Source organism: Vicia villosa, linkage group LG2 (genome assembly GCF_029867415.1).
Source record: "Vicia villosa cultivar HV-30 ecotype Madison, WI linkage group LG2, Vvil1.0, whole genome shotgun sequence".
NCBI classification, from domain to species: Eukaryota; Viridiplantae; Streptophyta; class Magnoliopsida; order Fabales; family Fabaceae; genus Vicia; species Vicia villosa.
In genome coordinates this window covers 163,290,903-163,362,991 of record NC_081181.1, presented here as the reverse complement: position 1 = coordinate 163,362,991, position 72,089 = coordinate 163,290,903, and the positions used below count along the sequence as shown (strand labels likewise).

The following is a 72,089-nucleotide window of genomic DNA, read 5'->3' as shown; positions in this document are numbered from 1 at the left end:
AAGGGACCGAAAAATCAAAGAGAAATAGAAGGAGTAGAAGAAGGAAATTCGTTGAGCAAAATCTTGAGCCTCATCGCCGTTCACCTTCAAAAATTAGGGTTTCAGAACTGAAACCCTAATTTCATTTCCTTCCACCGCATACCTAGAAACGGAAACAATGGAGGATTAGAAATTGGAGATTCTCGAAGCAAATCAGAACAAGAACGTAAAGATCCACGGCGATAGAGAGAGGTAGATTCTACACTTAGCTTAAATTCTTGTTGATGAATGTTTTGTTGGGGTTTAAATTTGGGGAGTTAATAGTGAGGTTGCTGGGTTTGAAAAAAAAAATGAGAGAGAAGAAAGAACGTGAGAGAGGGTAAGAAAGGAGAGAGAAACTAATGGGAATTGAAAAAAGAAAATGAACCGTAATGATACCCCTTTCCGTTTTTTTTATTAAATTACAAATTATTAAATAAAATAATCTTGCGTGTATTCTTATCGTGTTCCCTAATGGGTCTTTTTAATCTAAACTAATCCCATGCGTAGATCTCTGTTGGTCCACCGTAAGTTCAAGCATGCACACACACTCGATCCCAACGCATCTCTATTGATTCACCTGGGCCTAAGCCTATGCGCTATTCGCACTCTTTACCTACTCTTTTACTATTTTACTCGTAAACATACACCTCCATGCGAAACTGGTCCCCAAATGTACTTTTGGGCCAGATTCTTTTATTATTAGACACCTCCTAATTTACTGCACTGAACTAAAATGCACCTACTGTATAAAATTTAAATAAAATATTAAAACTAATTAATTTTTTAATTGTTCTTATCGCTTGATTAATTATATTATCTCCTATAATTTATTTATTTTTTGGATGAATAATTAAAACATTTTTTATTAAATCTCATGTTTAAATAATTTTTATATATAAATACTTTAATAAAAATAATATTTAGGGTAAACTTGATAAATATATTTATGATAACTAATTAAATAATATATTTTATAAATGTTTTATCTAAATTATATACTTTGTGATGAATAATGCATAATTAACATTTTTATATATGATTGAGGGAATAATATATTAAATCTATTTTATCACCTCTAATCTTCATTTAAAATACAATTACTAATTGTATGCAATACATTATGTGTATAACTAAGTCAATCTCTTTCCTTATACTAACGTAATCATTAAATCTAAATATTATTTCCAACAAATAGGATTGTAGATTTGTTTTATAAATCAATCATGAACAAACTGCGTCTACGACTACGATATCTCTAATTTCAGACAAACTTCAAAGGAGATCTTTAAAACACTTACACAATTCGTCAAAAAACATTAACCAACAACTTTAATATGAACTACGATTACTCTGACTTCCTCATTGCACTAGAGGATACGTAGGCATAGGATTTTGAAATCCTAGCGAGTATAACTATAAAAAATACCAACATATTCTTTTTTTTTAATATTAATATAATTATTTTTGATATGGGTGAATGTACGTTTACCGTATCTCAGGATTAAAACTGTAAAAAACAAACATTTAATCTAATTCGCTTGAAATATCGATAAAACCATTTTTTAAGATATAGGTAAATGTACGTTTACCGTATCTTCAATTTAAAACTTATTAAACCTAAACCTAAAAGGGGTCCCCTTGAATACAAGGGAGACGAAGGGTGCCTAACACCTTCCCTTCGTTTAACCGACTCGCGAACTTAGAATCTCTAACTTAGGGTAATCCGTTTAAATCCCTTCCTTTAGGATAAAAATAAATGGTGGCGACTCTCTTTCATAAAATTTTAAGCCGGTTACTACAGCTGGCGACTCTGCTGGGGACCCTTAAGCTTAGAGTCGACCCTACTTTTGGGTTTAGGTTTTGGGTTTTATTATATTTTGGTTTTATTTTTATCGGTGCTTTTATTGTTATTATTTTCTATTATTATTTCATTGTATTTGGATATTACTATATTTTGTTTTAATTTCTCTTATTTATTGTTTATCTTTATATTATTATTTTGTTGGTAGTACTTATTGTGTGGAGAAATGGAAGAAACCCTAGAAACGAAATGTCAATTGGCCACGAGGGCTAAACTGCCCCCTGTGCGTTGTTGCGACTATTTCACCTAGAGTCAGTCTTATCCTAAGAAATACCTTTGGAAAGAATATTCTTTCGGAGGTAGGACTTGGATTTGACCTACGACTCTTTGTAAAAACCAAAACAAAAATTATGGTGAGACCTTTGTACGACCTAAGAGACAAAATCTCGGTTTACAATGAGGCTCCACTTAAGGGAGGCCCTTATGCCTTTCCCTTTGGTGTTATCCATAAATCCCTTAAGAAAAAGACTACCTTTATGGGAGGGTAGATTACGAATTTATGAACTTACATACTAAGGGATACTCTTTAACTCATCACTATAAATATTTTCATTCACCTGAATACAATTTAAATATTATTTTTTTAACTAAATCAATTATTCCTTTCCTATGAGTGGGCTCCGCTTAATTGTTTATTTCATTAATTTATTTTATCATTTCTATATATATCGGTGGGATCTTTTTGTGTGAAGAAATGGAAAGAACCTTAGAAATGAAATGTCAATTGGCCACGAGGGCTAATCTGCCCTCGTGTGTTGTTGCGACTATTTCACCTAGAGTCAGTCTTATCCTAAGAAATACCTTTAGAAAGAGCACACTTTCGGAGGTAGGACTTTGGATTTGACCTACAACTCTTTGTAAAAGCCAAAACAAAATCTCCTGGTGAGACCTTGTACGACCTACAAGACAAAAGTCTTTGTCTACAAAGAGACTCCGCTTAAGGGAGGCCCTTGTGCCTTTTCCCTTTTGTGTTATCCATGATACCCTTAAGAAAACCACCATCATAGGGAAGGGTAAAATATACGTAGGACAAACTTAAGTATCTACATACTAGGGTTACTTTCTGTCTATTTCTTTCTCAAGAAACCCGCAAGGGTTCTCTTTTGTCTATCCATCCCAAAATCGATATAGGGTATTCATTACCCTAGCCTCTTTAGGGTATTCACTACCATAAACTCGTATGGGGTGTCCTCGTTTCTATCTAAATACCGGTATAGGGTATTCACTACCATAGCCTCTTTAAGGTATTCACCTTAAACCCATTTAAGGTGTTTGCATTTCAACATATTACAAAAAAATGGTATAGGGTATTACTATCCTAGCATGTATATGCTTCATTTTGTCTGTCATACTCCTTAGCCTATAGGGATTCCATTAGGTCAAATGACATGACTAAAACCCATTTAAGCCTCCTTTGTCAATCATAGACTCCTAAACCCACACATGAGATTGCATTGCATCCATGACGTGACTTTGCATTTCCATTTACATATATACATTTGCGTACGCGTTTTCATCTCTGCTCTTATCCAATTACCATTTAGCTAGCAGGCTTCCTGATACTCACAAGAGAACTTGGAGAATGTCTTAAGAAATTATGGAAGAACTCAAGAAAGATCAAAAACTATTAAGGGAGGAGGTCAACCAGTTACAGACTCAAATGAATTTGGTCATACAAATGTTGTTGGGAAGGGAAGGTAACCCTTCGATGTGTCAGCCACAAGCCCGTCCAACTTCTCAAACATCACAACCATGGGTTATCCCCCCACTTCAACAACAACGTCAACAGCATCAACAACCCTACCAACAGAATAGGGGTATTCATCATAAGGAAGAACCAAAGGCACCCCCGAGAAGGTTTGATCTGCTTCCTATGCCTCACAGTCAACTACTTCAACAGCTACTCAAGGCTTCATCGGTCGAGTTAAAGAAACTTGATCCTCCTACTGGGGCAATCCCACCAAAATATAATGCAGATGCAAGGTGCGAATATCATGCCAATTCTCCAGGGCACACTTTGGAGAATGTCGGGCCTTCAGACACAAAGTCCAAGATTTAATCGATAACAAGAAGTTGACTTTTGAAGAAGGAATGCCCTTTGTGAATGGTTACCCCTTACTCTGACAAGTGCAAAAATATCATCAATATCTCTTAGAAGTCGAGGAAGCTCGTCCTTAAGATCATTAGGCTTTGTTATTTTCTATTTGAAATTTCGTTATTGCTAAGTTTTGTTTGTTTCTTAAAGTTGTACTCTTTGATTAATAATTTTAATAAAATGAGCATGCATGTTTTTAAAGCCAATTCATTCGTATTCACTCTTTCTTAAAAAAATGGAACAAAAAAAGTCAATCCATTTGATCCTTTTTCTATTTCTCACATTTAACAAACTTCGAGGGAGAATGATGTAATTAAAATTAACCAAATTTTGCTAACGTATGCTTTCAATGTAAAACCGAGCTGATGATGTAAGGCATTATTTCAAATCCTAAACAGTGGAGAAATAAGGAAGTTAATCCGTAGTCAAACCCCCTCGAGCCAGAAGTTGGAGTTTTCTTCTATATACTAAAAAAACCTTAATTTTAACCAGGGGCAGGGTAGATTTCAATTAATTCAATGGTGCATTCTGTACTCAGGAGAATTAGTCAATCTAAGCAAAAGTTCGAGCACATCTTTTTCCTCGCATTCATCAAAGATTGAGGAAACAATGAAGATAAAGCTTGCAACATCTCCTTCCTCAATATATCATTCAAGACCAATGAAGAAATAAAGATGAATCTTACGACAATCAACATGGCAGTCACAAATGTTCAAAGATCGAAAAAAAAGCTCAAAAATAAAATAAAAATCCCGCTAAGTCAAGTAAAAATCAAAAGAAACTTGACTTAGGCAAAAGTTATGGCATCCCGATGGACCGCAAATTTAAAAGAATTGGTCCATGCAAAAAAAAATAAGGGATTGAAAAGAAAAAAATTGGAAAATAATCTTGTGACTGCCACCTCAAAAATAATCAAAAGCTTCTTATCAACGCTTGGATCTTATCAATGCTCTTCATTGGCGCTTGAATCTTTATCAATGCTTATTACCATCACTACGACTACGAAAAATTCTCTTGCCAACTGAATGCATTCATTGGATTAAGCGAATTTTAGGATTGGAGAATATCAAGGAGAATGGGGTGGGTTTATATAAAATTTGAGCCTTATATCTTAGTTTCTTAAACCACAAACCATGGCCACGTTACAACCTTCGAAAGCCCTAATTGAAGCAAGGTTAAACTATGAAAGCATACTCGGAAAAATTTATGTTAAACTGACTCCTATGTTTGTTAAAATTATTGCTTACCATCTCTAAATCATCCATTCCTTCTTCATAAAAACTTCGATTTCAAAAAACTTGCATGTGCGTCACAAAGAATTACTTTTCAAAATGTACAATTTTATCTACGAATCGAAACTTAGCATCAAGGAGATTTCAAAATTGGTTTAATCAAAAGAAATTCATTTCATGACGCTACTGACTAGGGGAAAAACATCTAAGAGGAGCCCTATAATCAGGGGCAAATCCTAATGATCATAGGGGCACATCACAGGAAGATCATATTGACTAGGGGCATTCATTCTAAGATTCGATCAACTTGAGTCACATTTCAAAGCGCCAGACAATCAAGGGCATACATTTCCAAGATCCTAATGATCAGTGGCAAAACTTCCAAAGCTCAAATATGGGGGCATATCGTACCAAGTTCATCTTACAGCATGTAGGATCCAAATTCTCTTCAAGCAATTACAGAGTACAAATTTTCCAAGATTTGGACACTTGGCGAAAGTTATATCAAATCATATCACCACATGGTGAGGTCTAAGAACATCCCTTCAGACTTTGAAATTTGGGGCATACTTTTTAAAACTCAAACCTCGGGGCAATCTATATCAAGTTCGTGGGGAGGTTCAAGTTCTTTCTAAGGGTCCTCCAGATCCTAGAGATATTGGGACATACTTTTCAAAATTCAAATCTTGGGGCAATCTATATCAAGTTTGCGATGATGTCCAAGTTCTTTCTAAGGGTACTTCCTCCAGATCCTGGAAATTAGGGGCATACCTTTCAAAAATCCAAATATTGGGGCAAACCGCTACGAGGCTCGTTCGAAAGAGTTAATTCAAAACAGTTCATTATGGGGAAGGACATTCCAAGAGTCCACAATCAAAGGCATAATGTCTCGAAGTGCAAAATAGTGGGGTCATTCATATCACAATCGAACTACTCTCGGGATCGTATCAAGAAAAATGTTTACATATCAACATATTGCGGTAATACATTTCACAAAGGGGCAAGCTCTCTGCGTACTTTCACATTTCCCTTGGATCTTTCTCCAACGCCAACAATTTATGAGTTCAAAAACAAGTGTCGGGAAGTCATACTAGCATAAGTAACTTGCTTTTAATAAGCAGCCTTGTTGCATAAGTGACTCGTCTCAATCATAATCATCCACAAACTTATCGGACAATCGAGCCATTTCACTATCATTAATCATGCATATCATTCATCTCATCTCTATAAGCATAAAACTTTTTTTGCAAAGCCTAAATTTACTTGGCAGTTATAAAACAAAACTCTTTTACAAAAAATCAAGTTTGCTTAGCACCCGGTAACCTTACCGATGACAGTAACCATAGTGTTTGTTTATTTCCAATCGTCTGATTGATGATTTCCGGCAGCCTTACCGATGTCAGTAGCCTTACTGAATACATATTTCCAATCGCCTAATTGATGATTTCCGGTAACCTTACCGATGACAGTAACCTTACTGTTTGTTTATTTCCAATCGCCTGGTTGATGATTTTCGGCAGCCTTGCCGATATCAGTAGTCTTACTGAATACATATTTCTAATCGCCTGATTGATGATTTACGGTAACCTTACCGATGACCGTAACCTTACTATTTATTTATTTCCAATCGCCTGATTGATGATTTCCGGTAAACTTGCCGATGTCAATAACACAAAAAAATTGTTGATTATAAAATAATCAAAATCAGAAATACACAAACATTGGTTCAAACATTTGGTGAGAAAATTTGGTGCTTGGGGCAAAAAAAAACATTGGGGAGAATAATTTGGGGAACATTTGGTGCAAAATCTTGGTGAGAACATTTTGGGGAATATTTGGTGCGAACACTTGGGGAGAACAAATTGGGGAACATTTGGTGCAAACATTTGGTGAGAAAGTTTACCAGTTAGCATAAGCATGATTATCTACAGTCATTTTTACTATCTAATTGTGGTTACACGCAAATACTTGGTGAGAACAATTTGGGGAACATTTGGTGCAAACATTTGGTGAGAAAGTTTACCAGTTAGCATAGGCATGATTATCTACAGTCATTTTTACTATCTAATTGTGGTTAAACGCAAATACTTGGTGAGAACAATTTGGGGAACATTTGGTGCAAACTCTTAGTGAGAATAATTTGGGGAACATTTGGTGTAAACATTTGGTGAGAACGTTTACCAGTTAACATATGCATGATTATCTACAGTCATTATACTATCTAATCTTGGTTAAACGCAAACTTTATCTATCCTCTAGGTCGTGATAGATAAAGAATAGATTGGCGACTACTAGCTTTCTAGGATGTGGCAAGTCAGTTCTCCATCTCTCCTCAACTCTACTTGGATTAAAATCTAAAATAGAGTTGAAACCCGTTATTTCTTATTCTCTAGGTTGTGATAAGATATAAAGGAATCAATGGTAGTTCGCTACAACAGTGAATTATCTGATCTGTGACACTTATCCTTTAGGTTGCGATAAGTACATAGTGACTACGATATAGCCCGCTGTGTCAGTCCAGAAACGACAACTAATTATCCAAATTTTGTCTTATTCGTTCTGTAGGTTGTGATGAATATGCAAAATCTACAAAACAATATGCTATATTAGCCCAAAAGGTTTTAGCAGATTATTCTTTTCTAACTAGTGTGACTTATTATCCTCTAGGTCGCGCCTTATAATTATTATACTCGAGCATTGGCAAATTACACACGTCATCAATGCCTTTTCACTTACAATCATTTTTCTTTAAAATTTGGGACAAATTTCGGGGTCTTCCGGTATTTAATATATCTTCGATCCGAATGTGCGAGAACTTCGTATTCACGCACCTTTCGATCAAAGATTTATTAAATAGGGGCAGCTGTCATACCCCAAATTTATCCGTCTTATTTCAAACACCCAAATTATTTTAATTATTTTTAACTTTGAGTTTTATAAATTATTTGGTTCACTTTTACTATCACTTTAACATTAACTAATTTTAATTATTAAAAAAAACATATAATAACTTTGTAATTTTAAAATAATATCTCACCTCTTTCATCTTTTTGACATTTCTTTATTTCTTACATAAAAATCACAAAAAATAGTATATTTTATTATTATTATTATTGTCGTGCATTATTATTTTTTTTCTACTAATATTTTTTCTAGAATGAATTTTTATTATTATTATTATTAATTTAAACTTGGTGGTAATTCTAAAGACATTATTAATTGTTAATAATAATAATGAATAAGAACTATATTTCTTTTTTTATTGTAAATTGAAATAAGAAAGAAACGCAAGGCCAATTGAACAATCTTTCCCGGTGAGTTCTTGAGTCCTTTTGCTTCTTTTATTCACGAATTCTTCTTCTCCCTTCTATTCTTGTTGAATTTCGTGCTTTTCTCTTCTGGTTCTTTTGCTAGTATTGTGAAGATAATGAAAGTTCAGAGGTGATAAAGATGATGATGATGTTATGTTCTTCTTGGTCACAGGTTGTAGTGAGAGTCGAAGATTGATGAGGGTGAAGCGATGGTGTATGGAAGCATAGTGATGAAGAGATGGCAAAGATTGAAGGGAATGGCTCTGTGAAGTGGTTGCAGAGGTGAAGGTTGAAGTGATGATGAATGAGAGAGGAAGATGATGAATGGAGATTGTGAATGGTGTCTAGAAGAATGATTGAAGATGGTGGATGAGTTATATAGGGGTTTCTCAAGGTTAGTTCCTCTGAATTTGTGATTCTCTGGATTATATTAGGTTTGATATCAATCTGTTAGTTGGTTTTGATTCTGTTAGTAACTGGCTAGAAAGTTAGTTAGGGGTGGAAAAATGTTAGTTACAAATTGGTTAGAGATTAGTTATAGGTATGTTTGAAATTCTGTTACATGTTTTGTTAGTTGAAAGATGTTTAAGGGTTAGTTATATGATTCTGAATTCTGTTATGAATGGGTTTAGAATAGTTAGGAAATTGGTTAGAGACACTAGGTTATTATAGGATTGGTTTAGAGACTGTTAAAAACATGGTTAGGGGTTAGGTTAGTAATCCTTTTCTGTTGTGGTCAAGTTATGCAGGTACAGGCTGCTAATGTGAAGAATATATGATGTGGTTTTGTTTATATTGGTTTAATGTGTGCTGCAGGTTTTATGGTATAGGATTTGATGAATGGCTATGTATTAGTGTTATGGAATTTCTATTTGACCTATTGCTCATACTCCCTGCAGGATTCAAATATATTTGCGTCACGGATACAGAGTCACTTGGTTGAATGACCCACCTGGCCTGAGATCTGAACATGGATGAATAGAATATTGCGGCGATGAAGTTTACTAGTCATGAGGAATGGTGAGTTCTGAAGACTTGGAGTTTGGCTTCGTCACGGTCTCGACGGTTAATGGCTGCAGCGTGAACCTGATATGAGTGTTGGTGCTGTTTTGGTTGTTGATTGTTTGGAAAATTGATTTATGTAGATAGCAGCAACATGTGGATAATTGAGGCACGGTTGGGTAGCATTGCCGCGGGAAAACAACCATAGAATCGAGGAGTTGATGTGCTGAATACTTGGAAGCTTTCCATTTACGGAGCATAGCTTGGAATAGATATTAAGAACACTTACACTTAGTATAAGCTTGCTGTATAACTTTCCAAGTAGTATAATACATACATGGGATGTATTTGGTGTAAAGATATTGATTTGTAATGGCACTGTAGTATCATCCTTGAACTTGTAAATTAACAATTTGAACTTCTTTTTATTTTTAAAATCTGAAACTTATTTTTTTCAATATGCCATTTAATAAGGAAAACCTTATTAGAGTGATAGCCAAAGATATGGAATCAACATGGCCTTAGTCAGAAGTCGACCTTCATGGTTGACAAAGTCTTTGCAAATAGATTTCAAAGGTCTTCTCTCTTCAACATGTATAAATAACCATAAGAATCTGAATCTCCCAAGACTTGTCATAGGCTAACCTCTTTGTCCAAGTGAACTCACTAAGCACTACACCATAACATATAATTCAAGCAATGCACTAAATAGTTATATCCAAACTTTGTAGGATAGATTCTCTTGATTGTTAGACAAATATAGAAATAAACCATGATAAAACTAATGCCTTTAATCCACCATTACTGATTTAACGAACCAATATTATTTTTAATGAATGCATGATGTGTAAATGGCCTAAGATGCAAGTGAAGTTAGAACAATAAGCCAATTAGTAGAAAAAATGGATGGGCAAATTTTGGGGTGCAACACTTGTTGCCTTGTGTTTTTGCAGAATAGCCATATCCCTCGAATACGAGGATACCTCAGCCATGCTGCCTCGATAAATACAAAGGTCATACGACCCTAATGATGCTGCCTTCGATACACTAATATGACCTCGACCCTCGGAAGTTGCCTACAGAAAAGGCTGAAGTATCCTCTGGCTGCCTACGAACGAAAAGGCTATTCTGATCCTTCCCTTTAGACTACCTGCCTCTCTATGGCATGGGATAGTTTTAAGGCGAATGATAACTCGACGACCCTTCAACCTCCAAATGAAAGGCTTCCTGCCCTCTTATGGCAAGGATAGACCCTTTCACCCTGAAAGGCTAAAAGAACTTCTTTTTCAAACTATAAGGTAATTGCCCCTAATTGCTTTGCCTTGCTCTAAAAACTCTTTTTCATATTCTTTCTCATAAATCTTCAAAATGGCTACGCTCATTTACGAGCTAAAGTCCATTTTCTTCTTCTAAATTTCTTTTCAAAAAACGAGCAAAGCAATTAAGAGCCCATGGAAAGCCATGGATGCAAAGGGTGCTTTATACCTTCCCTTTGCATAAATTACCCCCCGAACTCAAAATCTTTTTAAAAGGTATTTTCCTGTTCTTTTAGCCTTTCTGATTAATTTGGATAAAATAAAAGTCGGTGGCGACTCTTGCTTACCGCGACATTTTTTCGATTATAAAAGTCAGCTCACCGTATTACACCCCTATTTAAGTTTATTCACTTAGGGTCAAATCTTTCTTACGGTCTTTTAAAGGTTGTAACGTGGTTAGGTTCACGATTTTAGAAACAAAGGATATAAGGCTCAAAATTTGATTGTACCCACCCCTTCTTTGTGATGATCTCCAGTCCTAAACTCAGTTGATTCAGACTATGCGTTCAGGTTCCAAGAGACTTCTGGATTTGCACCTCTGATAATGATAGTTCACAAGCAAAGAGAACTTTTGAGATGGCAGTCACTTCTTCCTTTTGATAGTCACAACATTGTGTTGTTCAGGAATTTATTGACTTCCTTTTTTTTCATCTCTTTTTTCTTTTGATATCCCTAACTTTTGCCTGAACTGTTTATTTTGAACTTACAGTCAGCGGGATGCCCTTATTTTTGCCTAAGTCATTTTATGGTTTTGACTTAGCAGGCTTTTCTTTGATTCTATTTTTTTATACATTTTTTTTGAAAGATAGTGATTGCCTTGCTTAATGATTGATGAACCATCATTGGCTTTTGATTGACATCTCCAACACTTCTTTGATGTGTGCGGAGGAACGCTTGTGATTGAAACCTCTGTTGAAAGGTGTACTGAATGATTCTCTTGAAATAGAATGCACAGCTGAAGTAACTGAGAACTACCCTTCCCCAGGTTTAAAATGCGGTTTTTTCGTATAGAAAGAAACTCCTACTTCGAAGGCTCAAAATGGTTGACAAGGGATTAACTTCCTTATTTCTCCAGTGTTTGGAATTGAAACAATGCATGTACATCATCGTCAAAGTTTTATTTGAAAGCATACAATTCAACAACTTGGGTATTTCGTTGTCATCATCCTCCCTCCAGTCTTTGCATAAAACACAAGTTTGATAGAGAAAGCAAAAGGAGGAAAAAGTTTTGTAAAAGAAATCATAAACATAAATATAGAAAATGTGAATGAATTCAAAATATGCAATGCCCATTTCATTAAAATTAACAATCAGGAATAAACAAGTTCGAAAGCAAACAATACAATAAAGGAAATGCAAACAGTAAAGAAACAAGGCCTAGTGACTAATCAGCAACAAGGATGAGTTATCCCATCTGAAACACTTGGCTTTAGGAGACTATCTGGCTTTGACTTGTCTTCAGCCACTTTGATCTGGCAAAGGATTAGTGACAACATTTGGACTCACATCCCTGAAAGATAATAGGGTTAAACCCTATTTTGCCCCCTGCCATTTGGGGCGAATCCGAAAAACAACCCTGTAAAAAAAACACAGATTCCGTCCCTGCCATTTGGAGATTCCTCTATTTTACCCCCTCATTGAATTTGGTCAACAAAAATGATGATGTGGCGCTATTTTTTAATTATTATATTATGACGTGGAATGCTACATGCTGACGTGGAATTTAATTTTTTATTTTAAATTCTTTTTAATTCCACGTAGTAATTTATCATTATTTCCACGTAGTAATTTATTATTATTTTATTTATTTTTATTTTATTATTATTATTACATTGTTAACATTCAAAATATATATTTAATAATTCTTAAAAATTTGTCACATGTGAGGTTTGAACCCAAGATCTCCCACACCATTCTACAACATGGTGGCCAACTGAGCTATCAAATTTTTTTGTTTATTTTCTGCGTCAATATCTATATTATTCAACCATATATTAAACCAAAAGTATTTTTTCAATCATAAGTATTATTCAACCCAAATTTATTATTCAACCATATATTAAATTGAAAGTATTATTTCTATAAATAAATATAGTTATAAAAAAAAATCAAAAAACTCCAACACAGCACGCCACATCATCATTTTTGTTGACCAAATTGAATGAAGGGGCAAAATATTGGAATCTACAAATGGCAGGGACAGAATCTGTGTTTTTTTTTACAGGGTTGTTTTTCGGATTCGCCCCAAATGGCAGGGGGCAAAATAGGGTTTAACCCAAGATAATATCTTTGATCTAACCAACTCTTGAACTCTTGCCTTCAGAGGGAAACATCTTTCTAAATCGTGGCCTGCTGCACCTTGATGGAAAGGACAATGAAGATCAAATCTGAAACCATCATGGAGAGGATTTCGAGGAGGAGGCATAGCTCTTGTTGTAATCAACCCTTTCTGGACCAAAGCAGGATACAGTTCAGTATAAGTCATGGGGATAGGATCAAAGTCGACCCTATTACGAATCTGATTTTGTTTCTGCTTCCTATTACCTTGAGAAAGAACAGACAATGGACGTTGATGCAGGGTCCTATGAAGCACTGATTGAAGAAAGCAAACTGGTGTTTCATTCACTACTCCAACATATGAATGACATGATATAACAGATGGTTGGCCCTGAGTTGGAGTAGTAACGGAAAAGGTTAAAGGAGTATCCACTTGCTTTGTAACAATCAGAGGAAGGTCGCACTCTCTCTTCAACAAGACTTGCAAGATTTCCATAATCTGATCCATCTGGCTTTTCAACTGGCTAACCTTTGCTCTTAGCAACTCTTGGTCCTGTTGAAGTTCTTCCATACTCTTCAGATACATGCTTCTAGTTCAATGTGTCGAGGAATCAACTTGACGGTAGACAAACAACTCAATGGAGACAGACAAGAATAAGTTTTCTGGACAACCTGGATGAATGCATGAAGTATGCAAATGATGCAAAGCAAATGCAATGTTGTTTTTGTTATTGTTTGATTTTCAAAGAATTCAAGTTATTAATTTGTAAACATCAAAGCATGAAAGAAGTAAATCCTATATTGGATCAAAGCTTTGATCAAGTTATCATCAAGATCAATCATCCATTTTGGTGGATTAGAGTTTTCAACCCATCAACACCCAAGATCCATTGAGTTTGATGAAACCTATGATGTCTACGAAGAAAGACCTATGAGTTCCTTGGAAATCAAATGAATGCATGGATGCATGGTTTATGCATCAATCTCAATCAAGATCACACACGACCGCACGAATAAAGTTCAAAGGTTTGACGTTTCGAGCATGGAGTCAAGGTTGAGAACCACCCACGAAGGAATGTACTAGGGAATTTTATACATGCCGAACGGGTTCTACAAAGGTTCCTAGAGTTTTCAATCTTCTATCGGATACTACTGGCTCGCACAATTGCTCATGGGCACCAATAATATTCCTAAAAAGACCTCGTCTAAGCGTAGCATCGCATGACAACAAGCTCAAATTGGTACTTGACCTTGTTTCTGCGCTACATCCTAAAAAGGCTTAGATGGGTTAAAAGGGTTCTAGGCCATTCAACTTCTACGGACACTCACTATTGAAAGTAATAGCGTTCTTACGATGATTCGTAACAACATATACTACCTTCCATGAGGCCTCCACTGATTGGGGTTCCACCATATGATGCCCATGTTAAGGATTTCTCCTGACATGCAACTATTAGTCTTACCACCTCCTATCTCAAGTTACTCACCAAAGTCCGGGTTAGGACTTTATCTCATCACAGAGGAACCATCGAGCACCAAAAAGAAAAAAGAAAATAAACAAACAAAGCACACAATAATATATACAAATAAAACACACAGATAAACAAAAATAGGCTTAACACATTTAAAAATGGGTCCCTAGTGAAGTCGTCATTTTTTTTGTAGCGGGGAAAATCTGAGATCGAAGCCATAGGATTGACTTGACTCAATAATTCAGTGAAAGTCGCCACCGCGCTTTATTGTTTCCAAAGGAAAAGGGAAAAAAAAACAACACATTACCACTTGGGGATCCAGATGAACTTATTATCTTAAGGAAAGAAACGGTCTAACCGAAGAAGAAGCCAACACTTGACAATAAGAGTCAAGGTAGATTTCCCATGGAATCAAGGTTAGATCCAAGTGGATAAAGAGAAAATAGCGGAAACATAAACAATACGTCCAAATGGACAAAGAGAAAATAGCGGAAACATAAACAATACGTCCAAATGGACAAAGAGAAAATAGCGGAAACATAAACATGATGAAATGATAAAATAAAGCGATAAAGCGAGAAATATAATAAAATGCAGAAATTATAGTTAATTGTTAGATGTTAAAGATAACCATCTTGAAACTTGTCAAGTATGTTATCAAATTTAGTAATAAAGATCGATGGTGAGTGAAGGATATTCTCGGATTTAAATTCAATGGAAATTTATCAGAAGCTTGATAAAATCATAGCGACTACACGATAAAATTCCATAAGTCTTAAATCAACCGCATACAGTTCTCTTCCATGTTTGATCTTTTTTATTCGGGACATGAAATATTGCGCTATGTTAAGCAGATCGCCAAGTGATTTATATAGAAATCACCCTACAATGAGGCCGGTCAAAACATTATGTGCTAATGCATGCGAGAGAAGCGATATGTAAATCACTCTCCGAAAGCAATACCGCACGAAAAGAAAATAGGTAGCGATCTAGTTTTTACCAAGAATCCATAAGAATTCTCAAGGTATTAAGGACTTTAATCGATCAAAAGGAAAAAAGAGAAGAAGAAGAATAAAAATGCATAAAAGTAAAATCAACTCACACTATCATTAATATCATTCATCTAATATTATGGATTTGTTCATTTCAAACCTATCAACATCCTAGATCCAGTGATATTAATGAAGTGGAGAAAGAAAGAAGGCAAAACAAGCATAAAAAAAAGGCAAAAATAACATTTTGCCTCACAGGAAATCGATTTACCTTTGTAGGAAATTGATTTCCTGAGTGCAGAGTTCAAAATTGGCATAAAAACAAGGTGGAAATCGATTTCCTACAGAGGGAAATCGATTTCCTGCGCGCAGTTTTCAAAAAACCAGCATTAGGAAGCATAAAACTTGATTTAAGCAAACATACAAACACCTTATGATCACATATCAATTGGAGCACGGAATTTCCATCAATTCACCATCAAATAGAGGTTAAAAAGGGTTTAATGAAGGGAATTAATTTCGGTGAGGTGGAAAATAAATAAAAAAAAGAAAGAAGAAGAAAAAGCTCGCTAAGTCAGAAACTTGAAAATAAATGACTTAGGCAAAAGTTAGAGCATCCCGCTGGACGACCAATAGTTAGGGAAAATAAATAAAATAAAATAAAATAAAAGTGAAAAGCGAAAAGAAAGGACTACAAAGCAAAAGTCCTCAACAATGAACAAATCTGTGTGAATACAAAAACAAAGACAAAAGGGTGACTGCTATTCCTAGAAAGCTTCATTGGATCATTAATGGCACAAAATCCTTTTGAGAGATGAATACTCATGTTGAGTTAACTGAACATAGGTTTGGAGAACATTACGAGGATGGGATGGGCTAAATAAACTTTGAACCTAAAAATCTTTTTTCTGAAAACCGTGAACCAGACCACGTTACAACCCTTAAAAGTCCTAATTGAAGCAGGGTTTATTTCGAAAGCATACTTAAACAAGAAAGCGTTCCTGACTCCTATCGGTTATGCTGAAAACTTGTGTTGGTATCATATGCATAAAAAAACCAAAAAAAAATCAATGTCATACCTAACCAGTGATTCATTCACAAGATTTTACGACATCTTTTTAATAAAACTTCAAGACTTACATAATTGTTGCATTTTAATTATCATTCTCAGAATAGACATTTTTCTGCTTGTAAACATTTGTTTGACATTCAAGAAGCCTACATCTGATCATCAGTAGAAAACCAAAACATTGCCAGGGGCATATTGTTCTCCCAGTATAATGCTGTTGCAAGTTTGATTACCATTATGGGGAAAATCTTGAAGACTCTAGAATGTGCCACGTGCAGTCAACCAGCGGCAGTTACGTCGATATTCGATAAATCTCTCCAAGAATATGTTGATCTGGGGCAGATCATTCCAATTCTTTATGATGCCAAGGATCTCTATGAACCTTTTTGAGGCAGATTCCTCTCATAGACCATGTAGTCTGGGGCAAGTTGTGAATCAGTAGTTACCTTAATCACCTCATTATCTTGAAGTACAAAGGTCGTCTCCATGATCAATCTAGAGTATGTCACTCTCTACCAAGAAGATTTGAGACATCAGTTGACTGTTGGGTTTTCTTTCTCACCTTGTGTTGAGTTTTGAACTAAAATCCCCTGCATGTTAACTTGTTTACTATGATGTTAACTTCTTATTTCCTCTGCAAGTTTAGAATGGTGATTTTCTCCAAGGAAATTTTCTCTGATTCCCCATAATAGAGCTTGATATGTTGTCCAATCCTTTTGTTAAGAAGAAGATGATATGTAAATTCCTCGCAGAGATTGATAGTTCCCAAAGTTTGCTTGGTGTGTATCTCCAACAAGTTTTCCATCAGTGCGGAGTTCATGTTGATATCCTTTCAGTGGATTTATGGATATTTGAAGTTTGACTTTGGATTTTCCCCTTAGTCAGTAGCTTTCTCTTGAGCCTTGTAGCAGGACTTTATTCCTCCAACGACTTTGGTTTATCTGCAATTGAATCCTCAACAGTGTTCCTAGCATGGGTCTTCAGAAGGATTTGCTTGATATCTTTAGATTATTGATATTCCATGTGTGTCTTTTGGTACTGTGATGTCTTGTCACTTCCTAGTATTTTTGTGCTTGTTTTGTCAGCATATACATGATAATCATTCATACAACATGCATAAAAAAAAAAGAAGAAAAAGAAAAAAAAGAAAAAAATATTCATATCCATTTTGCATTTCTTAATGTTTTGATCCATTCTCTTTGATTCCTCAAAGTACATGATCTCTTTCCATTAGAGTGTCTACTTTAAGCATAAAGTGTTTATCCTTTCTAAATCCCCACTGAGTTTGTTCCTCGTGGAAGAATTTTGCTTCAGTGTTCCTCCTCCGCATTTCTTCACGATGGAACTAATCCCCTGTTGAGCTTATTCCTAAAGGGGTAGAATCTTGTTTGACCGTTTTTATCCAGTTTATTCGTGGAGCTGAACTTTGGTCTTTTACAATACTATGTTTTAACCTCTCTATGATGAGAAACCTAGATTGAGAAGGCATTTAGTTTACACCTCTCAAGGATTCTTCTTTCCTCAACAATGTAAAATTCATTTGTGATTGATGTTCTTATCAGATATTGAAAGGTCTATTTTCCAGCAGTGTTGTTATTGCACTCCCTTGGAATATCTGCTTGAAAGCAAGGGGAAGATTCTGAATTTAAGCAACTTATGTTATGCCCATCATGTTTTGGTTGACAACAAATGGAAGCCTCTTTATTTGAGCAAGTTTGTATGTCTTCACGTATCAATCTTATCTTCAAAGCAAGTGATTATCTCTCAGGATTTATGAACTTCTTGATTCCAGATGGAAGAAGCTCAAGAAATGGTAAGTCCCTTCATCAGAAGTGACAGTTTGCATCCAGTTAATGGAAGAAGTTTAGAAAATGGTAAGTTCGTTCATTAGAAGTGACAGTTTTCATCCAGTTAATGGAAGAAGCTCAACAAATGGTAAGTCCCTTCATCAGAAGTGACAGTTTGCATCCAGTTAATGGAAGAAGCTCAACAAATGGTAAGTCCCTTCATCAGAAGTGACAGTTTGCATCCAGTTAATGGAAGAAGCTCATCAAATGGTAAGTCCCTTCATCACTTGCATCCAGTTAATGGAAGAAGCTCAGCAAATGGTAAGTCCCTTCATCATAAGTGATAGTTTGAACCCAGTTAATGGAAGAAGCTCAGCAAATGGTAAGTCCCTTCATCAGAAGTGACAGTTTGCATCCAGTTAATGGAAGATGTTCAGTAAATGGTAAGTCCCTTCATCAGAAGTGACAGTTTGCATCCAGTTAATGGAAGAAGTTCAGCAAATGGTAAGTCCCTTCATCAGAAGTGACAGTTTGCATCCAGTTAATGGAAGAAGCTCAGCAAATGGTAAGTCCCTTCATCAGAAGTGACAGTTTGCATCCAGTTAATGGAAGAAGTTCAGCAAACGGTAAGTACCTTCATCAGAAGCGACAGTTTGCATCCAGTTAATGGAAGAAGTTCAACAAATGGTAAGTCCCTTCATCAGAAGTGACAGTTTGCATCCATTTAATGGAAGAAGTTCAGCAAATGGTAAGTCCCTTCATTAGAAGTGACAGTTTGCATGCGGTTCTTCACCGTCAGTGGGACGACGGTATATCTCTTTTCTACCTCCAATGGAACGTTGGTAGCTCACCTTTAGTGGAACGTTGGTGTATCTTGTTATTTTCATCGTCAGTGGTACCTCGATGTATTTCTATTAATACCTTCAGTGAAACGTTGGTATATTTTATCGTCAGTGGTACGACGATATATCTCTTTTCTACCTCCAGTGGAATGTTGGTGTATCTTGCTATATTTTCATCGTTAGTGGTACGTCGATGTATTTCTTAATACCTTAAGTGGAGCGTTGGTATATTTTATCGTCAGTGGTACGACTATATATCTCTTTTCTACCTCCAGTGGAACGTTGGTAGCTCATCTTTAGTGGAACGTTGGTGTATTTTTTATCTTCACCGTCAGTGGTACGTCGGTGCATTTATTCATACCTTCAGTGGAACGTTGGTATATTTTATCGTCAGTGGTACGACAATATATCTCTTTTCTACCTCCAGTGGAACGTTGGTAGCTCACCTTCATTGGAACGTTGGTGTATTTTTTATCTTCACCGTTAGTGGTACGTCGGTGCATTTATTCATACCTTCAGTGGAACGTTGGTATATTTTATCGTCAGTGGTACGATGATATTTCTCTTTTCTACCTCCAGTGGAACGTTGGTAACTCACCTTCAGTGGAACGTTGGTGTATCTTATTATATTTCATCGTCAGTGGTACGTCGATGTATTTCTATTCATGCCTTTAGTGGAACGTTAGTATATTTTATCGTCAGTGGTACGACGGTATAACTCTTTTCTACCTTTAGTGGATCGTTGGTAGCTCACCTTCAGTGGAACGTTGGTGCATATTGTTATATTTTCATCGTCAGTGGTACGTCAATGTATTTCTCGTAATGCCTTCAGTGAAACGTTGGTATATTTTATCATCAGTGGTATGACGGTATAGCTCTTTTTTACCTCCAGTGGAACGTTGGTAGCTCACCTTCAGTGGAACGATGGTGTGTTTTATGTTAATGAAAGATTGATATTCTAATTCTCCAGTGAAAGGTGACATATTTTCTCATCCCTAGTGAAAGAGGATGCATGTTTTCTCATCCCCAGTGAAAGGTGGTGCTTTAACTTCTCTGGTGCAAAATGTTTTCCCCAGTAAAGTTTCTTTTCCCAGCAAAATCTCGTCTCTCCAATGAAGTCGTATTTTCCCCAGTGGAGTTCTTCCCGCAAGACATTTTTTTTCCCTAGTGGATTTCCTTTTCCTCCCCAGTGGTGTCCTATTTCATCATCATCATATGCATTCATTAAACATTGCATTACATCTTAGGATAAAAAATTGTGTGTTTTATATATTTAAGTCTCTTCAATGTCGTCAAAACGAAGATTTACACGTACATAGATATGAGATCACTATAAGAATGGGTGACTAAATCAAGAGTGAGACGGGATTTTGGCCATCATCGCATTCGAATGGAAGATATTCGATCTTCACATGTGGAAGTATGTTCGCATATGAACTTGACAAAGTGTCTCGTTTATGAAAAGAGTTTTAAAATGGTAAGGATATGTTTGCGGACTTTTAGCAAAGGATTGAGCATAGGTGTTCACCTAGCGTGTCTTTACCCAAGGTATTCAACAGGAGCGAGCCCCATTGTCACTTGTTGTCCTTGTAAATTAATTTGTTTTAATTTTAAAAGATCAAGGTATTCAAGAGGTGTTCACCCCTTTACACTTAATCTCTTGGTTTTATTAATGCGTTTTGATTCAAAAGATCAAGGTATTCAAGAGGTGTCCATCCATTGTCACTTAATCTCTTGGTTTGATTAATGTGTTTTGATTCAGAAGATCAAGGTATTCAAGAGGTGTTCACCCCTTGTCACTTAATCTCTTGGTTTGATTAATGTGTTTTGATTCAAAAGATTAAGGTATTCGAGAGGTGTTCACCCCTTGTCACTTAAGAGAATTGTTAGAAAATTGTTGATTAAGAATGAGGGTGAGAGGTGCCCTTTTTATAGACTGGGATTTAGGTCAAAACAATCCTAAAAAGGAAAAGATCCAACCCAAAGGCCCATGGACCTTTCTTGATGACCAAGATTGAGAACCTGGACGTACTTGTGTCCAGGTTCGTCCAGGTGCAAAAAATATTAAAAAAAAGTTTTAAAACATGGAAATGCACCAAGCGGGAATTGAACCCGTAACCTTTTGTTTGCAAGCCTCACTTCCTAAGCAACTAAGCTATGTTATTTATTTGAAATAAACATCCAATTGAAAGTGTATGAAGCATCAACCAACATTTTCTACTAATTAAAATATAAGCAATTTAAGAGTAAACTACTATATTTTAAGATAGACCTTAAATCGAATATTTATAAAATTCAGGATGTCAATGTAAATGAATCCAAGATTTTATAAAAATCCAATTTTAAAAATAATTTTGAAAATTTTTGTCACTAAAAAGTGTGGGCAAATTTTGGGGTATGACACTCTACATAACCATGTAAAAATTATAATCTGGTTATGTATGCTGAACATATGTGATCCCAGGTCTCATTGACTCTTTCCTAAGAGTAATTAAATAATGAGGGATCCTTGTATTCTGCTGGTGATACATTAATAACAGATCAGATGTCTTGACATGAGGATTGACATCCGAGTATGTCTTACTAGAATTTTCATATTGCTTACAAATTTATAATATCTGGTTATGTTGAATGTTGTTGTTTGCGTTTAATATATAATATGTAGATGGCTTGTTTTTCCATACACCTCACTTAAATTACATTAATTTAAATTGACATAGATACTCTAATCTGAAAGTTAAATTGTATTTAATTAACCAACTTAAACAAACCATTGTTTTCAGATTTCGTGCATCTCATTGTTCTTTTGATGTTCCTTTACATATAGATTATGGTATAATGACATGGCTCCTCAGATGCATCATTGTCTTAGATTATAGTTAAGTTTCATTAGCTTTAAGAAATTTAACTGTAATCGAAGATAACGATGTATTTAAGGAGTTAGACCAATAAACCACAATATATATGTAAAAGAGCAAGAATTGCACGATGAGACACATGCAGTCAGAAAAGAATGGTTTGTTTAAGTTGGTTTTCAAGAATAGCTTATTTTTCAGATTATAGACTTCCTCATCAATTTGAAATCTTGTATTTATTTATTGAGGCTGTCATACCCCAAAATTTGCCCACTATATTTCAAACTTCGATTCACAAAACGGCTCAAACGGCCAACAGTCGACTGATTTGACCTAAAAGTCAACTATGGTCAAAATACAGTCAAAGTTCCTGATTTTTTGTCAACATTCTCATTTTGAAGTGTCATTCATCATTTGATCAAGAGTTGATCATGATTCATCAAGGAAAGCTCCAAAAATCCACAAAAGTACAAAGATGCTAAATTAGGGTTTTTAGGTAAAAGTCAACTAAACTTTGACCAACCATTTCTCTCTCATACTTTCTCAGAAATTCCTCAACTAAAGCTTATTCTCAAGGAAATTTTATTCTCTACAACTTTTATGTTGGGCCCAAGGTCAGGAAATGCTTCTGCCTAAGAGATATAAGTCAAAACATTACAGGTCCTTCTAGAAGCTCGCAAAAAACTATTTTTTGTCAAGGGCCATATCATCAAGATAAAATCTCCAAATGCAAAAAAGCTTACAAAGTGGGTTGTATAGGACATCTTGGGCTTTCCAAAAAATCCTAGAACATCTTTATATGACAAATATTGAGTGAGTTATGATTGGCGCAAGTTGGGAAAAATTCAAGAAAGGCACAAAATCCTAATTGATGAAAATGAAGATTTTGAGTAATGGGCTTATATGTATGGATTTGAACGTGACAATGAGCTCATAAAAGGCCCATTAACCCATTTACACCTATCTTATGATTTTTATTTCTTTTATTTTGAATTTATGCCTTTAAATTCAAATAAAACCAAATAAAATCATGATTAAATGATGAAAGATTGAGAGATTGATTTCCTATTTTTTATTTTTGATCTAAAATCATCTTGAGGACCCACAAAATAATCTCATAACACATTATGATTTTTATTTCTTTATTTTTGAATTTATTCACATAAAATTCAAAATTAAATCAAATAAAATCATTCAAAATTATGTGATTAATTTTGTGTGATCCAAATGGATTCATGAGGATAATAGAATGTGTAAAATATCAAAAAAAATATGGGAAGCTCAAAATAGTAAGATTGAGTGCAAATTGAATCAAATATTTTCCAATATTTCTCTTACCAATCAACTTATTTTCCAAGCAAACTTTTGCCCTAATTCTAAGCCTTATAAATACTTCAAGCCATCCATACAATAAGGGGATGAAATTTGAGGCCAAGGAATCTAGGGTTTTCCAAGTACAAATTACACATAAACTTGTAAATTTCAAATCCTAATTTGCAGACTTCCTCGGTGTCTTCTAACCATGAAATATCGTTTTTGAGGTAAGAAAAGGTAGGAAATATCCTTTGTACAGCCCCCATGCTCGTTATATAGCTGCATGTACAACTCATACTTCTCAAGACATGTTCGTTATCGTTCTTGATTTTATGGCCTGTTTCGATTAAAACTAACGTTGCTAATGTGTTCATGTGATGTTTTAGAAGCAATTTGATCACTCACTCGCGGTTTTTGGTGGCCGGATGATCACTTGCCATTGTTAGGGCAAGGAAGCTCTTAAGCTTTGTATATGTGGCCACGGGAGGATTCACCAAAAAAGAACACTACCATCGTGTCCAGGAGAAAATTTGGTGGAGACCTGGGCACCTTTATTTTATTTATGGTTTGATTCTTGCAGGTTCTAAGTCGTGGTCATGAAAGGGGAAGAACCTATGGAAAAATCCGCAGGTATGGCCGCAGAGGTTTTCGCGAGTAATTTCGCAGGTAAGAGGAGGGAGATAATGAAGAGTTCTTTGAGGGTAGAACTACCATGTGTGGCACGAAGCCATTCGCGGGTCAATAAGGTGTCTCTCTCTCCAGACGCGTGGAACAATACAACTGGTTGGTCAGCTTTTCAGACCCTCTCTCCTACCCTCATTCGCTAGTCAGCGCCACACGTGGGGTCCAAGTTTGAATTTGTTTGACTTCTCCATGAATAATTTGTTTTTTTATATCAATTTTCTTTATAATTGTATAACGACTAACAAAGAGCAGCGCAATTGGCAGAAGGTAAGTGATGTTATCCTTGAGAGCCTGGGTTCGAACCCAGGCGTGTAACATTTTTATTTTGAATTTCTTGATGTTAGATCCATTTACACTCCCCCTTTTCAGACTACACCCCCAGGTTTGTTTAGATTTTTTTATTTTTTCATTTTATTCTTTTATTTCTTTTATTTAACATGTCTAAAATATTTTATTTTTGAATTAAAATCAACCATCAAAAAGACAAAAATATAGATGTAGGTATTAAATTAATAATTAGGTTTTATTTTTAGCTTTGATTTAATTTTAGGTTTTAGTTAGTTTAACAATTTCAATTAACTTAGCAATTAGGTTTTATTTTGGTAATAACTTTTAAACCTAGATTTTTATCTCACTTTTTTTTTTAACATCAATTCGTTCCCAATACTCGCGATTCTCTTCTCATCTCAAATCCATTGATTGTCGCATGCGTGTTTACATTTTTATTTAATTATTTATTTATTTAAGTTGTTCATTTAAAATTCTAGAAATCATGTATAGGTCGCAAGGGTTTTTTTATGTAATAGTAATTAGGACCTTTTATTTTCCGCACTTTACTTTCTGCATCCCCCGGTTTTTATTATGTATCCCTCAATCCCGAAGCCTTGTAATAGCGTAGGATATTTATTTTCCGCAATTTCTTTTTTCGCACAATATTAACTGCGTGGTTAGTAAATAGGGAGTGATAACAAGTAATTGAACTTAGCTCACTAATCCAAGATTAAATATCTGAATCTAACACCTGATTGCTACACACACTCACCTTTAGGGTACCCCTCTTGTTGCCTGTTGCCTTCGATTTAGATCAAATAGTCAAGTCCCTTCGAGTGTAGGGATACCTTAGCATATGCTGCCTACGAATTCAAATCACCATGTCCCTTCGATAAAAGATCATAGTCCCTTCGAGTTGCCTACGATAAATATGATCTCGTCCCTCGATAAAATGGTGACAGTCCCTTCGAATGTTAAGGTATCCTTACTGTTGCCTTAATGACTATTATGTCCTTCCCCGAGACTACCTGCCCTCTTTATGGTAGGGACAGTCTTGTGGCGAACGATTATTCTCGATGATCCTTCGATGACCCGCACATCCAATTGAAAGACTTCCTGCCCTCTCATGGTATGGATAGACCTTTTCGCCCGAAATACTTAAAGAACAAGAAAGACAATCTTAGGGTAGGTATTCTTAAATGCTTGCTCACATTCAAATCAAACTTTCAAATGCTTTTCACACCTCCTTTTCAAATCAATTCAAAAAGGCTACGCTTATTTACAAGCTAAAGTCCTTATTCAAATCTTTTTACTATTCACACACGACACTTCAAACTTTTCAAACATTCAAACAAGTGAGCTAAGTAATTAAGAGCCTATGGATAACCATGGATACAAAGGGTGCTTTACACCTTCCCTTTGTATAACCTACCCCCCGAACTCAAAATCTTTTAAAGGTCTTTCATGTTCTTTTTGCCTTTCCTAATTGGATAAAATAAAAGTCGGTGGCGACTCTTGCTTACTGCGACATTTCAAATAAAGTCAGTTCACTGTATTACAGAGGCGTACGAAAAACATGCAATCTACATACTATATAATAAACTTTGGGAACTTTTCACAACAGTTATATGTTGTAACCGTGATCAAAGGTCATCTATGATTTACATAATTTATGTTGATGGGTTTCGAACTCAGTACCTATGTGTAAGTATCATGACCATTTATAAGTATAATTGTTGTGATAAGTGGCGCGCGTGCTGCCTTTCAATAATAGTTTCTGTAGTAGTGATGTGACCTGGGCAAAGCACACAACAACAACAATAATAACAACGCTTGATCTTCATCATCGATCTTGACATCGTTATTTTCAAGATCAAGAATCAACTTGTTAAATATATCCAACTGCTCAGCCAATATTTTGTCTTCACTCATCTTGAATGAATACAAAGCTTGCTTCAGGTAGCTTCGATTTACCAACGATTTGGTCATGTACAAACTTTCGATTTTTACCCATAAATTTGACGTCGTCGTCTTCTTCGAGACCCGTTGAATAACCTTACCAACCCTGTTGAATCAGTAGGAATTTCTTCTTCAAGCGCCACAGACCGAAATCGTTCACTCTGGTGAACTTTTCAATCTTATACTTTGATGACGATATTTTCTCCATGCTCACCGCATGAATTTATTATGAAGTCGATGTCAAGAACAAAGTATAATAGGTTTCTTTTCTTGACAAGAAACCAACAATGGCAGAAAAGAGGGGAAGCAAGAAGAACACGATGAATTTAGTTATCAACTGCTATTCTTTATTTTCTCTTTGAAACAATATTACAAAATAACAAATAACCTCTCTCTCCCTATTTAGGATTTGAAGTGTGCAATGATGAGAGACTAATATAATATGCTATTTATAATAAAACTAATACAATAAACTAATGAACCTTTACACACAAACCTATTACACATGCTAACTTAGGAAACAATCTAACTTAATCTAACTTAAGGGACAAGCTAACTTAAACAATTGGGCTTAACAAACAGGCCCAATTCGACATGCGAACAATCCTAATATTTTTGACTACTTCATTCTTGAGCATGCTTTGACTACAACTTTGTCGGCCTTCGAGTGAACAGACTTCGACGGCATGCTAAGATCTCGTCGAATTTTTGAACCAAGAAACTAACCTTCAACCATACTAGAGTTCGATCCAATATCTCACAATTGATATATTGAATAAGGAATTAACATTTGAGTTAAGACCTCTATAGTTTTGTTTTACAAAGTCATAGGTTATTTATTAGCATTTTATTAGCTACATTTTCCTTGAACAAATCAGGCTAGTGTCCAGCAACTTTTTAGTGATATTTCTAAAGGACATGGAAGAGAAAGTGTTTGAGCTGTAGGCTCTAGAGAAAGTCATACAAGAAGGCATATGTTTAGACATTTTTGTATCTATTTCAATTTTAATTCATGTTGTTTCTCATTTTATTATTTGAATGTATATTGTAATAACTTAATATATATGAATAGGTTTGGTCAGATTGAATCAGTAACTTGATTCTTGAGTCACTTTATGGTTGGACGATTAGCAAATGCTCCAACAATATCCTCTTGAGCATTCTCTTAGTAGCAATGCCATTTTTGAAATATTTCGGGCAATAAGTAAGTTCTTACTTCTTAGCATATTCTACAGCAGTTTTTTTCTTCGAGCGATATATTGTCTCACACTAATATTTTTTCAAATAAGACACTATGGAATGATGATTTTCCACAACTTCATGCATTTTCAAATCAATACATTAAAGAACTGTATCCATCAGTGAAGCCTGGCTAGTGTGTTTATTTTTTTTTCTGAAGACAAGTTCACTTCATGTATATTTTATACACACTCGAATCGATTTTGATGTAGCATCGACTTCAGATTGTAGGCGTGTCTGTTGTTTGACACATATATTTATGTCCAACACCCCACATTAGGGCTCAAAATATTGAGGCAATTTATTTGTACTCACAATAACAGCCAAAAATATACCAAAAAAACAAAAAGAACTAAAGAATATTCAAAATAATTTTGATTGATGAATCCTGAAATAAAACGATCAACATGATCTTTGATCAAATGATCGATCAGGAATACATAGAATGGTTTTCTCACTTAAAATGATCCTTGAGCATCAACACCACCATTAGGGTTAGGTGAAATATTTTGTTGCTATGAAGGGTAACTTTGCCTACAAAAAGTAATTAACTTTTTGACATAATCTAACTCTTCCTCACACTTCTTTATCATATCTTGATACTCCATAATAACCCTAAGATGTTCAAGAACTTGACTATTGTTAATATCATGAGTGATGATATCATTAACATAAGAACTTGAATATTATTCACCAACATTGTTAAATACGGGAAAACTTGGAATTTGAGAACTAGTAGAAGGTATCAAAGAATGATCCACTGAAAAATCAGGTACAAGATTGTGTTGTTGAAACAAACTTAGTACCTTTTTTACTCGATCCAACTCTTCCGCGTGCTTCTGGATCATACTTTGATACACGATTATAACACCGAGACATCCATGAACCGGGAAATTTGCACGAACATCCGACTCAAAAATCATTGACTTCATTGCTGCATCTTTTCCTTCATCATCACTAATCTTCTTTAGAGTCTTCAACATTCCGGAAATGCCGAACAAGCGATGAGCATTGGCGAACATTTTTGGTTCATCTGCCGGAAAATAAGGAGCGAAAGGGCAATCTGGAGAACACTTACGTCTTCGATGATGGCATGCGCAACATGCACGTTTCTTGGAAATATCCATTAGGAAGAGTGAAATGGTTACTGAGAAAAGAATGTAAAAGGAGAAAGAGAGAGAGAGTGTGATTTTGGTTATGATGAGTAAAATGGTTGGTTATCACTTCCTAAGAGTTGGTTATAACTCTCTTAAGAATTAGTTACTGTATTGTTACAAAGTAGTTGTGAAGTTACAGTTCTTGAATATGTTAAAAGATTTTGATTAGTAATCTTGTCAAGAAAAAAAAAAGAAAGATTTTGATTAAAAAGGAAACTATATAATAAAAGTCAAAATACAAATATAAAGAGTTAGTGATTGTAAATTAAGAGTTAGTGATTTTTTTAAGAAATCCTCCCTCCGTCCCACAATGAGTGACCCATCCCATCATTTCACACATATTAAGAAAAGTAGTTAAAAGTAAGAGAGATAATAATATTTTTACTATACTACCCTTATTATGTCTTGGAAATAGGGATGGCAACGGGTGCCCGCGGGTGCGGGTTTCATACTACCCAAACCCGAACCCGAAATTACCACCCAAACCCAAACCCAAAAGCTATTCGGGTGATAAAATAACACCCACGCCCATATCCGTTGGGTTCGGGTTTTTTCACCCAAACCCGTACCCGCAACAAAATACATAAAATATATTTTTCCTACAATTTTCTTACAACTTTCCAAAAATATATATATATATATATATATATATATATATATATAAAATATATAATATATATATATATATTATATATATTATATTATATATAATATATATAATATATATATATATATATATTATATATTATATATATATAATATATATATATATATATATATATATATATATATATATATATATATATATATATATATATATATATATATATATATATATATATATATATAATCGGGTGTGATTTCGGGTTTCGGGCGTGGGTTTCACACTACCCAAACCCGCACCCGAAATATCGGATGGCACCCAAACCCGAACCCAAACCCAGTCAACTCGGGTTTTCACCCGTTGACTCGGGTTCGGGTGCGGGCGGGCCCCGCGGGTTTGGGTTTCTTTGCCATCCCTACTTGGAAATGATGAAAATTTTATTAATTAGAGGGTAAAATTGGAAAAAGTGTATTGAAAATTGAAATGGGTAATTCATTTTGGGACACCATTTTATTCAAATGAGTCACTCATTATGGGACTCATGGAGTAGTTACAATTCTATTATAGATAATCTCATTATACTATTTTGGTATCTTTTCAAGCTTCAAAACTTATTTAGGACTAAATATATCGAACATTTTTTGAATTAAACATATATTTAATTTGTGAAGTTTTATCTTTTATTAGTTTAAAAAAAATAGCACAATCTCTTTTCGATTTAACAGTGGTTTCTTCTTTTATTTCAATATCAAATTATAAAAGAAATATCAAAGATATAATTGTGTATCGTTATGAATTGTATTCTGCTTATACCGTTTATAAATCTATAAATTATACATTTGTGAAACTTTTCAAAAGATAATCTTCTTGGTCATTAGCTTATAAGCATATTCCCCAAAACAAATACTAACATAGCAATGTCTCAATGAATAATGATATTAATAATATATTAATATATTAAATTTTGGGTTAATGAATTTTTTGGTCCATCTAAATATTTTAGATTTCGTTTTTAGTCCCTTCAATATTTTCTTTTAAGAAATCGTCCCTTCAAATTTTTTCGTTTGAATAATTAATCCCTAACGTCAAATACCACTAACGGCTGCTTATGTGACAAGACAGGTGAATTAAAAAATTTCTTCATTATATTTTCATAAATTACAGTGTGTACACTGACCTAATTTAAAGAGGAAGCTTATTTCATTTGACCTAATTTCTTTCCCCTTTGTTCATCTTCTTCTTCCATCGTGAAAATCATATCTTCAAGGAACTTTGCAGTTTGTTCGTCTTCTTCCCTCATTCATATAGGTAGTTCATCTTCCTCCTTCTACATCTTGGTAACATCATGTCCTCTGCTTCGGTGAAATTGCGAGTTGAGAAGTTTTGTGGGTGTCAGGTTTGTATGGTCTCGTATCAATGCAAGAATGGACCAAATAAAGGTTGGCTGTTTTGGAAATGTCCTTATTGGAGGAGTGTCAATACGTGTAATATGTTCATATTGGATGAAGATGTAGTCGTTACGAACACATAGTTGAAAGCCATGGGATCTGTGGGATATATGAAATCCTTGTATGGAGATTCAAAGAAGAAGAACAAGAACTTGAAGACCAAGTTGAAAACAAAGAAATTTCATGGAAGATTGGAGATGTTTTGTCTTGTTGTCTCCTTTATGATTAATGTGTATTTTGTTATGAAATGAAGTTGTTGAACTAGGTGTGATGTAGTGATTTTGCAATGTAGTTTTTGAATTTGATTAATGTTGCAATGTAGTTGTTGAACTTGATTAATATACTGAATTTTCAATTAAGTTGTTTAACTAGGTGTAATGTACTTGATTAATGTTATGAAATATAGTTGTTGCAGTATAGTTTGTTATGATTAAGTTGACATAATTTGCAAAATTTGGTATAAAAAACTTGTAACCTGACTATAATTGGCAAGATGATAAAGTTCAAAATACATAAGATTGATAAGGCTCAAAATACAACATACAAAATATTGAGCTATATTACATAAGTTTCAAAGTACATAATGTAAAGCTCTAATACAACATACATAATGTTCATATTACATAAAAAAACACTTGGTCCATAATACACAAGGTTCAACCAAAACACATAAGGTTCATAAGTTCCAAACAAAACTCAAAAGGTCCATTTGTTTCACTTTTAAGTCTTCACTGAGTCATGTTCTTCTGGATGTCATCCCAATTTTTATTCCCCCTTGCACTGCCAACACTTGAATCTTCTTCAGGAATTACAAGTGCATCATTTGGATCCCTCTCAGGTCCCGCTATATTCTTTGTCTTCAAAGTACTAAGTTTGTCACTTTTTCTTGTTGGAGATGGAATAATCTTGGACTTTTTCCTTGGAAATATCATTATTTTCACTTGTTATGACATAATGGAGTTATCAAGGTAAATAAATATAACATACCAAATAAGTATATTGGAACAAGTTACATACTTACAGGATCAGTCACAATTAGCTTGTTGGCTTCAGTTATTGGATCTGGTCGTCACATAAGTGACATTTTGATGTTTTGAGTCGATGACGGGCATCATCACTATGGAGAGTAACGCGTCATACACCTAGGATGAGCGTAATGAGTTCTGGTGCATGTAATTAAGTTATGATTCCAGTTTTTGCTGTTGTGTGGAGATACGAGGTAATGTTGGGTATTGTTTGATGTCTTTGATTGATTGTTAGTATTATTTAATTAATTGTAATATGATTTAAATGATGGATTATGTTGAGTAGTGCAAGTGATGCGTGTTTTGGTGTTATTTGTTATGGTGATATTATTGTTGAAGTTGTATACTTGAATATATGCATACCATGTTGTTATGGTGATGTTATTGGTGTTGTGCACGGTCAAAAGAGGGTCCATTAGGGCATATATTTATTTACATGTCAATATTGAAAGTCATGCATCATGGTGTCTGACCTTCAAATCGTTTTGGTGAGCCTAGATCCTATGGTGTGGATCTGGTACGAGTAGCGAATTCTATTATGGGATTAGTGAAGCATTTCTATATGGTGATTATCTATGATTTTTTGCATGCTCTGGTTCGAAGAGGGAATCTGATCCTATGGTGGGGACTGGGGAGCGAGATGGACCTGCTTTTTCTAAAAATGGTACCACATGCATATGAGTCGTGTTGTTGTCATTAGTCGCATAACATAAACAAGTTGTATGTGTGATTGTAATTATGTATGATGTTGAATTGGGTGTGAGAATATATTTATGTTATTGTTGTGTAGAATGTGTAGATGTTTATATTTTACTTTCCAACTTATACCATTTAATTATTAAAGTGAATTCTCACCCCCTTGCTTTAATGTTGTCCTCCATGGACATCTCGCAGATAACCAGGATTAGAAGTTGCTATTGTAAGTGGGAGATAGCTCTTGGAGTTATTTTCATTAGTTTATCGCATTTTAGTGGTTTAATGCTCTGATTCTGTGACAATGGCGGGTGAACAACATTACTCTATTTTTTATGTTTTCTTTAATCTAAAGTTAGATGTTATACTCTTGACATTTGAGTTTATGTTAACTATGGATACTTTTGCCATATTTTCTTTAATTCAAATAAAGTATTTTTTTAATTGTGAAGCATGCTTATTTGATGAATTCCGCTGCAATGATAACCTGAGTGAAGGTGAGCATGCGATGACAGGTGAATTTGAAAGTCTTATTTTAAATGATAAGTGTTACAGAACATGTGTTATTTGATGATGAGTAGAATCCTAAACGTGTGTATGTGATCAACAATTGATTTATTTTATCTTTTAACACATGGGAACTTTAGGGTGTTACACTTTTGTTGTTACTTGTGAAGCTTTTCTCAAAATCTAGGCATCACAATTACTCTTCACAATGCTCATTAGAGTAATTTTTCCATTTAAATCCTTTACAAGAAGGTTTAGAATTCTCTATAGATTAATCAAATTCTCAATTAGCTAATATGACTTTCAATAATCACAACATTTTGCCTTGGAGTTTAAGGAAAAATGGTAAAAGTGTTTGACTCTAACTTCACATGTGACATGTATTATGTCTAATATCTATATTGAAGAAAATTAATGGATTGATAAATTAGCAAAACTAAAACTTGTTCCTACTTTTTATTATTGATGGGACACCATCCATCGTAATTTTATTTACTTATCTATAATTTCACTTCAAAGACAAAGGCATCTTGCACCAAAAGACTTGCATAGAGACTCCTCAACAAAATGTTGTTGAAAAAAAGGAAGCATAAGCATAAGCAAAAGTCATGGTATCACGCTCAGAAGCACTTCAAGATCAGAAGATCAGAAGATGCTTATGCACCAAGCTGTTTGTACTCTGATGATATTCAAACGTCGTATCTACAAAAGATCAATCAGAATCAAGTACAAGATGGCAGGCTACGCTGACTGACAAAAGGAACGTTAGAAGCTATTAACGGCAACGTCAGTAGTCGCAGCATAAGCAAGGCTCGAGGTAGTTGACAAAAGAGTGAAACATTAAATGCAATGCTGTACGGAATACGCAAAGCATTAAATGCTCCCAACGGTCATCTTCTCATACGCCTATAAAATGAAGTTCTGATGAGAAGCAAAGTAGAACATTTGCGCATATTTTACAGAAACGCTGTCAAATTCAAAAGCTCTCAAACTTCATCTTCAAACTCACTTATTGCTGTTGTAATATTATAGTGAGATTAAGCTTTAAATTGTAAGAGAAATATCACAGTTGTGATTATAGCTTTTAAGAAGCATTGTAATACTCTTAGAATTTGTTTACATTAAGTTGTAAAGGACTAGAGTGATCAGTTGATCAGAAGACTCTAGAAAAAGTCTTAGAGTGTTTCTAAGCAGGTTGTTCCTAGAGTGATCAAGTTGTGATCAGTAGACTCTAGAAGACTTAGCTGTGTCTAAGTGGAAAATCATTGTAATCTTGATTGATTAGTGGATTAAATCCTCAGTTGAGGTAAATCACCTGATAAGGGTGGACTGGAGTAGTTTAGTTAACAACGAACCAGGATAAAAATAATTGTGCAAAGTTGTTTTTATCTTACAAGTTTTGAAACTACACTTATTCAAACCCCCCCTTTCTAAGTGTTTTTCTATCATTCAATTGGTATCAGAGCGTCGGTTCTACGGTGCAAGCACTTAACCGTGTTTAGAAAAGATCCAGGAAGAGAAAAATGCTTAAGTCAAGATGGCTGATCCAACAAACACAAACACATCTACATCTGGCTCCGCTGATCAAAACAATGGTAACAATGGTTACACTAGACCACCAGTATTTGATGGTGAAAACTTTGAATATTGGAAGGATAAACTTGAAAGTTATTTTCTTGGTCTAGATGCTGAACTATGGGATCTTCTGTTGGATGGTTACATACATCCAGTCAAAGCTAGTGGTGTAAGGCTCACAAGAAAAGAAATGTCTAATGAGCAAAAGAAAGAGTTTAAAAACCATCACAGGTGTAGGACTGTTTTGATGAATGTTATCTCTCATGCTGAATATGAGAAGATATCTAACAGGGAAACGGCCCATGACATATATGAGTCTTTGAAAATGACTCATGAAGGAAATGCTCAAGTCAAGGAGACCAAAGCTCTTGCATTAATCCAGAAGTATGAAGCCTTCAAGATGGAGGATGATGAAGACATTGAAAAGATGTTTTCAAGATTCCAAACTCTAACTGCTGGATTAAGAGTTCTGGACAAAGGCTACACCAAGGCTGACCATGTGAAGAAGATCATCAGAAGCTTGCCCAGAAGATGAGGCCTAATGGTGACTGCATTCAAGATAGCAAAGAATCTGAATGAAGTTTCTTTGGAAGAGCTGATAAGTGCCCTGAGGAGTCATGAAATTGAACTTGACGCAAATGAACCTCAGAAGAAGGGTAAGTCTGTTGCGTTAAAATCTAATTATAAAAAATGCACTAACGCTTTTCAGGCTGAAGAAGTAGATTCTGAAGAATCAGAATCAGAAGAAGAAGATGAACTGTCCATGATTTCCAGAAGAGTTAACCAACTCTGGAAAAGCAAGCAAAGGAAGTTCAAGAGCTTCAGAAGCTCAAAGAAGTTTGAAAAAGGAGAATCTTCTGGAAGCAGAAGATTTGACAAGAAGAAGGTCATGTGCTACGAATGCAATGAGCCTGGACACTACAAAAGTGAGTGCCCAACACTTCAGAAGGAAAATCCCAAGAAGAAGTTTCATAAGAAGAAAGGTCTTATGGCAACATGGGATCAGTCAGAAGATGAATCTGACTCTGAAGATGAGCAGGCAAATGTTGCACTGATGGCCACTGTCAATGATGGATCAAAATCTACATCAGAATCAGATTCTGAAGAGGTATTTTCTGAACTAACTAGAGATGAGTTAGTTTCCAGTCTAACAGAGCTTCTTGAACTAAAAGCTCATCTTAGTATCAAATACAAAAAGCTGAAAAAGCAATTTGAATTTGAAACTAAGAAGCTTGAGTTGGAAAATTCTGAATTAAAAGAAAAAGTTTTAAAATTATCCAATAACGTTGGATCTTCTTCTGATTCAGAAAAATCCACTCCTAGTCTGAACCATATTCTGAAAGAATATGATTTAAGTTTCAGGAAGTTCTTATCTAGAAGTATTGGCAGAAGTCAGCTAGCTTCTATGATATATGTTGTGTCTGGAAACAAAAGAGTTGGCATTGGTTTTGAGGGCGAAACCCCATACAAACTTGAACCTGTGGATGACATGAAAATCACATACAAGCCATTGTATGATCAGTTCAAGTATGGCCACTCACATGATATTAGGCACACATCACATGCGCAAAGCTTTCACATAACACACACCAAGAAGCATGTGACACAACCTAAGAAATATCATGAAATTTAAAATAAAAACTATCATGCTGTTCCTCCTATTGCTTATAATGCTAAACCCAAGTTCAATCAGAACTTGAGGAAAACTAACAAGAAAGGACCCAGGGAAATGTGGGTACCTAAGGAAAAGATTATTCCTATTGCAGATATCCTTGGCTGCAAAGAAGACAAAGCACAACATGTCATGGTACCTGGACTCTGGATGCTCGCGACACATGACAGGAAGAAGGTCTATGTTCCAAGACCTGGTGCTTAAGTCTGGTGGAGAAGTCAAGTTTGGAGGAGATCAAAAGGGCAAGATAATTGGCTCTGGAACCATAAAGTCTGGTAACTCTCCTTCCATATCTAATGTACTTCTTGTAGAAGGATTAACACATAACTTATTGTCCATAAGTCAATTAAGTGACAATGGTTATGACATAATCTTCAATCAAAAGTATTGCAAGGCTGTAAGTCAGAAGGATGGTTCAATCCTATTTACAGGCAAGAGGAAGAACAACATTTATAAGACAGATCTTCAAGATCTTATGAGTCAGAAGGTGACTTGTCTTATGTCTGTTTCTGAAGAGCAGTGGGTCTGGCACAGAAGATTAGGACATGCTAGTTTGAGAAAGATTTCTCAGATTAACAAACTAAATCTTGTCAGAGGACTCCCTAATCTGAAATATCAATCAGATGCTCTTTGTGAAGCATGTCAGAAGGGCAAGTTCTCCAAACCTGCATTCAAGTCTAAGAATGTTATTTCTATCTCAAGGCCGTTAGAACTCTTGCACATTGATCTGTTTGGCCCAGTCAAAACAGCATCTGTCAGAGGGAAGAAATATGGATTAGTCATCGTAGATGATTATAGCCGCTGGACATGGGTAAAGTTCTTGAAACACAAGGATGAGTCTCATTCAGTGTTCTTTGAATTCTGCATTCAGATTCAATCTGAGAAAGAGTGCAAAATCATAAAAGTCAGAAGTGATCATGGTGGCGAATTTGAGAACAGATTCTTTGAGGAGTTCTTCAAAAAAATGGTATTGCCCATGATTTCTCTTGTCCTAGAACTCCACAGCAAAATGGAGTTGTAGAGCGAAAGAATAGGACTCTACAAGAAATGGCCAGAACCATGATCAATGAAACCAATATGGCTAAGCATTTCTGGGCAGAAGCAATAAACACTGCATGTTATATTCAGAATAGAATCTCTATAAGACCTATTCTAAATAAGACTCCTTATGAATTGTGGAAGAACAGAAAGCCCAACATTTCATATTTCCATCCTTTTGGATGTGTATGTTTTATTCTGAACACTAAAGATCATCTTGGTAAGTTTGATTCTAAGGCACAAAAGTGTTTCCTTCTTGAATATTCTGAACGCTCCAAAGGCTACAGAGTATACAACACTGAAACATTGGTTGTAGAAGAATCAATCAATATCAGGTTTGATGATAAGCTTGGTCTTGAAAAGCCAAAGCAGTTTGAGAATTTTGCAGATTTTGATATTGATATATCAGAAGTTGTTGAACCAAGAAGCAAAGCATCAGAAGCAGAGCTTCTCAGAAGCAAAGAATCTAAAGATCAAGTTGCAACTTCTTTGGAGAATCTAAGTATTTCTGAAGAACCAACTGTCAGAAGATCATCCAGACTCACTTCTGCTCATTCAGAAGATTTCATTCTTGGAAAGAAGGATGATCCTATCAGAACAAGAGCATTCCTTAAGAACAATGCAGATTGTCAATTAGGTCTTGTATCTTTGATCGAGCCAACTTCTGTTGATCAAGCTCTAGAAGATCCAGACTGGGTAATTGCTATGCAAGAAGAACTTAATCAGTTTACAAGGAATGATGTATGGGATCTTGTTCCTAGACCAAAAGGATTCAATATCATTGGTACAAAATGGGTCTTCAGAAACAAGCTGAGTGAGAAATGAGAAGATGAGAAAAAAAATTATATGATTGGATTAGTCTTTTATAAGAAGTTCTGATCTTAATCAATTAGAAATTGTGATTCTGTTATTACTAACGCTTCATTGTCTAAGTTGATTCAGAAGCTCTTTAAAAGTAAAACAGCTGTAACTGGCTCTCCGGATGGTAAACACGTGTTCACTATTCCTAGAAAAGCAAACGTGCAGTTGAGGTGACGCCGACCTAGGTAACTGTGCTAATCACGTCTTTTGTCATAAGTCTCTCTCCTCTTGTCACGTAACATTAAATGCCATTCATCATTTCATTTTTTTATTATTTTATATTCCTTCAAACGTTTCATTTCCCTCTTTTATTTCTCTCTCTTTGCATTCCTTGACATCATTGTTTGCTCTCTCTATCTCTTTTCTGCACTTATTTTGCATAAACCCTAGTTTCTTCATCTTCAAACCAGCATTCACCATGAATCCCTCTTCAAGTTCCTCTCAGCAAGCTTTTAACAATCAACAAGATGCTCCTCTGAAAACTTGCTCCATTCCTGCTTCAGAACTGGAAGTACTATGTGAGTCTCCGGTGAACATTGATGATTTGGGTGCTTATAGCTTCAAATTTGATGCTAAGGTTATGGAACAAGGATGGTCGAACTACCTGAAGAGATTAGCTGGACCAATCTATCCGGCCCTTGTGAAAGAATTCTGGGCTCATGCAACCGTCACTCCAACCGCTATTCTCTCATTTGTATTAGGGCATGAAGTTGTAATAACTAAAGACTTAATCATATTTCTGTACAACCTTGATGATAGAGAAGGTCTTACTGGTCCTATTGCTGGAAGAGTTGATTGGCCCCAGATTGAGAGACAAATCTCTTCTGTCAGCGGGCTTAGGGCTAACTATTCTGGTAACTTGAAACCCTTCTATCAAGTTTGGGCTGCGATCATTATGGGATCTCTTCATCATAGGAGAAAGGCATTCTCCTCCACTGTCCTTACCCCTGATCAGAAGCATACTCTCTTCTGCATTGGCCAAAGACATGAACTCAATATATCCAATATCCTCTTTGAAAATCTGAAGTTGGCTGTTGAAGAATCAAGGGATGAAGAGCGTGCGAAGTATCCTAACCTTCAGAGGGATACCATTCCTTTTGGCAGAATGATCTCAGATATTCTGATTGAAAGTGATCTGATGGACTCTATGAAGTCTTGTGGGAAGCCTGATTTCTTCAGAGTCACCCAAGATGTTACTTTCAATGGTCTTGATTTAGTAAGAATGAAACTTGTTTCTCAGATAGTTTCTGTTCCATCTGATGTCGCTAGTGGACCTCTCAGAAACATCCCTGTTGCAGGCTTCTCAACCATGTTTCAAGCTGAACTGGTCAAAGCTGTTACGCACTTTTTGGAAGCTTCTGTGAGAAACTCCTCTCCTATTGATCCTGCATGGATGCGTGGAAGAGTGCTTCCTTCTCAAGCTGACCTCAAGAGGGAGGATAAGAAGAAGCGTGAAAAGAGGCTTAAAAGAAAGGCTGCTCAAGAAGCTGCTGAAAGAGAACTCAGGCAGAAGGTCACTTATGATCCTCTGAAAGTAAACTCCCGTGAGGTAAGACGATCTGGAAACTTCTCCAGGCGGGTATATATTCCACCTTCTTCTTCTGAATCTCCATCCTCCACCACCTCTCAGAATATTCCTCTATCTCCATCCATTCCCTTTACACCTCCACCAAATAATCCACACACACCTTCATCCTCTCAAGTTCTCAATCCTACCCCCATATCTACCATTCTTCCCACACCCACAAATATAGCCTCCTCATCAATCCCCTCCACAGATATTCCATCTTCCTCCACCTCCGTTGTTCCACCTGTTCCATCTCACCCTTTTCCCACCAGAAAATCCAAACCCTATTGCCTCCTCTACCCCGATTACAAATTCACCTTTAAACCTCCTGTACCTGAACCTTTCATTTGGCTGGAGGAATTCAGAAGTGAAGTCATTAGTAGGCTGGATCTTTTGAAGGATGCCTTCCTCAATGAACTGGATGATGTATCTACTAGAAATCTTTGGAGAAGCTTTCGCCAATATTTCCAGTTAGGGGCCATGGCCGTTCAGAAGAGGCTAGTAGCTGTTGCACCTGCCTATGCTGGATATCGTCTGGAAATGGATGATGGACGATACTTTCATCCTTTAAGGAACAGTGTTTGTCTGGAAGAGAAACCCTTTGTGGATGAACTGGAAGAAGCAAGACTTGCTGCTGTAATGGAAGCTAATCCTTGCAGAGATATTGTGGTCTGGAGACCTCAGTATCCAGTGCTGCTTGGAGATTTCAGGTGGCTGTTTGATCTTCTGAGAGCTAATCCTTCTGCAGAAGATCCTGACATGGTGATTCCAGAAGTTGCTTCTCCTCCAGAAGTTGAAGCTCCTTCTGCCCCGAGGAATCTAGCTGCCATTCTGCAAGCTCTTGAGAATGGAGATTCTGATCTTCCTACTCCAGTGTACGGAGATGATGTTGAGATGGAAGATGCTGAAGCTGAAGATCATTCTGTTCAAGAAATTCCTGTTGAGGAAAATCCTTCTAATGATCTCTCTCAGAAGACTGCCATGGAAGCAATGGTGATTAATGATGATCCTCTGAACAGAAGCTGTGAGGCCTCTTCTGGTGAACCCTCTGTTCTGGCAAGAACTCTAGCGGGTGTTCAGAAGACTCAGGCTGAGATAGTTTCTCGGTTGGATATGCAAGATGAAACCAATGCTGAGTTTCGCGCTTTCATCCAAAGTCAGAATGAAAGTAATGCTTCGATTCAAGCTATGCTGGCCAAGATTATGTCCAAGCTAGGGTAGTCTTTGTGTCTTAGTAGTCTCTTTGTTTCATACATCTGTTTTTCTCTTTCCTGCATCCTCCTTGTACTTTTCTGTTTGATCAATGAAAAGTTTCTCTGTTTTTTCTTTCTATTTTGTCGTTTTCTGCATTTGAATCTTTTATATTCTTTTTGATGTTATGACAAAAAGGGGGAGAAAATGTGATAAATGATCTGATTTAATCTATCAGTTGCTGGGTGAAAAGTCTCCACATTTCTAACAAGAACTTGTAAGTTCTATGTTGTCTTAAGTGTTTTGCAGGATAAAAGAATTGAAGGAAACCTTCAAAGCTCAACACTAGAAGCAAAACCATGGGAAGCGCTATTCTGTAAAAGGAATAAGCTAATGGAAACTGAAGCAAGCTGAGTGCTGTGAAGCTTCAGAATCAGAAGCAAGAAGGAAGAATGTTATGATATTCTAATGATGGAATATGCACTAACCTCTTCTCTGTCCTTATATGCTCTGATATATTTGTTTAAGACGTACTACATAATAATCTGATGCATTCTATATGTTCTAATACATATTTTAGGCTCTGATATATATATGTATTATGCTCTGATTCATTCTATGACTTTTGTCGTATAGTTTGTTCTATAACATTTCAGAATGTAGAAGATGCGCTGATGATGCTCTAGTACATTCAACAATATTCTGATACAATCTAGCATGGAATGATTCAAGAAGAAATTCAAGCTCTGAAGCTGTCCTCTGGAAGCAAGAAGTAGAAGCTGTGAATATTCTGAAAACCTAAGCATGTGTGACCGTCTCAACTGAAATAGAAGATACTCAGGGAAGTTCTTTATGCAAATTTTCTTCCAGTATTTATTTCAGGGGGAGATTACTTATCTCAGGGGGAGATTGTTAATCTCAGGGGGAGACACATTCACACATTATATTTATATGCTGTTGCTATAAATGTGTAATTGTCTTTTGCCGTATGTTATTCTGATTGCAAATTCATATCATTTATATATGTTTTTGTCATCATCTAAAAGGGGGAGATTGTTAGAACAAGAATTGTTCTGATCAATTATCTTAGTTTTGATGATAACAATGTATATGAATTTTGCTTAAGATAATATGGTACTCTAATCCTATGCAATTTCCTTTTCAGGAAATATATAAAGAGTATGCATAAATCAGCGCTCAGAAGCTTTGACTCTGAAGGTTCAACGTGCAACATCAGAACATGATCTGGCAAGACATCAGAAGATGGTCAAGCAGAATCAGAACATGGTCTATGGAAGCATCAGAAGGACTGGGGTTCAGAAGCAGAAGCACTAAAGTCATGGTATCACGCTCAGAAGCACTTCAAGATCAGAAGATCAGAAGATGCTTATGCACCAAGCTGTTTGTACTCTGATGATATTCAAACGTCGTATCTACAAAAGATCAATCAGAATCAAGTACAAGATGGCAGGCTACGCTGACTGACAAAAGGAACGTTAGAAGCTATTAACAGCAACGTCAGTAGTCGCAGCAAAAGCAAGGCTCGAGGTAGTTGACAAAAGAGTGAAACATTAAATGCAATGCTGTACGGAATACGCAAAGCATTAAATGCTCCCAACGGTCATCTTCTCATACGCCTATAAAATGAAGTTCTGATGAGAAGCAAAGTAGAACACTTGCGCATATTTTACAGAAACGCTGTCAAATTCAAAAGCTCTCAAACTTCATCTTCAAACTCACTTATTGCTGTTGTAATATTATAGTGAGATTAAGCTTTAAATTGTAAGAGAAATATCACAGTTGTGATTATAGCTTTTAAGAAGCATTGTAATACTCTTAGAATTTGTTTACATTAAGTTGTAAAGGACTAGAGTGATCAGTTGATCAGAAGACTCTAGAAAAAGTCTTAGAGTGTTTCTAAGCAGGTTGTTCCTAGAGTGATCAAGTTGTGATCAGTAGACTCTAGAAGACTTAGCTGTGTCTAAGTGGAAAACCATTGTAATCTTGATTGATTAGTGGATTAAATCCTCAGTTGAGGTAAATCACCTGATAAGGGTGGACTGGAGTAGTTTAATTAACAACGAACCAGGATAAAAATAATTGTGCAAAGTTGTTTTTATCTTACAAGTTTTGAAACTACACTTATTCAAACCCCCCCTTTCTAAGTGTTTTTCTATCCTTCACCCTCATCACTTCAAAAATATCTAGTAGAGTCATAAATAGACCTCAGAGATTTGATGATTTTGTTTGTAACAACCTCATCTGATCTCAACCTACCACATACATTAATACACCTTATCTTATTCAACCTTACATAAGTCACTCCCACTTATCATCCACCTTAAATCACTTCATTCTTTCTATTACCTCCCGAAGTGAACCAACCACCTTTAAACTGGCCTCCCAACATGAATGTTGGAACCAAGCCATGCTCACTGAATTACAAGCCATGTTGGCTAACAACACTTGGATCATAACATCATAACCATCAAACAAGAGGGAAATAGGGTGCAAATGAGTGTATAACATAAAAAGACATGTGGATGGCTCTATAGAAAGATACAAAGCACTATTATTTGCTAAGAGATACACACAAAGTGAGGGTGTAATGCCTGTTTATTTTTATTCAATTATTTAATTATTTATTTGTGAATTATTTAATAGAATTGTGATTTTCATAGTTTAGTATTGTTGGATGGGTGTATGTCAAAAAGTGTAGAAACATGAGGGTGTGGCTAGACATTAGAGGTTATGATATTTTATTAGAAGTTAAATAATAATATTAATAATATTAATAATAATAATAGAATAAATGATTATATAATTAGTTGGACCTATGTTGTGTTAGCATAAGAAATAATGGGGGCGTTGTTGTTAAGTCCATTAGTGAGATAGAAGTTAGTAAGCGGTTAATTAAAAATAAGAGAGAAAAAAGAGAATTGAGAATAAAAGTTAGAGAACGTGAAAAGGGAAGTTATCGTAGAAGAGGCACAAAGAGGCTAGGGCAAAGAATCCATTTTAAGAGTAGAGAATCATCAATCTAAAGTAAGGGTGAGGTTCTAACTCTATAAGGTTGGGTATGATGATTAGTAGATAAAAATGGGGTTTTGGTTCTATGTTGATATTTTGAATGGGAATTTCATAGAATTGATTATTGATGTATGTTTGATGAAAATTTATTGTTGCTATGTGTTGTATATGTGTTGTATTGCTTCTAATTCATGAAATTTGGTCTTGTTGTTGGTTTTCGCAAAGTTTTGTGTTTTGATCGTAAATTCAGTGTCGAAAGTGACGTCGTAGGATTGTGTTTTTATGATTCCAATTGAGGTTATATGAATAGAGGAACATGAATATATGATTCTTTTGTAAAATCGGACTGTTTAGGATGGGCTATTGGGGGAAAGTGGCTTTAGCAGTAGCTGGCCATAGCAGAATTTTTCTGCATAATCGATATTTTGCTTAGCGAGACTTAGAAGAATTTTTTTTATATTTTTTAAAGCTGAATCAGGTCTTGTATATTAATGATTTATCATGAGTTTTAGTGAATTTTCTATAATTTACTAGAATTGTTTGAATGGTCTTTTAGCCGAGTTTTGATGAAAACAAAATACTTGAATTTTCTTAGATTATGCATTGGAATGAATGATTGTTTGAGAAAGATTGAATCTTGGTTGCTGATTGTTGTTTATAATTGTATGACGTGGGTGTATGATGACGAAGATGTGATGGCCAATGTTGGCGTTTGTAGAAGGCTTATGCCTTGTGGTTGCATAATTGTATTGTTGCATGGCGATGTCGCATACATTATATTGTTGATGACTTATGCTCTGTTGTTGGCTTGGATTGGCAAATTGTTGAAGGCTTATACCATGTTGCTGCCTCTATTTATTGGCATTATGTTGAGGGCTTATGCCCTGTTGATACCACATGCATTTTAGTCGGTGTTGGTCTCGTTGCATTTTATAACCAATGATGTGATGATGAGTTTCTTGTTGTAGAATACTTTTATATTACTTGTTGATGGATAATGATGATGATTTTGTAAAGTTGGTGAAAGTGTATGACTTTATTCTTCATATACTTATTATCATACTTTTCTTTATATTGTTATGATATTTCACCCATTCGGTTTGAATGTTACCCTTATGTTGGTAACGGGTAGGTGATCAAGAGTGAAGGATGTTCGCCTTCAGTTAGTTCGAGTCAACGTCGTTGCTCTGATACGTAACACTAGGGCGGATGAACGCTTATTTGTTTTCTTTGTTGGATTTTGAATAACTATTGAGGCCTTCTCAAATATTGATGTCGACAATTATTGAATTAAGTTGTCATGTTGGTTTTCAATTGAATTATGAATATTTTTTGCTGCGTAATAAAAGATGTTTTGAATATTATATTGTTTTTATCGGTTCATCCGACTTAAATATGTTATGTATCCATTAAAAATTGCGCAAATGTTTATATTTTTGGAAGAATGTTACATCCTAGTTTGTGATGAATATTTTTAAATGGAATTTTTACTCTTATTTTATTATTATTTGTCGGGGTAAATTAGGGTGTTACAGAGAGTGTTGATTACATGGACACTTTCTCTCCAGAGCCAAACCGAAAATTGTCCGACTTCTCTTAGCAATTGTTGCTTCCAAACAATGACACCTAATCTTACTTGATGTGAATAATGCATTTCTCCATGGTGAACTTGAAATGGAGGTTTACATGACACCACCTCTAGGATTTACTCCACCTATTCTTGAACATGTTTGCAAGTAGTAGAAATCATTATATGGCTTAAAAAAAGCCAATCGATAATGGTTTTCCATGTTATCCACCCTTCTTGTTTCCTTACAATACAAGCAATTTCCTTTTGATCATTCCCGCTTCACCAAAATCAATGGTTAACACCATACTATTATGCTCGTTTATGTTGATGACTTGATTCTTTCTAGTAATGACTTGGAGGAAGTACAAAAGTTGAAATCCACACTTGACATTACATTCAAAATTAAAGACCTTGGCAATCTCCAATTCATCTTAGGCATTGAAGTGGTTCGATCCTCACTTGGCATCTCCATTTGTCAAAAAAAATATGCCCTTGAATTACTTCAAGACACAAGTCTCATTGGGGCCAAACCTGCTTTTACACCTATGAGAAAATCTCACAATTTTTTTTTTGTTTTGGATGAATTATCTCGTACTGACCCTACTGTTTATACAAGACTGAAAGGCAGGTTAATTTATTTATACACCACTCGGTATGATCTCCTTTATTATGTCCAACAACTTAGCCAATTCATGTCATCACCAACCACCATTCATTTATAAGCTGCATATCGAGTACTATGTTACATCAAACAATCTAGATCTCAAGGATTGTTCTTCTCATCCAATTACACTCTTAACCTCAAGGATTTCAGTGATTTAGATTGGGCCTCATGTATTGACACTAGACATTTTTATACGGGCTTCTGCATATTTCTTAGAGACCCCCCATCTCTTGGAAATCCAAAAGAAAATCACGGTTTCCCACTCTTCCTTTGAAGCTAGCTATAAAGCACTCACATCCACTGTCTGTTAATTATAATGGTTGACATACCTGCTAACTGATTTCAATGTTCAATTCATAACTCATGCTATCCTATATTGTGACAATCAATTCGCTTGTCATATCGCCATGTTTCATGAAAAACAAAGCATATCGAAATTGATTGTCATGTCGTTCAAGAGAAACTCAATCCTAAACTATTTGATTTATTGTCTATTCTTAACTCTGCATAACTTGTAGACATCCTTACGGAACCCCTCGAGACCTAACTTTCTTCCTTGATCTTATCCAAGCTGAGCACATCAAACAACTACGATCCAGCTATAGGGATGGTATTGAAATATCATTATATAAAATTAGTTTTTTAGTTATAGTTGTTACTCTATTCTCCTACTTTACAAGTTAGTTATTTCAGTTATGCAAGTAACCTAATTATATATATATATATATATATATATATATATATATATATATATATATATATATATATATATATATATATATATGACGTATCAAATGAGAATTGCGAACTTTTAATAATAACCATAAGATTTAAAATCAATGTCTCAGATTTCACTCAAATTTTAAGAGACAATAATTAATAGATAGATTCTGCTTTAAATACATATCACATAAATGTAGATCTGAGTATTGATTTTAAATCGACTGGTTGTTATTAAAAGTTCTCAGTTCTTATAATAACCAAAGTTCTCATTTAAATAAAAGACTTACACTAAATTTCAACCGTTAAAATATTTGATCAAACGATCATATTAAATAAAATTAAAAAATTAAAAATAACCGATTCTTTCTCTTAAGAAATAAGCTATTTATAAGACCATTTAATCGAATGCTATTAACGATTGCGATTTGGTGTAAACTCACACTAGGTGTCAATGAATCCTGCCTCATATATATAGGGGCAAAGATCAAATGACACAAAAATGTCAAACTTAGTAATATGACACATTCGATAACTCTTTACCCTATACCAGTATAACAAAATCACCAGTTGAATTGAAAGCTAACATCATATAGATCATGTACATAAAATTTAACATCAATCGGACATTATTTTATTTGTTAAACAAAATGATCAAAATTAACAATTTTGTTAACGTTTTGTAAGACGTTGATTTTTATACATCTCGTTGACATATTAATAATAATTATTAATTATTTCATATAAATTAAAGAGAAGTTATAAATATATTTATAAAATAAAAATAATAATTTTACTGAATTACTTACATTAATTGTTAGTAATTAATTCTCATTTGATAATTTGAAAGAGGTGTACTATGTTATAGTTATAATTAAATTGTATAATTAGATAAAAGTGCATTGAAAACTAAAATGATAGATGTATTTTATAACTTTTTCCCGAATGTGGAAATTAATTAAACAAACAAAATAAAAAAATAGAAGAGTATGTACAAATATACATTATTTGAATCATTGTGAAATATCTATTATATACCAAATATACATAGATATTGTATCTATTATAGAAAGTGTAAAAAAAGAAAATTTTCTCATTTGGATTTTTTATTTGACTATATAATTATCCTTTTTGGACAAATTTAGACAATATTCATTACATCACAATTTTCATAATAAAACCACTTCTCACCTTCCTCAACAAACGCATGACACGTCATCATCATATGATAATTACAACACTACTTATCACTCAATTCAAACTGTTTTCTTTAGAAATTAATTAATTTTGCTAAAACTGTTAAACACCAAACTATTTCCTTTTTTTATTAAGACAACAATATCTTTTTTTTGAATAAAATTTTAAAGCACCGTTTTCTTCTTTAGATTAATAATAATAACTCCACAAAATTGAATAACACTAATTACATCACTTTCTTAATACAACCATAAAAAACAAACAAATATTTTTCACAAAAAAAAACTAATACAACCATAAAAAAAAATTACATTCACTTAAATATGAATTGTAAAACAAATCTATATAAAATAAAAATGTCATAATGTGTAAAAAAATAAAGAAAACAAATCAACCAACTTAAAATAATAAAAATTATTTCAAATTAATTTTTTATAAATTAAACTATTAATTTTGATATTAAGTAACTTTAATATATATTATTCAAAATTAAAACATAATCAAAATTATATAGTAATTTTATAATAAGATATAACTTTAAATTTTTATTCTTGTAAAAAAAACTTTAAATTTTTATAAAAAAATTTTAAAATAATTTTAAATACAATTCTTTTTTTGAAATTCTAATATATTATTTTACTAAAAAAAATATATCTAAATCAATACTTTATGAAAAATTTATTAAATTACATTTTGAAAAAATCTTTATAATTTTTGTTAAAACAAGAATATAAACAAAAACAAACGTACACAAACATAATACTTTAGTGTTTTTTTAATCTAAACTTATTAATCTTTCTTAAATTAGTGTTTTCTTAATCTGAACTTATTAATCTTTCTTAAATTCTTATGTTCAGTTATTTAATCCTAATTTCCTAATCTAAACACATTCTCAATTTCGCATGTCCCCATTCTAAACCAAACAATAACTGTAAAACTCAAATCATAAACAAGATTGTTTTCAAAGTCATTCACAACAAAATACCCAAATTACCCCTTCACTCATAAGCAAAATACCCAAATTACCCCTTCACTCATAAGCAAAATACCCAAATTACCCCTTTATTCACACACAAACACCAACATTAAAATAATCAAAAACATAAAAAAGACACTTATATAATTTTTTACAAGAAAAAAGCTCTTATATTGTACTAGTCTTGTTTAATTGGTTATATAAATTCTATTTTGCACTCTCTCTCATCTCTCTCTCTCTCTCTCTCTCCAACATTTCAGTGAAACTGAACAACACAAACAGAACACATACATCACCATTTTCCCACACAAAAAAATACCCTAAAACTCAACATCACCCATCTGAAAAAAATTCAATTTTTCACAAACCCCACATCTCAAAATCTAAACTTTCTCAACCCCTCTTCGATTTCACCCACAACACTACAAATTGGTGTAGAAATCCTCAAAAGGGTTTTCTTTTTCTGTGATTTTCATCAGAAAAAGAAACCCAACACCACCAACCACACCACAAATCCAACCACAACAACAACCATCACAAACAAAATGAAGAAATTGAAAAACTATTACATGCACTTCAAAAACCATCCTCACCACCATCACCAATCCCCAGAAAGAAAATGGATTTTCCCACTTGCAATCGGTTCAATCCTCTCTCTCTTCCTTCTCTTCATTGCAACACTAACATCACCACAAGGCACACACATTCTACCTTTCTACCGTTCCATTTCAGCTTCCTATTCCGCTTTTGTTGAATCTAAGCTTCACCCTTTACCCATTTCAATGTTCCCTCCTCCACCTCGCTTTGCTTATCTAATCTCTGGCTCTGCTGGGGATGGTGCCTCTGTCAAAAGGGTTCTTCTTGCGATGTATCATCCTCATAACCGTTATGTTGTTCATCTTGACCTTGAATCTTCGCCTAAGGAACGTGCGGATCTGTTGGAGTTTGTGAAGAATCATGATTTGTTTAAGAGATTTGAGAATGTTAAGATGATTACTAAGGCGAATCTGATTACTTATAGAGGTCCTACTATGGTTGCTAATACTCTTCATGCTGCTGCTATTTTGTTGAAGGAATGTGGTGATTGGGATTGGTTCATCAATCTTAGTGCTTCTGATTATCCACTGGTTACTCAAGATGGTTTGTGTTTTTTTCTCTTTTCAACTTTTGTCTTTGTTAATTTAATGTTTAAGGTTTTGAATTATGGTTGTGGTTTAGTTATTTTTGTCGAAATTAAGGTTTTGGAGATTAGTAGAATTGAGTTATCATAGGTTGAGGATTGAAATTTAGGATTTTGTCTGTTTTTTTATTGATGTTTGGTTTTGAGAATTGATTGTTGTTTTGTTTTGTTGTATGGATTTTGGATGAGTAGATCTGCTTCACACGTTTAGCTACTTGCCTCGCGATCTTAATTTCATTGACCATACGAGTGACATTGGATGGAAAGAGTGAGTTTTTCCGATCATTTATCATTGATTTGTGACTGTTGTTTGTATATTGAGGATGGAGATTGATTGGTGTTTTGTGTGTTGTTTATTAGTCATCAGCGTGCGAGGCCAATAATTGTTGATCCAGGGTTGTACATGAATAAGAAGCAAGATGTGTTTTGGGTTACACAGAGGAGAAGTAGACCAACTGCTTTCAAGCTTTTCACAGGTGAATATCCTTTTTCTTGTCTGCTGGGTTTCTTCTCCCTTTTTCTTTTCGGTTTTTCAATTTTTTGTTGTAGTTTTATGTGGATATAGATATTCTTCAATGTTTGCATTGTGCTTTTGTACTTTTTGGTGGTAATTTTGACAAGGAATAAGGCATAGTGTGGTTTAGCTTCTATCTTTCAGAGCCTTTCCGTTGAAACAATTTAACAGAAGTTCATGGAGAAGTTAAATGAGCAAGTTTCTGAGAAAATTGAGATCAGAAACTAAGGACAATTTATTTGAAAAGTTAATGTTCAAAAATCCGGTATTTCATAAGAATTTTGTAGTGTTTTCTTGGTTTCTGCATTGTTTTGTAGTGTTCATGGAGACGGGTCAAGTGTCTGAGACGTGTCAAGTGTCTGACACGAGACTGGATGTGTGATTTCATCCATTTATTTTATTTTCTCAAACTATTATCAGTGTCGAGTTGTTAGTGTACTATGTGTCTATGTCAGTGTTTCATGATGGCAAGTCATTTTGTAAAGCACGTAATATTTCTCTCTTGTTAGGTTCGGCTTGGATGGTACTCTCAAGACCTTTCGTCGACTACGTCATATGGGGATGGGACAATTTACCGCGAACCGTTCTCATGTACTATTCAAATTTCATATCTTCGCCCGAAGGATACTTCCACACAGTTATTTGCAATGCTCAAGAATTCAAAAACACGACCGTGAACAGCGATCTACACTTCATTTCATGGGACAATCCTCCCAAGCAACATCCTCACTACCTCACAGTCGCTGACATGAAAGCTATGGTCGACAGCAATGCTCCCTTTGCGAGGAAGTTCCATCGAGAGGATCCGGTTTTGGACAAAATTGACGCAGAGCTCTTATCCCGAAATCCCGGAATGCCTGTTCCTGGTGGTTGGTGCATTGGCAGCAGAGAGAACGGGACTGACCCTTGCTCATTAGTAGGAAACACTACGGTCCTAAGGCCAAACAACGGTTCGAAAAGGCTTGAAACATTAATCAGCAAGATGTTGTCGAACGAAAATTTTCGGCCTAAACAATGTGTATGAGACGAAACCGACATGCGAAAGATGATCTTGTTTGAGATTATTATTTAACCTACCACTTGCTTTTTTATTTTATATATATGTGCAAGGTTTAGTTAGCATGATGAGTAAAATTAGTGTTTCTTTCTATAGTAGGACAAGAAAGAAAATAGTGAAATTATACATGTTTGTTGGAGAGAGCAAAAATTGAGACAAATCTAAGTGAAAATGAAAATGGGTTACAAGGTTTTGTTGAATCAAGCATTGTAATAATAGTATTATGTATATGAGATGAGATGTGACTTCATTCAAGCATTTCAGTGACCACAGAATTTGGTGATTCTCTACTTTTGTTATTCTCTTTTACATGTAAAACAAGTCATCAACTAGTTGAATCATATGTAATATGGAAGCATCCTTTCACCTACCAAGATTTTATCATATAAAAAGATCTTAAATAATTTGGTAACATTATTAGTCATCAAGTTAGATTCGAAAATCTCAGATAATTTCAGATTTGATTCTTGAGAATGTGGACTTCTCAAAATATTAGATTCGATGTCGGTATGTGCAAACAATTCTTGAGATGTTTATATAGAGTTGTCTGGCTTTAAACGGGTGGTAGGGTGGTATGTGCAAACAATTTTTGTGTAGTATGTGCAAACAATTCTTGTGATGTTTATATAGAGCTGGCTAACTTTAAACGCGCCTCTGCAAGTGGATGGTAGAATTGATCGTGAGAAGGCCAATATCAGAATTTAAAAAATAAAAATAAAAACCAAAATTATATGTTTAAATAACACAAGGATCTTGTATTCTCTTCTTTTTCTATGTTAGGAAATCTTTTCACTTTATCCAACCCTAATAAAAATGGTTGGAAGGACTAGGAGAGAGTGACTTGTAAGTTAACAAAATGTTACTTTCTATAAACTCTAATTAGACATGGAGCACAAGCAAACCATGATTAAAAAATGTGTTTATATTATTCTTGATATCATATTAAATATTTTATATTTTTGTTTTGATAGAAGTTAAATATCTTTTGTGCGCATTTTTCTTCAAATTTAATAAGGCTATATAATGAACCACAAAATTTTCAATTTTTTTTTATTTAAATATTGTTAGATGTCTAAGGTTGAATTTGAACATATAACATCTTAAGTTAAATTGAAAGTTGAATAAAAAAATTAAATTAAAAGAGATCTCTTATATTTCATCAAATATTTTTGGATTATTTAGATATTAAATATTTTATATTTGAGGTAACTCATCCTTATTTATAAGTCATTTAATAGAATGAATGTCTTATATTTAATTTATGTGAAACTTAACCTTTTTAAATTATTTTTATCATTATTATTATTATTATTATTAAAATTAAAATTGTTAAGTGTCGTGTGCAATAAAAACTAATCCCAAATCTCTCCGTACATCGTGTAGTCAAATTATTATTTTTTATTTTGTCATTTCTATTCAAATTTACAATTCAATGCATTATATTTTAATGCATTGGTGCCAAACAAAATTGAGTAATTTCCTAATGGTTACATTTATAGTTGACTTGTCCCCTACGTCGTTTATTTTCCTTTCAATTAGTCTTCCACGATTATAAAACACGACAATTTAATTGTCTATGATTGGTCTATTTATCAACTAGTATTTTTTTTTTTTTTGAATATTCAACTAGTAATTTCTAAAAGCCGGTTTAAGTCATAATCGGGATTAAAGTTTTTGATTGTGCTAATATGGTAGGGTTGATTATAAGAAAAGACTATTCCTACTTTATTGTGTTTTAATGACTTTGAATATTTCTTCATTATTTCGACGTGTTGTAAGGGTATAGTCATATATGGGTCACAAATTATGTCTATAAAATATGAGAAAGTTTTCATGTTAATTGCATATTGATTTGTAAAATTTATTGTTGATAGGTCAATGGAGCCATATGAGTGGCAGGTGGTATGGATTAATAGAGTCGATCATAATTCATACATTTTTTATTGAAAGGAAAAGCCTAAGATGGCTAAATGAGTTAATGCTATTGTGTCATGAAAATTATGCCTGATGAAAATATATAGGTCTACGAATCTATGATGAACCTAAATAATCATCTAATCTTGTAGGTATGAGAACATTTCTTTGTTGTTCGTAAAGCTGTTAAAATGGACCGAGTCCAAAAAATTATATGGTTTGCATTTTAAAATTATAGTTATATATTTTTAGGATTTTTTAATCTAGTCTTAAAAAACTCATACTCGTTAGGAGTTAGGACTAGTTTGTATGTGCCGCGAGTATTCCGTTAGACCACATATTATAAATTTTAAAAAATAGATTGTTCTGTTATAGAACTAGAATTGGTGTTGATTGATGAGATACAAATTTAGAATCGAATGTGCTGTTCTCCAGTACGGTGCGTGGGGTGGGCCAAAAAGGTTAGCATTCGAACACCCAAGTCAGTACAGAATCCAAGACGAGTTTAGCAAAAAGTGAATATCTAAAAAATGTACCTTAAATCTCACGTGTGCTGACTATATACGTTGGATAATATTGATTGGGCTTATGCATGACTGAACCCTCATATTGGGCTTTTGACCAGCCCATAATAGTTGCCCCTAAGGCTTGACGTGCGTATACTAGCAAAAACGTCTTTCAAAGTCGTGGTCAGTCTCTAGTGATGATGTCCGGTTGTAGTGGGGAGTTGGAAAGTTGGAAAGTCATGGACCAGTTTCAAAACAAATGGGAGAACAGGCGCATTAAATTTTATTCCATCGTGCACGTTGTCTCATATGTGTGGCTCTATGTATGTGGGTTAGGACACAGTTCCATTACCTAGGGCACTGAAGTGCGTCTGAACCATTTGTATTCCCAAGGAACAATTGATCTGTCACCCTTAAATCCCCCCACTATTTGATATAGACAGTTGGTTTGCTGCTAATTTTATTATAAAAGGGTTGGTTTTTGTCCAAACGTCTCTTTTTCTTTGTTTATCATCTAAAATTTTCCTCCCCCTCCTTAATTCATTCTTATGTTCGTGTGCTCCGCCAACTTCATCCTTTCATTGTCTTTTTCTTCGCGGGTCGTTCTTCTTAATGTATATCATTATCCTTCCTGTGTGTCGTTATGGTTAACCCATGAGATGTGCCCATAAACAATGCTCTTGGACTTGATAGTGATGAGTCCTCATCGCCTACGAGAGTTAAGAATCCAGAGTTTGTGGACTTCTTCTACGGGGTGGACTCTGCCATTCATTCTCATAATGCTGCTAGTGGTAGCTCTAGGTCAGGGATGGATTTTTCAGGCGATGAGGATGATCCGTCGATGGGGGAAGTGCCCGCATGTGACATTTCTCTTACTCGAGCCAAATTCAATATATGTCTTATTTTGTCTAAAATAGTGGCGCGTGAGACTGGTTGTTCCATCCAGCTTTTCAAGAAAAATCCTCCCCGCTGACCGGAATGATTCGCTTTATGATGCAGAGATGGAAGTGGTTCGGGCTGAGGAGTTAATGAAGTTAACTAATGCATATGATTACCCCTAGGTGGACCCTGAATAGTTGGGGATAGTTTCTTTTTATTGAGCTTTGCTAGAAAAAATTCTATTTTTTGTTATTGAGATAAGCCTGAAAATTTCTAAAGGTTTGTTAGCTTATCCCAAGGTAAAATCTATCAGTGATTGAGAATATACTGTTATACCCCAAAATTTGCCCACATATTTTTCAAGAAAACTCCAATCTGAAAATTAAGGGTCTCATATAATCATGGATTTTTTATTTCAACAAATATCCTGACATATGAAATACTTACAGTAATTTGGCTTGCAGTTGAACTTATTCTTACGCAAACGCCAAATACTGTGTATTACTTCACACATGCTATTTATTTATTTACAGATAAATGGTACTGACACAATTGGTACAAAGTTAAATCTTTTTTGCAGGCGCAGAATCAGGAAACTCAGACTGTACTGGTAACAAGTAGATTATTATTATCTTTTGTTTCCCACTAATTGTTGTACTATATTCCATTATTTGCAAAAATCTTTTCAAATCTCTTTTTCAAAAATCAAATCTCTCTTTTTTCAACACTATCATACACTTTCTTTCAAATCTTACTTCCACTCAAATTTTCCTTTTGTACGGAATCACATCATTCCCCAACGTCTCTTTCCTTCTTTCCATTCTATAAATACCTCTCATTTTCTTTCATAAAATCTCACATCAAATTCCAACTCATCTTTCAAATTCCTATCTCATATCTATTTTCTCTTCTTCCCTGACAAGAATGGCAAAGTGGATAGAGACACTGTTTCTTACAGTCATCACCATTGCTACGGTGATCATGACTTTCTTCTGCCTACATAGTCCTGAAGAGTGTGGACCTGCAATGGTTGCACTCCCAATCATCTACATGTTATTGTTCATAGCATGGGTTATCAATCGTCATTCTTAAAATTTGCCGTATTTCTTATTTCTTAAATGTACCGTTTATTCGTCGTACTGTTCAATATAGTATGTGATATTTGTACTGTCAGTATTAAATGTTGTACTATTTGTCATAATATTGCTTAATTACTAAGATAATATTTTGTGTGTTTTCTGCCAGTCAAATATTCCTATTTCTGTGCATTAAATGATTTTCAGGGTTATTATCGGTAATTTTGCCCGCATACCGTAAATATTAGTTATTTATTATGTCTGTGTTTTTCTAACAAGTCATGTAAATAAACTTTCATTTTTCACATAAAACAAAAACAAAAAACAACAAAAAAGAAAATTAACTTTGACTGTTGATTTTTCACTCTAACTGCTACATCAATACCTGAATAGTCAGTCGACAGCCAAACTGCTGGCAGTACAATTCTCAGTGTTTTGTACCATCAATCAAATCAATCTTTCACAATTCAAAATTCCAAGATTTTTGTTCTAGAAGTCTTCTGAATATCAAGCGATTAGCAGAGACTCAACACTGCACAAAAATCAGGTACGCTTAACTATCTCCTACACAAACAGTCCCTAATCAGGGTTTTTCTTGTTTTTACAGGAGCAACAAGTTTTTGAGAGCTCAAATGGATTTCATACACATCCATATATCTCAAAGTACCATCATACAAATTTTCAAACTTCAATTCACTCAGACGCACCGTCAGCAGCTCAAACAGTCAACAGACGACCCGTTTGACCAAAAAAGTCAACAGACAGTCAAAAATGAAATTTTTTGTCAAAGTCCATATTTTGTCAAAGGATTCATCATTTGATCATTGGATGATCATAATTCATCAAGGAAAGATCAAAAACCAACAAAACCCTAAGATTCAAAATTAGGGTTTTTGCCTGAAAAGTCAACTCAACTTTGACTGATCATAACTCTCTCATCCTTCATCCAAAAAATTCAAACCAAAGCTTGTTTTGAAGGAAATTCAATTATCTTTCAAATGCCATTGATCCCATGGTCATTGGATTCACCATTTGAAAAATATGATCAAAGACATTACAGGTCATTTTCAAAGTCAACAAAAAGACACTTTTTTCAAAAGGACACACAAGGAGCTTCAAAAATCATTTTGACATGAGACCAAAGACATTGGTTAGAGGACTCTTTGAGGTTTCTAAAAAGCGCAAGATCTCCTTCATATGACAAAAATTGAAGGATTTACACCTTGTTGAAGTTGGCTAAATTTTGGGAAAATGCATGAAATCAACATTGCTCAAAAATGTGTTTTTTTCCAAATGGGGCCAAGTTTTCAGCATTCAAACATCATTTCCATGATGATATGGGCCTCCCACGACCAAGACTAAGCCCACATCATTTTTTATCCATTTTTGGCATAATTTTATCTTATTTTAAGATTAAAATTAAAATTAAAAGGAAAATGCATGGATAAATGGTAGCTTACAATCTAAGCATGACTCACCCAAGGAACCTTCAATTTTCTGCAGAGGATTGGTGCACAAGGCAAGAGCATTGAATGGAGTCAAGACTTGGTCAAAAATTCAAGGTTTTTAATATTTAAAAACCAAGTTTTCAACAAAGGCAACAAAGATTCTTAGCTTCACTTCCAAGCAGCCTTTGGCCTATAAAAGAAGTGGAATACATCAGCAAAAAAAAAGGGGACGAGTTCAGAAGCATCCATAAGCATATAGCATACTTGTAACCACTTGTAATTTTCAAAGAAACTTGAAATTCGAATTTTAAGTTTCAGTCCATTTCAATATAAAATAAACCTTCAAACATCATCTCTGAGCTACACTGAAACAATTCCAATCATTTCCAAGTCATAAACTTCACTGAATCGAGCTATATAAAGCCACGGTTTGTTCAAACTAAAACCAACTTATATCTCATAATTCACGCACATTTAACAAGATGTAGATGCATAATTGTGTTTGGTTTGAAGCTCTGGTCGTTTCTGGAGCTTCAATTGGACTTTAATGGCTGTTTGTAGCATATACCATTTTAGGGTTTGCTTAGTTCAAAATTAGGGTTTTTCATTAGGGCCAAAATTAAGCAAAATTAAGGACATGGTTAAACTCAGCGGAACAAGACGAATCCAATGGTACCATCGCGCTTGATTTCTATGCTTGTTTGACCCTATTCGTTATTTTGCAGATTTAGGGTTCACTTACAATAGCGCTTTTTTACAAAAGCGCTGTAAAAGGCCTTGTCTGAAGGTTGAAGACGATGAGGTGTCTCCCCCTCATTGGTCCAGAAGCGCGCGCGTGTTTTTAAACTTTCCACTAATCCAGTGCTTTGCAGGTGTACTGATCACCACGTGCCTCAATTTCTGGACCATCTGATCTCATTTAATGAATGATTCAACGCGCCAGATCACTCTTCCCCACCATACTCCTTCATTAATTTCCACACCTGATAAGTATCCCTTTTATTTCTATTTTTATTTTCTATTTTATTTTAATTTCTTTGTTAAATTAATCAAAAATAGTTTTAAAAATCCAAAAAATACACAAAAAATATTTTTAGACTTCTAAAATAATATATTATTTTCTGAAATAAAAATATTTTATTTTCTTCAAAATTTTAATATTTTGCATAATTAATTAGTATATATTTATATATTTGCTTTTTAATTATTCTAACCAATCAAAAAATCATAAAAAAAATTGTTCTTTATATAAAATATTGTTTATATATTATAAGCTAATTTTGTACATATTTTGAATAATTTTCTTTTCAAGTTTTAATTATTTGTATAATTATTTACATAATTATGTTTTAATTAACTTAAATCAATTCCAAAAATGCCAAAAAAATTAGTTTTGTTTTAAAATTAATCAACAAATATTTTGTACATATTTTAAACTTAATTTCTAGGTTTAAATCTATTTTCATCTTTTTTCTTCATTTTAATTTAATTAATCATGCATTAATTATAATTAAAACCAATCATAAAAATTCCAAAAACATGCCTTTTATTTTTCTTGCAATTTAAAATTCCTAGATAAATGTATAGGATGTCAAATTCATGTAAATAGGCTAGTTTACATTTCCTGCATAATCGATGTAATAGCGTAGATTTACTTTCCGCACTTTACATTTCCGCATTTTACTTTCCAGCAAATATATAAACTGCGTGTATGTCAAAGATAAAATTGAACCGTTAGATCACTAACTTCAAAGATAAATATCTGAATCCAATCACAATCACACTTGCACCTCTTCAGGTAATCCTTTTCATTCTTTCAAAATCAAAGTCAAATTCTACTATTTTGAGTACAAAATCGAACCTTGCTTTTATATCCGGTGAAAGGATAGATTTTTAAAGGAAACAGGATAAAGACCTTACAACTCAGGGTAGACCTCCTAGTTTGCTTGCTCAAATCAAAACAAACAAAATTCTCATACACTGTTGATTTTTCAAAACTTTCAAAAAAAGACAATACTTTGTATACATCCAAACACGGGTTATTACAAAGTTAACGTTCTTTTCAAAACATCTTTCGAAAGATAAACAAGCATTTTGTATACATCCACACACGGATCATTACAAAATTCAATTTACAAAGGTATTTGAAACCACATATGAGCAATTTCAGAGCAATTGAAAAGTGATCGAAAAACAAGTGAGCTAAGCAAACTTAAGAGCCCATGGATAACCATGGATACAAAGGGTGCTAACACCTTCCCTTTGTATAACCTACCCCCTTACCCAGAATTTCTTAAAGGTCTTTTTTCTGTTTCTTTTATAAACCTTTCCTTAATTGGATAAAATAAAAGGTCGGTGGCGACTCTGTGAATTTTCAAAAAATGCGAAAGCATTAAGCGACAAAAAAGAGTCAGTTCACGTATCTCTACAGATCAGAGGTATGGCCCGGTATTAAAAAAAAATCGGAGGTCCACAGAACTGGCGACTCTGCTGGGGAGATACTTTCAAAAAACAAAATGTTTTCAAAAGGGGTTACCTTAAGAGAATAGATCACTTCGATGTTTTCAATTGTTTGACTTGATTGCTTTATTTTTCAAAGGCTTGCTTGGGTATTTTGCTTGTGTGAAAGATTCTAACCCGAATCTCGAGATACCTTAAGTATATGACATTAGACCAAGGAAACTGTACGGCATGTACCGATACGGTTGAGCTGGTAGTCATCGTTAGTGCGACACTTTGGTTTATACTGATGTCCCTTGAAAACGATCAAGGAGTATATTAGGCTTCCGAAATGTCATTAAACACTAATTTGTCTTAGAACCTTTTTAGTTGAACTTGACTTGTGGCCTATTAAGTGGCTAGCTTTGAAATTGATCGAAGTTAGTTATCCTCGAGGAATATTTTGATCGGCCGCTCGAGCGCCGTATTGAGATGTTACTTCCAAGGATCATAGAACCCGAATGCTATTCTAGGACAGGTTTTAACCAACTCAACTTCAGTGGGGAGGGTATCACCTATCAGCTCCATGCAAGCCTTTAAACCTAAGGCTATTGTTTGATTTGTTTTTGTGTGCCACATGTTTGCATCATAAGCATATCATTTTTTGCACCAGACACTTCAAGGATCAAAGAGTTTACCTTTGTTTTTGCAGGTAATGGCTCCCGCCACCAAAGATTACATCCGAATCAACATTTCAACGGTACCATCTGAGCTAAAAGACTTGGTGTCAGAATTCCCCAGGAATGTTCAATTCACTGAAAGGCATGGTCACCTACTCCATTTGGTTACCTCAAAATTTGAAGAAGACATGATACGGGTCCTGTTCCAGTTCTTTGACCCTGAACATCATTGCTTTACCTTTCCTGATTACCAGTTGGTACCCACTTTGGAAGAATTCTCTGAACTAATTGGATTGCCTGTTCGAAATCAATTACCTTTCACTGGTTTAGAAAGGATTCCAAAACCTGAAGTCATTGCTGCTGCTTTACATCTGCGGAAATCAGAAATCGAGTCCAATTGGGAAACAAAGAGTGGAGTTAAGGGTTTACTTGCCAAATTCTTATTGGAAAAGGCTCGACTACTGCTAGAAAACAAAAGTTATCCAGCTTTTGAGGAAGTTATGGCACTTTTGATCTATGGGTTGGTTTTATTCCCAAATCCCGACCAGTTCATAAGTGTACACATCATCAACCTTTTCCTAATCCGTAACCCGGTACCAACATTGCTGGGAGACATTCTACATTCTCTACACACTCGTACCATGAAGAAACGAGGAACTCTCATGTGCTGTATACCACTACTGGCTAGGTGGTTTATATTTCATCTTCCCCGATCAGTGTTGAGAAATGAACAAAGAATGCATTGGTCTCGCAGGATTATGTCTTTGTCTCATTCAGATATCCGGTGGAACAACTTCTTTCAAAGAGACATTACTATCATTGATCATTGTGGAGAGTACCCTAATGTGCCACTCCTTGGCATCAAAGGAGGCATCACTTACAATCCCTCTTTAGCTCTACGCCAATTCGGATATGCAAGGAGCAACGGTCCTCATGACATGATTATCCATGGCATTGTGTTTGATTACGAGAATGATTCTCATAGACACCGACGAAGGTTCATACATGCATGGGGCAGTGTCTATAGAATAGAAAGCAAAACTCTGGGGCAATGGAATTCTATTCCTATGGAACCCTACCTCAGATGGGTCCGCACTCATGCTCAGAAACTCCTTATGCCATATCCTGCTGTTCTACCTGTGACTATTGAACCAGAGGTCGAAGGATATGAACCTCAAGTTATTCTACACCCGGACATGCCAACTGACCTAGAAGAGTTGCAAAAATCTTGGGTTCAACTCAAAGAGGAAAGAGACACCTTCAAATCATACTGTCAAGACTATGAGAGAAGGATATTGGAGCTCACCGGACAGCTTCAAGAAGAACAGCAGATCAACACATTCCTGGGGGCAAAGAGAAAGCGTCCACGGGAGACCTGAAGGATCATTTATTTTATTTCTGTCTTGTAAGCCCAAATGAGGCAAAGAAAAAAGAAGCAAAGAAAAAAAAAAAAGAAATAAATTGATTAACTAACGTTTGTTTCTTCTTTAACAAATCTAAACTCTAAGATCCTTGAAACATTGCACACACATTTCACTTCATGCATTGCATATACATTTCATACATTGCATTCATATACATTGCACATACATTTCATACATTGCATACACATGGCATCCAGTCATACACATGGCATAACAGGTTCACATGACGGATTTCTCATCTTCTCGCTGTTTATTTCAGTCAGAAGAGATGGAATCTGAAATGAGCATCAAGAATCTCGAAGCACAGAATGCCCAAGTTCAAGTGGCAATTCTGGAACTGGCAAAAGGGCAACAAGAACTGAAAGCCCTGATAATCAAGAAGAAAAAGAAGCCCAAAGGATCTGTAGGTGTGAGTCACCTGAGAAGAAAGATCAAAATCCCAGTCAAAAAGTTCACAAAGCCACCGATCCCTGAAACAGTCGGTGATGATGAACAAGAAGACAATCAAAGCAACCAGGGTTCTGCTAAACCCTCTCTCTCTTCAAATGAAGAAAATGATCATTCTGGGGACGAACCGGACGATGAAAAATACCAACAGCTGGAAGACCGTATGAAAGCTATGGAGATACAAAAAATACCTGGCTTAGATTTCAATGATCTGGGGCTCATCTCGGATGTTGTTATCCCTCCAAAATTCAAAGTTCCTGTCTTTGCAAAATATGATGGAGTTTCTTGCCCGAAACTACATCTGAGATCCTATGTGAGGAAGATACAACCTCATACAACGGATAACAAATTGTGGATTCACTTCTTCCAAGAAAGTCTGTCGGGTACACAACTCGAGTGGTACTACCAGCTGGAAAATACCAAGGTTCATACTTGGGAAGAATTAGCTGCTGCTTTTTACAAACAGTACCAATACAATGCTGATCTTGCGCCAACCCGTACTCAACTAAGGGGCATGTCTATGGGACCAAAAGAAAGTTTCAAAGGATATGCACAAAAGTGGAGAGATATGGCTGGAAGGGTTCAACCACCCTTATCTGATCGCGAACTAGTTGACATGTTCATGGGCACTTTAACTGGCCCTTTCTATAGCCATTTGCTGGGAAGCTCATCATCAGGTTTCACTGACCTGATACTGACCGGAGAACGTGTCGAAAGTGGCATTCAAAATGGAAAAATTCAAATAGGTTCCATCCTCTGGTACTACAAAAAGGCCCATCAGCGGGAGAAATGAGGTCAATGCAACACAAATTCAGAAAAGTCGCAAAAGTGAGCAGCATCAATCTGTAGGGGCAGTTCTGATCTCCGCATCTGCACCTCAAAAAGATCAACAGCCAAAATATACGCATCGACCAGATGCACCAAGAAGAAATTTCACCAAAATCAACATGCCAATTTCTCAGGCATTGCAGCACTTGCTAAAAGCAGATCTGATCACCTTAAGAGGTCCTCCAAGGAATGTCAACACTTCCTCTCCGAATTATCGCCCTGATGCGACATGTGCCTATCACTCAAACTGTCCAGGACATGACGCAGATCACTGCTGGGCCTTGAAAAATAAAATACAAGATATGATAGATGCTGGTGAAATTGAGTTCGATCCTCCAGAAACTCCAAATGTCATCACAGCACCTATGCCAAAGCATGACAAAACTGTCAACGCTATCCTGGACACTGTTTACATCTATGATGTGAACGAATTATCAACTCCACTCTGCGAAGTCAAAGGAAAGCTAATCCGAGCTGGTTACTTTCCAGGGTGTGACCCCGACTGCTTTTACTGCTCCTGTCTGCCCAATGGTTGTGAAAATCTGAGGATGGGAATTCAAAAATGGATGGATCGCCGTATCATTATGTTTGAGAGGCTCCCTTCAATGGACGTACTGTGCGAAGTCTTTGCAAACAGGATAAGAATAGAGGATGTCTCAGTGATCTCCAGCTTACCATTCAAAATCTCTGCCAAGGCTCCATTCAAAATTTCTGCTACACTCAAAGTGGCATCAGTAGTCATTGCTAGTCCAACTCCATTTCCATACTCCTCAGACAAAGCTGTCCCATGGGGATATGACGCTAATGTTTACATTCATGGAGTTAAGCAGGGTACCTCGACTGAAGAGACCGCAAAGTTAACTACTCCAACTGTGGGTAATATTGTGGGTACCAGCAAGATCACGAGAAGTGGAAGAATCTTTTCACCAGAAATTTCTCCAAATGTTGCTGCTGGTCCAGTCCGAGTCCCAGTTCCTAATCAAAATGTCAACGCTCGAGGCAAAGAGCCACAAGTTGAACAAGTTCAAACCCCGGTGGAGATCACTGCTGAGGATCCATCAAAGCAAGAAATGGAGGAAATATTGAAAATCATCTGCAAGAGTGATTACAATATTGTTGAGCAACTGGGGCACACTGCTTCAAAAATCTCAATGCTATCTCTGCTAAAATATTCAGAAGCTCATGCCAAAGCCCTGATGAAGGTCCTGAAAGCTGCGCATGTGCCTCAAGAGATCTCAGTCGACCAATTTGAGAATTGTGTTGCCAATCTAACCGTGAGCAATGGTCTCGGTTTCTCCGATGTGGATCTAACCCCTGCTGGAAAAAATCACAACAAAGCCTTACATATCTCCATTGAATGTAATGGCACCACTCTATCTCATGTGCTAGTAGATAACGGTTCTTCCCTGAACGTGTTACCGAAAACAGTACTAGAAAAGCTTGACTTCGAAGGAATTGTGTTACAGCCAAGTGATGTTGTGGTAAGAGCCTTTGACGGGTCAACCAGAACGGTATACGGAAAAGTGAATCTCCCAATCAGAGTGGGCTCTCAAATCTTCGATTCTATCTTTTACGTAATGGAAATTCACCCAGCCTACTCCTGTTTACTTGGACGCCCTTGGATACATGGGGCAAACGCTGTAACTTCTACCCTGCATCAGAAGTTAAAATATCCAGTAAAAGGAAAGATTGTCACAGTCTATGGCGAAGAGGAATATGTGGTTAGTCACCTAAGCAATTCCAAATATGTCGAGTTGGAAGACTGTTGCACCCTAATTTTTGACCTCTGAGATCCCATCATTTTCTAAGTGTTATGATCATTATTGTTATACCCCAAAATTTGCCCGCATTTTTTTTCAAAGAGAAGTCAAAAGACTTCTGTCTAAAAATTTGGAGTTTTATACAATCTTGGATTTTTATTTCATAAATATCCTGATTTTATGAATACTCAATTTTTAGAATTTTTTATACAGTATTTTGGTTCGCTGTTAAATTTATTCTTACATAAACGCCAAATACTGTTTATCACTTCATACACTGTTTATTTGAGATTTATTTTCAGATAAATAATGCTGACGCAGTTTGTGCAGAATTAAAATTTGCAGGCGCGGAGTCCGGATTTCAGATTATGCTGGTAATAATTAAATTATTATTGGTTTTATTTCCCACTAATTTTTATTTTTATACTATATTATTATTTTTTTTTCAAAATCTCTTTCTTTCTTTTCAAATATCTTCCTTTCTTTTCAAATCTCTTTCTTTCAAATTAAATTCTAGCTTTATTCTACACCCCTTTTCTTTTCAAAAACCTACCATACTTTTTTTCAAATCCTACTACTATTCAAACGGTACACTCCACTCCCAACGTCTCTATCTCTCTCTTTTCACTCTATAAATACTCCTCATTTTTTCCATAAATTCTCACATCAAATTTCACTCATCTCCCAAATTTCTCAAACTTCTATCTCATAATTATTTTCTCTTCTTCCTCGGCAAAAATGGCAAAGTGGATGGATACACTTTTTCTTATAGTCATCACTATTTTTACGGTGATCATGTCCTTCTTCTGTCTGCATAGTCCTGAAAAATGCGGACCTGCGATGGTTACACTTCCGATCATCTATTTTCTGTTGTTCATAGCATGGATTATTAATCGTCATTTTTAAAGTTTGTTGTATCTGTCGCTTTCAAATAGTGTACCGTCTATTTTATTTGTCGTACTGTTCATTATATTATGTAATATTTGTACTGTTAGTATTAAATGTTGTACTATCTGTCGTACGGTAGTTTAATTATCAAGATAATATTATGTGTGTTAAATATTTATTTTTCTGTGCATTAAATATTTATTTTCAAGGTTATTATCGGTATTTTCGTTCGCGTACAGTATATTTTATTTATTTATTATGTTTGTGTTTTTCTAACAGCTCAGGTAAATAAATTTTTCACCATTAACACAACAAAAACAAAAAAAAGAAAAAATTAACTTTAAACTGTTGAATTTTCACTTTAACTGTTACGTTAATACCCGGACAGCTAGTTACCAGTCAAACCCGCTATCAGCGCAATTCTCCGTGTTTGTACCATCAGTCAAATCAATTTTTCGCACTTCAAATTTCCAAGATTTTGTTCTAGAAGTCTTCTGATAATCACGTGGTCAACAGAGACTCAACACTGCACAAAAATCAGGTACGCCTAACTGTCTCCTACACAAACAGTCCCTAACTAGGGTTTTTGTTTTTTCAGGAGAACGAGTTTTTGAGACCTCAAATGGATTTCATGGATCTCCATATGTCTCAAAATACCACCAGACAAATTTTCAAACTTCGATTCGCTCAGACGCACAGTCAACAGCTCAAACAGTCAACAGACGACCAGTTTGACCAAAAAGTCAACAGACAGTCAAAAATGCAATTTTTTGTCAACATCCATATTTTGTCAAAAGATTCATCATGTGATCAATGGTTGATCATAATTCATCAAGAAAAGTTCAGAAATCGACAAAACTCAAAATTGCAAAATTAGAGTTTTTTAGCTAAAAGTCAACTGAACTTTGACCGACCATAACTCTCTCATAATTTATCAGAAAAATTCCAACCAAAGCTCATTCTCAAGGAAATTCAATTCTCTACAACTTTGATGTTGGGACCAAGGTCAAGAAATGCTTCCGCCTAAGAGATATAAGCCAAAACATTACGGGTCATTTTGAAAGTCAACAAAAAGCAGTTTTTTGTCAAAGCCCATATCATCAAAATAACTTCTCCAAATGCAAAAACGCTTCCAAAGTGGCTTGTAGAGGACATCTTGGGCTTTCCAAAAAGTTAAAGAACACTTTCATAGGATCAAAATTGAGGGAGATATGCCTTGATGAAGTTGACCTTTTTTGGAAAAATGCATGAAACAAGTAATGACCAAAATTTGATTTTTTTTCAAAAAGGCCAATTCTTTTGTGATTCAATCTTGATTCTCATATGTTTAAAGGGCATCCACGACCCATCCATGATTCATGACATTTTTATTTCATTTTAATTAAATTTTATTCATTTAAAGTTTAATTAAAGTGAGATAATTCAAAGATATTATCAAAGATGCTTATGGTTGCCAATCAAGACCAATTCAAGATGCTTAAATATATTATTGCAAGGTTGAAGAGAATAATACTTGAGTGTTTTAACCATGGTTAAGAAATACACTCATTGAAAATATTCCATTATCATATTTTTTCCACAAAATCAATCATGACAATTTCCACTTGCAAGGCTTCCAAGATCAAACTCTTTGCCTATAAATAGAACTTCATTTTCTTCATTCAAGGGAGGAAAAATAGGAGGAGGAACAAAAGAAGAATAACAACACACTCCAAAAGCATAACATAAGTTTTATATTTTTCAAAAGTTTCAAGAAACTTGTAAAAATCAAGGCTCATTCAAATAGCCACTTTCAATCAATTTCAATCACCCTATTCCACTCTTGGAACATCATAGAGTAAGTACAATGTAATTTTTAATATGTAGTAGTGTTAGGAGTTCATGAATTAAAAACTCCATATTTATGCATATTTTTAATCTCTCAAAAAAAATGTTTTAATCTTAGTTTTAAGTTGATAAAATGTTTATTTAATTTTTAACCTAAAAATATTTTATTTCTTTTCATAATTAATTTATTTTGCTTAATTAATTAGTAATTATGTAAATATTGCTTTTTTTTATTATTTTCAACCAATAAAAAAGAAAACTCCAAAAATATTTTCCTTTTAGATTTAGGTTTATATTTTTATAATCTAATTTTTGACATAAAAAAATGAATATTTTTTGTTAAGTTTAATTATTTGTATAATTATTTGTTTAATTAGTTTGTTAATTAACTTAAAATCAATTCCAAGAAAATCACAAAAAAATATTAAGCTTAATTTGTTTTATATTTATTTTTGTATATTATTTGATATTATTTCTTATCTTTTTCTTTGTCTTGAATTGGAATAAAAAAAGATCAAACATGGAAGAGAATTGTATGCGGTTGATTTAAGACTTATGGAATTTTATCGTGTAGTCGCTATGATTTTATCAAGCTTCTGATAAAGTTCCATTGAATTTAAATCCAAGAACATCCTTCACTCACCATCAATCTTTATTACTAACTTTGATAACATACTTGACAAGTTTCAAGATGGTTATCTTTAACATACTAACAATTGACTTTAATTTCCGCATTTTATTATATTGTTCTTTATATTTCTTGCTTTATGCTTTATTTTATTATTTATTATTTATATTTCTGTTATTTTTTCTTTGTCCACTTGGACATATTATTTATATTTCTGTTATTTTTTCTTTGTCCATTTGGACATATTATTTATATTTCTGTTATTTTTTCTTTGTCCACTTGGACATATTATTTATATTTCTGTTATTTTTCCTTTGTCCATTTGGACATATTATTTATGTTTCTGTTATTTTTTCTTTGTCCACTTGGACATATTATTTATGTTTCTGCTATTTTTTCTTTGTCCACTTGGACATATTATTTATGTTTCCGCTATTTTCTCTTTGTCCACTTGGACATATTATTTATGTTTCTTCTATTTTTTCTTTGTCCATTTGGACATATTATTTATGTTTCCGCTATTTTCTCTTTGTCCATTTGGACATATTATTTATGTTTCTGCTATTTTTTCTTTGTCCATTTGGACATATTATTTATGTTTCTGTTATTTTTTCTTTGTCCATTTGGACATATTATTTATGTTTATGCTATTTTTTCTTTGTCCATTTGGACATATTATTTATGTTTCTGTTATTTTCTCTTTGTCCATTTGGACGTATTATTTATGTTTATGCTATTTTTTCTTTGTCCAATTGGACATATTATTTATGTTTCTGCTATTTTCTATTTGTCTATTTTGCTAACGTACAGGAAAGATCTTATAAATTGAGAGTAAGTAACTCCTAATTGCTTGCTCAAACACTTCCATTTTCAAACAACGTATTTTCAAAACTTCTCATCTATTTTCAAAACTTTCATCTGGTATTTGAAGGGCATTATTCCCGGTGAAACTCTTCAGAGACCTATGTGACCTATTGTCCATCTTCACTTCTTCCATTTTCAAATCAACAAAGCATTTAAAAAAGTGAGCTAAGCAATTAAGAGCCCATGGATAACCATGGATACAAAGGGTGCTTAAAACCTTCCCTTTGTATAACCAACCCCCCGAACCCAAAATCTGTCAAAAGGTCTTTTTTCTGTTCTTTTATGCCTTTCCTAATATAGCTGGATAAAATAAAAGTCGGTGGCGACTCTTGCAAAAATATAAAAAAAATAAAAAAAAAAAGAAAGAGCAAGGAGTCAGTTCGCCTCAAAAAACTGAGTGACAGAACTGGCGACTCTGCTGGGGAGTGAAAATCTTTTTAAAAGAGGGGTTACCTTAGAGTTTTTGATCACTTTAATATTTGCTTATACTTGTTTATTTTATTATTTTTTGCTATTCTGGATATATGTGTGGTTCCATCACTTGAGATACATTATGGACAAATCCTAACCCGGATTAAGTACACATAAGAATTAGGTGGAGGGTGTAGTCATGTATGGCATACAAGGAGTCAGTCCTTAAAAAGCTGGCATGAGAATCCTTCCGCTCAGTGGAGGTTCCTTGTTGGTAGTATATGTTTAGCAAGTTCAGTTGCGAAGACATTATTGCTTTCATTGAACTGTAGAAGCTGAGTTGGCCATAGAACCCCAACCCATCCTGGCCTTATTAGGTTGTGGCGCATAAACTATTCAGGTGTAGACTTGGATTAGTTGTCATGCGGAGAGCCACACTCAGACGAGTTTTTCTTGAGAATATTGCTGGCTCACAAGTTCAGTTGTGCAAGCCGGTAATATCCGAAAGAAGAATATGGACTCTGACGTATCAGTAGAACATGTTGTGCAGGTGATTAACCCCTAGTACTATCCCATGTTTGGTTCTTTGACCTCATGCTCGTGACGTTGAACTTTCGAACCTACCTTATGTGCACCATGTTTGTGTTACCATTTCTGTATATGTGGCATTCATGCATTCATACATTCATAAAAATCTTTTCCTTTGATTTCCAATGAACTCAGAGGTCTTTTTTTGTAAACATCGTAAGTTTCATCAAACTCAATGGATCTTGGGTGTTGATGGGGTGAAAACTCTAATCCACCAAAATGGATGATTGATTTTGATGATAACTTAATCAATGCTTTAATCCAATGCTTGAATGTTTGCAAATTAATATCTTAAGTTCTTTGAAACTCAAAAAAAAAAAATATAAACAACAATTGCATCATTTGCATACATACATTCAGGTTATCCATGAAACTTATCCTTGTCTGTCTCCATCTTTAAAGTTATCTATCTACCATCAAGTTGATTCTTCCTCCTCGAAATCCTCTTCCATAAGGTTTTAGGTCTGATCTTCATTGTCATTTCCATCAAGGGGCAGCAGGCCATGATTTAGAAAGATGTTTCCCTACTGTTTGCATTTCCTCAGTTATATTGTTTGCTTTTAAACTTTTTTATTCCAGAATGTTAATTTTAATGAAATGAGCATCGTATTTTTGAATTCATTTTCATCTACTATGTCTATGTTTATGCTTCTTTTACAAAAAAAAAAAAAAAAATTATTTTGCTTTCTCTATCAAACTTGTGTTTTATGCAAAGATTGGAGGGAGGATGATGACAAGGAAATACCCAAGTTGTTGAACTGTATGCTTTCAAATAAAACTTTGCTGACGATGTACAGGCATTGTTTCAATTCCCAAACACTGGAGAAATAAGGAAGTTAATCCCTCGTCAACCCCTTTGAGCCTAGAAGTTGGTGTTTTTTTTTCTATACGAAATAACCCACATTTTAACCCGGGGCAGGGTAGTTCCCAGTTAATTTGGTTGTGCATTCTATTTTAAGAGAATCATTCAATACACCTTTCAACAAGTGTTTTAATCACAAGCTTTCCTCCGCATACATCAAAGAAATGTTGGAGACGCCGAGCAAAAGCCAATGATGGGTCATTATAATCATTAAGCAGGTAGTCACTATCTTTCAGGAAAAAAGTATCAAAAAAAGAAAATCAAAGAAAAGCCTGCTAAGTCAAAATCAAAAAATGACTTAGGCAAAAATTAAGGCATCCCGCTGACTGTGAGTTCAAAATAAACAGCTCAAGCAAAAGTTAGAGATATCAAAAAGAAAAAAAGAGATAAGTCAATAAATTCTTAAACCACAAAATGTTGTGACTATCAAAAGGAAGAAGTGACTGCCATCACTAAGTTTTCTTGGCTTGTGAACTATCATCATCACAACAGATAAAATTGCAGAAGTCTCTTAGAACCTGAATGCATATTTTGAATTAACTGGGTTTAGGAATGAAGATCATCACGAAGATGGGGTGGGTTACAAAAATTTTGAGCCTTATACCTTTTATTTTTTTAAACCATGAACCTGACCACGTTACAACCTTCAAAAGCCCTAATTGAAGCAAGGTTTATTTTGAAAGCATACTACAACAAGGTTGCGTAAGCTGACTCCCAAGAGATTTACCAATCATTTATGTTGATACCATATCTTTGCTTTATCTTTCACGTTGATT

General features: G+C 34.7%; 2 protein-coding genes and 1 long non-coding RNA gene across 4 annotated transcripts; 2 read left to right on the top strand and 1 right to left on the bottom strand.

Annotated features, from left to right (window-relative positions):
- Positions 1-8,481: 8,481 nt before the first annotated feature.
- On the top strand, positions 8,482-9,982 carry LOC131647308 (uncharacterized). Of its 2 annotated transcripts, none has more exons than XR_009297780.1 (3): positions 8,482-8,523; positions 8,693-8,914; positions 9,420-9,982. It is a non-coding gene; the product is annotated as an uncharacterized LOC131647308 (long non-coding RNA). The 2 variants fall into 2 exon arrangements; XR_009297781.1 differs by having other exon boundaries at positions 8,624-8,914.
- An 18,302-nt stretch (positions 9,983-28,284) lies between these two features.
- LOC131647307 (LOB domain-containing protein 27-like) lies at positions 28,285-28,725 on the bottom strand. The gene has a single exon (XM_058917213.1). It carries the CDS (start codon positions 28,723-28,725, stop codon positions 28,285-28,287), a length of 441 nt encoding a protein of 146 aa, XP_058773196.1.
- Positions 28,726-49,292: 20,567 nt separating this feature from the next.
- LOC131652805 (beta-glucuronosyltransferase GlcAT14A-like) lies at positions 49,293-52,099 on the top strand. The gene is made up of 4 exons (XM_058922764.1): positions 49,293-50,233; positions 50,466-50,541; positions 50,634-50,749; positions 51,297-52,099. Exons 1-4 carry the CDS (start codon positions 49,639-49,641, stop codon positions 51,809-51,811), a joined length of 1,302 nt encoding a protein of 433 aa, XP_058778747.1. The 5' UTR covers positions 49,293-49,638; the 3' UTR covers positions 51,812-52,099.
- Positions 52,100-72,089: the final 19,990 nt, after the last annotated feature.

Excerpts from the sequence above, each read along its gene's own strand:
- LOC131647307 (XM_058917213.1), bottom strand. The coding sequence starts at position 28,725 with ATGGATATTTCCAAGAAACGTGCATGTTGCGCATGCCATCATCGAAGA.
- LOC131652805 (XM_058922764.1), top strand. The coding sequence starts at position 49,639 with ATGAAGAAATTGAAAAACTATTACATGCACTTCAAAAACCATCCTCAC. Across the intron at positions 50,234-50,465 it reads TCCACTGGTTACTCAAGATG|ATCTGCTTCACACGTTTAGC; the intron begins GTTTGTGTTTTT and ends TTGGATGAGTAG. Across the intron at positions 50,542-50,633 it reads AGTGACATTGGATGGAAAGA|TCATCAGCGTGCGAGGCCAA; the intron begins GTGAGTTTTTCC and ends GTTGTTTATTAG.